General features: G+C 44.6%; 4 protein-coding genes across 4 annotated transcripts; all 4 read right to left on the bottom strand.

Moving 5' to 3' along the window:
- Positions 1 to 12,363: 12,363 nt before the first annotated feature.
- Positions 12,364 to 13,683, bottom strand: LOC135494318 (calcium-responsive transcription factor-like). Its single transcript, XM_064782232.1, has 4 exons — positions 13,675 to 13,683; positions 13,159 to 13,275; positions 12,780 to 12,935; positions 12,364 to 12,621 (listed from the first exon to the last, which is right to left on the bottom strand). The coding sequence occupies exons 1-4, from the start codon at positions 13,681 to 13,683 to the stop codon at positions 12,364 to 12,366; spliced, it is 540 nt and encodes a 179-aa protein (XP_064638302.1).
- Positions 13,684 to 14,838: 1,155 nt separating this feature from the next.
- LOC135494319 (uncharacterized) lies at positions 14,839 to 16,934 on the bottom strand. The gene is made up of 3 exons (XM_064782233.1): positions 16,781 to 16,934; positions 15,573 to 15,732; positions 14,839 to 15,460 (listed from the first exon to the last, which is right to left on the bottom strand). Exons 1-3 carry the CDS (start codon positions 16,932 to 16,934, stop codon positions 14,839 to 14,841), a joined length of 936 nt encoding a protein of 311 aa, XP_064638303.1.
- Positions 16,935 to 34,165: 17,231 nt separating this feature from the next.
- On the bottom strand, positions 34,166 to 35,596 carry LOC135494320 (uncharacterized). Its single transcript, XM_064782234.1, has one exon. It carries the CDS (start codon positions 35,594 to 35,596, stop codon positions 34,166 to 34,168), a length of 1,431 nt encoding a protein of 476 aa, XP_064638304.1.
- Positions 35,597 to 45,596: 10,000 nt separating this feature from the next.
- LOC135494321 (uncharacterized) lies at positions 45,597 to 47,005 on the bottom strand. Its single transcript, XM_064782235.1, has 2 exons — positions 46,711 to 47,005; positions 45,597 to 46,549 (listed from the first exon to the last, which is right to left on the bottom strand). The coding sequence occupies exons 1-2, from the start codon at positions 47,003 to 47,005 to the stop codon at positions 45,597 to 45,599; spliced, it is 1,248 nt and encodes a 415-aa protein (XP_064638305.1).
- Between the last annotated feature and the right edge of the window lie 4,766 nt (positions 47,006 to 51,771).

Consider the following 51,771-nt stretch of genomic DNA (forward strand, 5'->3'; position numbering starts at 1 on the left):
TGAGAAAAACCCTTAGCCACATATCTAGCCTTATACAGTACAACCTCTCTATTGCGGACACCCATGGGACTGGGCCCAGGTGTCCGCAATAGAGAGGTGTCCGCAATAGAGAGGTTATGCCAAATCGTCCGATAGGTGGATTTGAAGTTCCCGCCTTGCAGGTCTTGGTTTTCTCTGTGTCGACATCTAGCGTAGAAACTTTAAACCTGTTGGCTGATCGGTATTTGCTTGTGATGTTGCGTTGAATGACGTGAGCTACTTTGGAACTCAGAGCGTGAATAATCTCTCTAGTAAAAGGTGCCCCTTTTATTGCAAAATCTCCTCGACATGTGATAATGTGTCAAAAAACACCATAATTTCTGTCCATCAGCCACCTTTGATAAATAATTATTTTTTTCTAATTTCTCTACTAACGCATATTCGCCGCAACACTGACAAAACCGCGTGGATTTATGAGTGTCCGTAGACACAAAAGGCCTATGTGATTAGTTGAAAAGATGAGTAAACAAATGCCACGGCTTAATTAGGATACAAAAACACAATGCCAATGCCGCGGCTTAATTAGGATACAAAAACACAATGCCATGGGGTAATTACGTTGATTAATTGCGCGAATATCACACCTGTCGGGCCTACTTGACTCTCCAAGCGCAAGCGGGAAGCCATTGTTTTTGCCTACTGTCCGTAATTGGGAGGGAATTGGACCAAAAATTGGCTATCGCCCTGTCCGCAATTCGGAATAGAGAGGTGTCCGCCGTACAGAGGTTTTTGTTATTCGAAATGACTTAGAAAAAATCGGGACTGGCCGGACGTGTCCGTTATGTAGAGGTGTCCGCCTGGCAGAGGTGTCCGCAGAGGGAGGTTCTACTGTACTGTGTATCACCATTTGCTTTGGTCTTCACAGCATATACCCATCGACCTCCCACTGTCTTTCTATCAGGTGGTAAAGTTGTAATTTCATAAGTGTCATTCACTTTCAATGCTTCAATTTCAGTTTCCATCGCTTTTTGCCATTTTTCAGATTCTTTACCAGAAATGGCTTCACTGTATGACTTGGGTACATCAACCAAATTGTAACAGTAATGTACAGTAAATGTGTTAACACTTTCATCAACCTCGTCCCCTACTAGAAATTCATCAAACCTTTTGGGATGTGACCGGTTCCTACTAGGATATCTACGACTGGGACTTGTACTAGTTGTAGTACTTTGTTGTGTTTCATCATCAGATACAGAATCTGGTTCTTCATTCACAGAAAATGGTTTGTCTCTCATGGTAATCACCTCATCTTCAACCACACAATTTGAGTTGGGATTTTCACAAGCATTGCTACTGGGAACATGTTCATTCGTAAACTTAACACACCCCACTTTCTTCACAGTTTGATTCTGTGGAAAGTATACTAGGTATGCTGGACTACCTTTATCATATCCAACAAAAATGCCTTTCTTACCCCTAGCATCCAATTTCTTAGGATTCTGGACAAAAGTGTAGCATGTACTGCCAAATTTCTGCATGTTTGTGATGTTGGGCTTGCTACCAGTGACACTCTCAAAAGGAGTAGACTTAGTTCTTGGATTAAAACAACGATTTCTAGTATACACTGTCACTGACGCTATGACTGCATACGTCCACAAACACTTTGGCAACCCTGATTGTAAAAGTAAACACCTTGCAATCTCAAACAAAGTACGCCATGATCGCTCCACAGTTTTGTTCTGATGTGGTGAGTACGGTGCAGAACGTTCATGCATGATGTGGTTCTTAACCAGGAGTGACTCAAATGCCTCAGAGGTAAATTCACCCCCCTGATCACTCCTGATGCATTTTACAGCACCATACGTAGCCACATCTGAAAGAAACTGCTCGGTAGCACGTAGAGTATCGCTTTTCTGTTTCAAGAAATACACAAATATCAAACCTGAAAAATCATCAACACAACCTAACGCATATCTAAATCCATCTTTTGCAATAGGATTAATTGGACCCGCTAGATCAAAGTGTACCAATTCTAATGGCGACTCTGCACGTTTGTCTGGTTCTGGTTTCTGTAATTTTTCATTTTACCTTGGATGCACACACCGCAATCAAACTCTTTTCTACCGGTTATTGTCATACCTTTAACTACGGTTTCTAGACTTAGAACATCTTTGACATTACAGTGACCCATAATCTCATGCCATTCCTGAAGGGAATGTGTTGCCTTCTTAGCAACAACACTGTTAAGAAAGTACAAACTTCCTTTCTTCTTAATATCAAAAACTGTGCCTCTTGCACGCATTTCAGCCGAGTTTGGTTGAAATTCAACAAAAGCATCATTCTTGGTTGCAGCCTGAACTGAAAAAATGTTCTGCGAGAAAGTTGGTACAAGTAATGCATCTTTCAAAACCACACTGTGTACCTGACCGGTTCGATCTACCAAATTAACACAAGCGTCCCCTCGTTTGAGGGCTAAATCATTGGATCTGCTGCCATCAGCTATTTCAATAAAGTGGTGGGAAGGTTCAAAACTTTCATCTTGGTTCACAAACTTTGACTCATCGTTTACAATGTGCGTTGTTGCACCACAATCTACAAGAAGCTCATATACATTGTGAATAGAACCCAAGTCTGATTCAGACTCTAAAACCTTAAAAACAAAGGAATGATCATTACATTCATCACTAACAACACTGGAATGTTCTGAATGTTCGACAGACTTTGCATTGTGACTGTCCCTCGATTTTATCTTTCGACAAAACCTTGTGTCATGCGTAGCACTTTTACAATGTTCGCACCAACGTTTCTTAGCCCTACAGTCTGAAGCTTTATGTCCCGATTTACCACATGAGTAGCACGTTCCTTTGAATCTATTCGTACCCTGCTGGTTTCCATTATTCGATTTGGCGTAATGTAAAGATTTCTGATGAGAATGAACTTTCATAATTGCACTATTTTGGTCATGTACTTTCTCCGTGTCTTCAAAATTACGCAAGGCAACTTTGAACTCCTGAAATGACATAGCCTTTTCACGCTGCGTCACTACTGTTGTGAAAGGCTTGAAATCTGACGGTAAACCTTTCACTACCATCGACACCAACAAACTATCACTGATCATTTCACCAGCACTTTTAAACGAAGCAGCAGCCGTTTCTGCTCTAATCATTTAGTCAGTAACAGACTCCTTCGAGTCCTTCACCAGAGATGTCAACTCTGTAAACAGGGTGATTATTCCAGGCTTTGTTCCTCAAAATCGTAAGTGCACCACGCCCATCGTCTACTGCATCACGCATGATCAGCGACAAACTTCTGTCGTCAAAGCATTGCACTAGTTCGGCAAAGATTTGGGCATTCTTATCTTCATCGACCTTCGTCGGATCGGTTTCTGCGAATGTAGCATAGAGTTTCTGTAGCCGTAAATAGCCTATGAATTTTACCTGCCAAATCTCGAATTCACGTTCATCTCCATCGAACATGAGCCTGTATCTGGACCCATAACCTGTTGAAGTGGACATTGCTGGGTCTTAATCAATGTTTCTCGGCTCGATGATGGAGGATTAGGGCGATTTAGTGAAGAATAAAAATTAAAAACAACAAGTCATCTTTACAATATAAATAGGAATAGGAACACTGATCCTTTATTCACGCATGCGCATTCGCATCTAAAATACTCTAAAACCTTGTTTTTATGGGTACACATCCAATATTCCAGTCGATGGAATAGATCCCGCCCCCAAATCACACTATAAAAAGGCTACTAAGATCTATTCAAAGGCATGGCCAATGGGCCTACCACCGAGGCAGAATGACATCTGGCCGACTTCAGTATGGTCAATTTCAAGGTGTCCGCGGCCGATTACGACGATCGTTTCGACTGATAGGTTTTGTCACCAATTGCGCAAGAGTGGCAGACAGATATCGTGTCTTCTTTCCTATATGTCCTCAAGGTCATCCTAGGCCTGTATAAGCGGGTATCTAGTTTCAGTTGCTCACTTTGCCAATTGTGAAGATGGATGGTCAAGAGCCATTGCGAAAACGCCGGAGAAGTTATACAGTTAGAGAGAAAATAGCCTACCTGCAGGACCTTGAGGCTGCGCTGTTGGACGGAACCGTCAACAACATGCGTGAATTTACAGAACACTATGGAATCTCAGTCCGAACAATGCAGAAATGGAATTTGGAAGAACTAGAAGAAAAAGCTGGTGAAGGAAAAGGCAAAGTCCGACACGTAAAAGAGGGGAACGTTGGTCTTTGGCCTGATGTTGAAGAGAGACTAATCGTCTGGTTTAGAGGGGTTAGAGAAAAAAGGCTGCCTGTCGCCGTCGAAGACGTCCAAGATAAAGCTATGTCAATTTTCGAAGACTGGTGGCACGCGTTACCCGCTGACGATAGACAAGATTTCATCCGGACTCGACCAGTCATGCACGAATTCCACGCTTCGAACGGCTGGGTAGCGAACTTTATGGACCGGAAGAAAATTTCATTCCGGAAAGCTAACAAAAATACGACCACCCTCCCAGCTGATGCCGCCAATCGTGTGCCAGTGTTCAGAGACAACGTCACGGACACGATCGACCGATTTGAAATTCCGATGAGACTTCTCTTTAACATGGATCAAACGTTTGCCTTGTTTGAGCTACGACCAACGTACACATGCAGCATAAAGGGAGCAAAGTCCGTGGACATCCGCACCTCAAGGTCCAACACCAAACTTGGATGTACAGTTACTCTTGCAATCACTGCAACCGGCGGAAAAGTGGCGGCTCACGTGACTTTCCCAAATAAAGGATTCGTCAGGCAGCTTGCAGCCTTGGCGGACCAAGAGCTACCAGAAAACGTGGTCATAACTTCATCAGCAACAGGTTGGATGAAGGAGGAGACAGCCGAACACTGGTTTGAACACGCCTTCCAACCGTATCTAACCGCAGAAGAGGTAGTTTTTGTTACTGGTAGATCGGTACCTGGTTCATCGAACGGAAAATTTCGGTGTGCAAACTGTGAACCTTGGGGGAATCCTCGATTTCATTCCCGCCAGTTGTACATCACTTGTCCAACCCCTGAACCTGACTGTCATGAGATCCCTCAAGAACCATATGCGCAAGAGGTGGAAAGCATGGAAAAAGAACCACACGGATAGAGAGGGCCGATGCGAACCAATTCAGCTGATGGATGTTGTCACCATTGTAAGTGAGGCTTGGGCTGCTGTTGATGGGGCCGTGATTGAAAAAGGTTTTGAGATGGCATTGCGATCGGTCCCTATTGAAGCTGGGCCATTCCCCAACCTTGAGGAGGATGAGGAAGAGGAGGAACCGGGTCTGGAATTCGTACAGGTTGAAAGGGACGAAATTAATATGGACTGAACTCTTATCATTTGGACGTTGAGCATTATGACATGTAAAACTTAAAGTTTCCGTTTAGGATTTGGTAACTACTGCAGGAGTGCTTAATTATTGTTTCAGAATTGTTCTCGTAATCTATGGATAAATAGTGGAAACAGCAATCTTAATTGTGATAAGTAAGTATTCAAGTAGAATAAATGACTATGAAAGGAAAATCTTGTTTACTTGATTTTTCGACAATTACCCTATCCAAAACCTGTGGAACTCTAGAGTAATTCTTATGTTTGGAACTGGCACCGTAAGCCTAGCATTCGCTAACGTTAACACAGGTTTTCATGTGCATTTTTAGTGTAAAAGGTGGTGTTAACGCTAGGGATTGTGTTATCGGAGCCAGTTCTTAACCTCTCGTGAAAGCACTCTTACACGACAAGTCCATACTACAAGCGCTAACGGTAACGTTAGTCTTAGGATTTCCTAAAACTCGCATTTATCCCAGATCTCGCCCCAAACCTTCCAATCCCAATAAATCAATTCACCAATTAATTTTTGGAGCCACCCTGTATAAAACCGCGGGTTGGAATAGGCCTTCTCACCCAATGGGATCAATTTCAAATCAAGACTACATGTCGATTTCATGACCCGACAAGCGACTGAGCGAAGTTCCTTCAGACATTCATCGAGAACCCGACCTTAGCCAATCATGGTAAGGTCCCATTGTAAAGACACCATGCATGTGAAATGAGTGGGCCGGTCACGCAAGATTTTAATGAGGTGGACACTTGTACCCATAAAAACAAGGTTTTAGAGTATATATCACAGGCATTTGGACTTACACATTATTTACACACGTCACAGCCACATAGATAATACATCTGAAGTTTATCACATATTATTTTAGTATTAACAATTTCACTCACCAACACTACTCAGAAAGGTCAGCAATCCAATTATATTACCGGAAACTTGATTGAAAATGTCCTCAAACTTGTCAGATTGTCAACGGTCATGAGACGTGACAGTCCAGTTCATCCACACTCACAGAGCCAGGAGCATTTGGGCTAAACCCAGAAAGTACCTCCCACAGATGTTGCCATTGTTTTTTTACAACAATGTGAATTACACTGAATGAATCTGATCTTTACCTAACAAGCAGAATGATTGCTCAAGTAACGCCAGATGATATACACAATAGCGCTAATGTCCTGCAGACGCAGGGTCACTATTCTGACATCCTTTCCCGGATCCGGGATCGCGTCAGTGCTGCAGCCGTATTTCAGGTAGTGTTTACATCCGCGCTATTATCTCCTTTATGGTTTATAATAGGCGGCTCAAATTTCAGGAAGTAACTAAGAATTAATGTCTGCATCAACTCATCTTTTTTAATTCAAAATCTAACGAACAGTAACCGAGAACAAGGCCCCCAAAATTGGAGGAAAAAAGTTTTTTTAAAAAACCGCTACAAATCGTCAGTCACCGAAATATCTGAATCTTTATCATCAACATCACTGAACCTGTCGAATTCCGAACCCGAATCCGGAAGCAAGTCCATAAAATCCTTCAAAGACGTCACTAAATGCCGCCTATTACATGAATTAGCATATCAATGCTGACATACTTTATGCTGACACCACGCCAAAATGGCCGATCTACGTCAATAAACTTCCTGGTTCCAGGAACCCTACGAGATGCCTGAATAGAAAATAGAAGCTTCTCTCTTTTTAGCTCACCTCTTAGCAGAGGTGAGCTTATCCCATACCGTGGCGTCCGTCGTCGTCGTCGTCGTCGTCGTCGTCCGTCGTCCGTTAGCAGGGCACGTTTCGTAACTGTTAGAGCTATTGAGTTGAAACTTAGTAGACATGTACCCTTATGTAATGACACCTTGGAGACCAAGTTTCGGTCCGATTCGTTTCATGGTTTGGCCACCAAGGGGCCAAACGTTAAAAGTGAAAATATGCAATATCTCCCTTAATAGTAGTCGGGAAATTTTGAAAAAAATATGGTAGGTACTTCTAGCAAAGGTGCATCATATATCCTCCGGGTTTTTGATTTGACCTCCTTTTCAAGGTCACAGAGGTCAAATGGTGTAAATTGGCCGTTAGGATGTAACGATGGCACGTTTCTAAACTGCAATGACTATTGATACCAAATTTGGTACACATTTACCCCTTAGTCAGGTGATCTCAGGGACCGAAGTTTGGTCCAATATGATTCACCACTTGACCACCAGGGGGCAAAATCCAAAAACCTTAAAAATGTGATTATTCCTTAACTTCTTGCCCGATTGCCACCAATTTGATATCATGGGTACATCTAACCACCATAGAGTATATGTCACACAGGTTTTTAATTTGACCTTCTTGTCAAGGTCACAGAGGTCAAATGGCGTAAATTTGCTGTCAGGCCGTAACTATGGCACGTTTCTTAACTGCAATGACTATTGATCACAAATTAAGTACACATGTACCCCTTGGTCAGGTGATCTCAGGTACCGAAGTTTGGTGCGATCTGATTTGCCGTTTGGCCTCCAGGGAGGGGGCCAAATCCTAAATTCTTCAAAATGCCATTATTCCTAGTAATGACTTGCCCGATTGGCACCAATTTTATATCATAGGTACATCTAATTCTAACAACCATTCAATGTGTCACCCGGGTCTTCTTTGATTTGACCTACTTTTCAAGGTCACAGAGGTCGAATGTACTGTAAATTGGCTATTTTGGGGAAATTGTAATTGCTTGGACCTACATCAAACCTAACACTACGTGACACAATACCATGCTCTTTATCCATCTTTCCTCCACATGAGGTGAGCACAATGGCCCTGGCCATTTCATTTTGTCTTTCAAACCAGGTCACGATGGAGCTTACCAATCAAAAACTATGATAGATCAAAGTTGGAGTAGCCTGTAGTCGGCGAGCTGAAGATTCGCACTGTTGGAATAGCACTGAGTAATGGCGGCACCCGGGTTATCAGAATAGATTTTCTACGTCGAGCAAAGACGGCTAACGTATGTAAAGAGTTAAGAGGGGGGAGGGCAGCGGTCGTAAACTTGAGCTAAGTTTTTAGCTCACCTCTTAGCAGAGGTGAGCTTATCCCATACCGTGGCGTCCGTCGTCCGTCGTCGTCGTCGTCGTCGTCGTCGTCGTCGTCGTCGTCCGTCGTCCATTAGCAGGGCACGTTTCGTAACTGTTAGAGCTATTGAGTTGAAACTTGGTACACATGTACCCTTATGTAATGACACCTTGGAGACCAAGTTACGGTCCAATTCGTTCCATGGTTTGGCCACAAGGGGGCCAAACGTTGAAAGTGAAAATATGCAATATCTCCCTTAATAGTAGTCGGGAAATTTTGAAAAAAATATGGTAGGTTCTTCCAGCAAAGGTGCATCATATATCCTCCGGGTTTTTGATTTGACCTCCTTTTCAAGGTCACAGAGGTCAAATGGTGTAAATTGGCCGTTAGGATGTAACTATGGCACGTTTCTAAACTGCAATGACTATTGATACCAAATTTGGTACACATTTACCCCTTAGTCAGGTGATCTCAGGGACCGAAGTTTGGTCCAATATGATTCACCACTTGACCACCAGGGGGCAAAATCCAAAAACCTTAAAAATGTGATTATTCCTTAACTTCTTGCCCGATTGCCACCAATTTGATATCATGGGTACATCTAACCACCATACAGTACATGTCACACAGGTTTTCAATTTGACCTTCTTGTCAAGGTCACAGAGGTCAAATGACGTAAATTCGCCGTCAGGCCGTAACTATGGCACGTTTCTTAACTGCAATGACTATTGATCACAAATTAAGTACGCATGTACCCCTTGGTCAGGTGATCTCAGGTACCGAAGTTTGGTGCGGTCTGATTTGCTGTTTGGCCTCCAGGGAGGGGGCTAAATCCTAAATTCATCAAAATGCCATTATTCCTAGTAATGACTTGCCCGATTGGCACCAATTTTATATCATAGGTACATCTAATTCTAACAACCATTCAATGTGTCACCCGGGTCTTCTTTGATTTGACCTACTTTTCAAGGTCACAGAGGTCGAATGTACTGTAAATTGGCCATTTTGGGGAAATTGTAATTGCTTGGACCTACATCAAACCTAACACTACATGACACAATACCATGCTCTTTATCCATCTTTCCTCCACATGAGGTGAGCACAATGGCCCTGGCCATTTCATTTCACTCTGAAAAAATTTAGGGCTTTGGTCGATTTCATAAAAATCTTGACAGTTTTACGTGGGTCAGCATCTTGCTTTTCTTGATATTTTCTCTGCCTTTCACGTGCCAACTGCTTCTGGTGCTTATCCTTTTCTATGGCTCCTTGGGAAGGCTTTCCTTTCGTTAACTCTGCTTTCAGTTTGCGACGGTTCTCCTTATTTCTCTCCTTGCACTTGTTTAAATACTCCTGGTACTCCTGGGGGTCTTATTCTTTTGATTTCTTTCGGTACAAACTTGTACGGCTGAGGACCATCTTGCTGGCCAGGAGCATGCACTGATGAAGGTACCGTTTGCCCTGAAAAAAGGTGGAAGTTGGCAGTCAGAACTTGTGCTTTTATTTCTATATATTTTACTTAAAAGGTAGGTAATAAGGCTTATTGTCATAGTAGTTGTGATTCCACTACATGTTTTAGATCCATTTCTATCGGATCCGCATGAGGTCCGAACTTCGCTTAGTCCGGACTAACGAAGGTGGTGCAGTTCGACTACAGGATTGGTAAGTTAACAATAACAGCAACAGATGGCGCCACGCTATGCGCGTTAGGCTAAACTCTTCAAAACTGGAGGTTAGTAAAATAGGTCACTTATGGCGGCGCCAATATTAGTTCAGGAAAAGACGGTGAAAGATGGAAAATTTGTGCCTTATTTTTGTAAAAATGGTACTTTCGAGGAAGAACTTGGCACTGGAGAATGTCCCCACACCATCCAGGGCATCCAGGTTACGTCTAGAAGGCTACAGGAGACGTCGGCAGAGGAGGATTCAGCAGTTTATGGCGATGTTCCTGCCGATGTTGGCATTGCTGCTTAATCACTTCCAGCAAGATCGACTTCTACTGCGACAACAGCCTACAAGAATGCCGCCAAATATGTGGATGAGGGAAAGGCAGGGTACCTTCTGGCGTCATATCATACTTAGGACCTGGAATGACTGGGACTGGCATGAAATTTTTAGGATGAAAAGGGGTACATTTCAGGTATGCACACTTGTTTACAATCCAATGCCATGAATGCAGCCGGCCCTAGTGACGAGTGTAGACTTAGTATTGTCACTAAACTCATCATGTTATGAGCAATAGAATGACAAGATTAAAAAAAGAAAATATTTGTGCAAAATGTGTTCTTTTATTTTCAAAGGAACTTGCATAAGTCTACCGATACCAGTATATTATTTACAATAGTAGTAATGGAATGCAATCCCCATTTCTAAATTACTAATTACTACAATATATTCAAAGTCTAAAGGGCTGTTTCCACATGAGCGTCAGCGCTAGCGTTATAACGCTGCGCATTGCGCGACGTGATACACCCGAAAAACGCGCTGCGTAGTACGCCGTGCTATGCCTTTTCCACATGAGCGCAGGCGTCAGGCGGAACGCTGTACATTCAACGCCCGCGAAGCCGATGTACCTCGTGATCAGACAGTCAACATGGCCGATTCGGACAGCGATGTCGAAATGCTCGCTCTATATTTGTACGTGAAACGTCGAAAATCGAGAAAGAGACGCCATGACTTTTGGGTGCACGATATAAACAAGTCTCGCCGTCAATATGGTGAATATCACCATTTGGTGCGAGAGCTGTTCTCCTATGAAGACGGAAGAGGCTAGAGAAGCAGGTCCAGGACAGATTGCCGCGAAAATTTATAAATAGTTCGGGAAACTTATAAATAGCTTGGGAAACACTGTGATGTCACTGATGACGTAACTAGGGAATTCTCGTTGATTAAAATAGATCAATGCACGTGGGTTTGTTTACGTGGAAGACAGCTAATGAAATGAATTAATATCAAGGGAAATAAAGGAAATATTGAAATATTTTTTTAAGGAAACCAAGTCTAAGCCCTTTCACACTTAACTCCAAGATCTTATTTGTGTTTTTGAACACCAGTGAGTAGACTCCATGGCACCCTGGCACACTCTCTATTTAGATAAAGGGGGATAAAGGGCCGGGTGGCTGGGGAGATATGGCAATTGTGTAATGCATTTTCTGTCTCCACTGATCCAATGTTTGTTAATCATGTTGACCACATATGTTGCCCACATAGCTGCCAATAGGGTCCCTTTAAGAGAGGTTCTGTTGCCATAGCTGGCCCTTCTGGAATAGGGGAGGGGAGATTTCCAGGATTCCATGGTAATTGGCGCATGCCTCCAACTATCAATCCAGCATCCTCTTGCAAACAGGGCCTACTCCTTACGCATCTTTCTGATTGAGGGAGTAAACATATCGAGGCCACATATCGAGTGATCGATGGCCAGATTTGTCAGGATGTCAAGCCAGCTGCTCCTACCTCTTCGAAGGGGGGGGGGGGGGGTTAATAGAAGACAAGGACTTGCTAGTTCTTCTTCATCACCATTCTTCATAGTAAATATTTCAGATGCAAAGATACAAAACAAAAACAAAGTACTGCTATTTGTGACATAACACAAACTCTTTATTTATCCACAAAATGATGAATTTCCTTTACTGTACTCTTGAGTCCCGTTATTACATCGTAAAACACCTTTAAAAACTTCTAAAGCTCTCAAATGAAATAATTTTGAATAAGCAACCTCAAATGCCATCCCATATATGAAAAACAAAACTGAGCAAGCCAAACTGTTTCCCTGTACATAGGGCCAGGAAATCGAACAGCAACCCCTGATTTCCAGCTCAGAATGATCCCAGGTTGTAATGCACCAGAAAGTATTGCTGGCTTTTCAGCTGCTGCAGCCGCTGGAAAAGGATGAAGCTGCTTATGAAATGAAATGAAATGAAATTTATTTGCCTAACACGTTGGCATTCCTTTGGACACCATTTTATCAGGTACAATATTCAATGTAAATTATGCTGATCTAATTTGGACAGTCGACACTGGATTTTGGCTCGGTATATGTGACTTTGTATGTCTTTGCGAGTTGGATAAAATCGCCGATCCAAAATACTGGGCATTTCATCATCACGGAAAAGTTCGTTTTTTACATAAATCTCAATGTGGCGCATCATTTCAGAACATCTAGACACTCCCTCTCTCACGAGGAAATGAATTTGCCAAATGATTCTCTCGTCCACTGGCTGACGAATGCCTGCACCCTGCAAGAAATTACAAATATTTTAGCTTTTGTTGTGATTGCAGAATACCTTGCCACCATCAATGCTGTCTCAATCCCCCTTTTCAGCCTATTACAATGATCGTGATATTCAGCACCAAGTTTATATATTTAGTGCCAAGTTTATAAGCCTTAACCTACCTCACCACCCAGATGGTTCTGGTGGTTATCTGGCGACGGAAATTCGTACTTTATGCAATGATCAAACTCAACCGTTCCACTACCTTCTTCAAGCCTTTTTCGCAGGGACTTCGATGTCTGGTCTCTTTTGGAACATGTCCTTGTGTCAGCAGTAATCTGAAAGAATATGTGCCAACTGCTTTAAATTTAAAGCAAGCAATCTAATATTATATTCAGTAATATTATTTGATGGTTGTTAGTTGTATCAGGAGGAATCCTGCCTATATCCATCAATCCATCTTCAATAAAGAAACATGTATATTAGGTAACCGATTACACACAGTAACTTCAGCAAGTTAATCTCACAGCGAATAATAAAATGCGATGATAGTTATGTTACCTTAAATTCAGGGAAGTAGACTATCTGCCGCAATGTCATTTGGGCTGGGCAATTAACTTTTTTGGTAGGTTGCACCAGTCGCCTTGTCTTGTTTGGATAACTGTGATCACTGCATTGCTGAAATAGTAGAGTCTCAAAATGCTAATTATCATGATTATCAATTCTTTGCCATCAATGACATATAACATTTAAGTAAAGATTTAACAGATCTATTTTCGAGCTGGGGAGAGAGCAATAAATGTGTCAATCTACAATGTAAATGTAACTCATGTTGCGAATAATACCTTCCGATTCCTATGGCTGCTTCCCTCGCCTTCTTCATTAAACTCCTATCAATTCCTTGGTGGAAACGAAGTTTCTTAACGCCAACCACAGCAAATGGTGTTGCTCCTTCCCAGTATATCTAAGGGGGTTTCTTTCTTTCATGAAAATCTGGAGAGAAAAGTATGATTATCAGTACAATACAATATTACTTTAAAAGGGCGACAGAAAGGCAGCCCTTACTTACTACCTTACTAATGCCATGGGATTTATGCAATATCATTCCTTCCTTCATAGCTACATGTACAGTATAGTTAGTAGTATAGTTATCGACGGACGGTAGCAGTACCGGGTGGGCAGCATTACTGAGCTATAGACCAAGAGGCCCTACGCCTAGGGGTGCCTAGGCTAGGCCCTACAAAAGAAGAGTGGGAAGTGGCAGCGCTGCCCGCCCCCCTGGCCCTGGGCAAGACTGACATATGGGACTGACATATGATTCAGCTAGTCTGTAAGGCGTATAGCCTACACGCCTATAGCCTACACGTACCCGGCTGTATGCCGGGTACGTGTAGGCTATAGTATAGGCCTAGGCTTATATGTGCATAAATATTATGATCGATAAATCTGTATGTAGGCCCTACCAACATCATGATGTGATGATAAAAGCATGTATGTGAGGCAAAGACGCCTACAGTCGAAATGATAATGACTTAAATATATATGCCAAATATATATGCCTGGCTAGCAATGGGCTAGCAATAGCAATTCATGTAGGAGGCTATCGTGATGTACAAGGACCGATGTACCATGTACAATGACAATGTACATGTATTTTGAATGTATTATATATACGTCATGTACATGCCTTTGAGGAATTTGCCAAAGTCGGGATCTTTCCAATACGTGATAAAGGTAGTTTTCGTAGCAGTTTCGAAACTCCGGATGGGGAGATGAATACGGGATAAATCAGCCTCTGTTCTGAACTTCGTCTGACCCTTATACATAGATGAATCGTCAATTTCTGCGTCCCAATACGCTTGCCACTCCGGTTGAACCGGAGGGACAGCTGTCATAATATTGGTCGCCATATTGGGTTGATATTTCCCGCAAAGCAGGCAACCCCATAATGACGTCATCAGGGACTTTCCCAAACTATTTATAAATTTTCGCGGCAATCTGTCCTGGACCTGCTTCTCTAGCCTCTTCCTATGAAGACAAGTTCTTCATTTACTTCCGTATGGTGCCCGCAACATTTCATGAAATTCATGCCCTTATTAAGGATGATATACAGAAAGAAGATACCTTTTGGCGAATGGCCATTGGCACAGAAGAGAGACTAGCCATATGTCTAAGGTAAGAAATTTATTTTCAATCTTCTTACATGTACAAAATAGTGTACCTTTTTAGACCAGGACTTCTTTAAAGCAATGACCATTGCTGCTGAGACTCGTTGGTGGTCATGGGCCTGCTCACTGTGCAAGATGGAGATGGCTGATTGCTTCCGAAACGTTGGCCAAATTGTTGGGAAGTGTTTTGACCACTCTGAAAAGCAGGTACAGGGTTAGATGCACTCTTCTGATGCCTATTGAAATGAACCTCATCAGCAGGAAACACATGCCTCATTTGAGCCTCGTGGACAATTCCATGAATCTTGAACTTGATGTCGGCTACAGCTCGTGCTGGCAGCGTACGAACAATGTCGCCCATTGACTTCATAAATCTATCGATGTCATCAAGTTCCTCCTTCGGCTGTGCAAGAGGTACATTACGGTTTTGTTGGAGTTGCTTCTTTTTCTCCGAAAAAAAATCGGAAACTACTTCGTCGAATTCATCCTTTGACTTCCGCTTCTTACTTGACGATGCCGATGGATTGCGAAAGGGCGTGGGAGTGCTTGAACGGGAAACACTACTCGCTGATGCCACAGAGACAGAGATGTCCTCATTCTCACAATCAGATGATCTGGCATCCTCTTCCGCTGCGATACCATCGTCATCAACCTCATCTAGTTCTTGGGTATCTTGACCAAGGTTGCTTGTTGTTCTGTAATAAAAGATTCAATGACATCAATGTTTGGCAAACACAAGAACGCTGATACATTCAAGATATTAAATTTGTCGTGGGCGGTCGTTTGATGTCGATTATTTGTACGTACTCACGATCATCCAAGGAAGGCTTGAGGAACTCTAGGAGCCCAGCATACTTGTACTGGGTCACTGCCTTTGCTGCTTGTCCGCTCTTTGTCTTCGTGGCATTTAGATATCTCCTGTAGTTATCCCGTACTGTCTTCCATTTTTGTTTCACTTCCTTGACACCTAAAAAAAAAAAAACGTTTATTTTTGTCTACGTTTGTCTTTTCAGGTTCCTGGCAACCGGTGACTCGTATTCCACCATTGCATTCAGCTACCGAATTGGCATAGCCACGGTTTCTAAAATAGTCGTCGAAACATGCCAAGCCATATGGAACCGACTGGCAACACCAACGAATCAACTATGGTCAGAAATCGCGGAAGGATTTCAAGACAACTGGCAATTTCCTAACTGCTTGGGGGCGCTAGATGAGAAACACGTGGTCATATTTGCTCCTAAGAAATCTGGAACTATGTTCTTTAATTATAAGAAGACATTTTCTGTAGTGCTTCTCGCATTGGTGGACTATAGATACTGTTTTGTGGTGGTTGACATTGGCTCGTATGGTTCCAACAGCGACGGTGGAATTCTGAAGAAAAGTGAACTGGGGAAAAAATTGGCAGACAACAGGCTTCAGATCCCAGAGGACAGGCCCCTGCCAGGATTCCCTGATACAGATAAAGTTCCCTATGTTATCGTTGGTGATAACGCCTTCCCGTCCGGGGAACACCTCATACGTCCGGTACCTGGCAACCACCTAGCTCATGATGAACGAATTGACAACTATCGGCTGTCGCGGGCTAGAAGAATATCAGAAAACTGTTTTGGTATTCTTGTCGCACGATGGAGGCTGTACCATCGGAAGATTCCCTTGCAAACAAAAAACGTGGATCATGTAGTCAAGGCCACCTGCATTCTGCACAACATGCTGCAAATGAAAGGGATCCCAGCTCCACCACCCCCTCAAGATCCAGCATTGCAAACCAGACAAAAAGACAACCAGAACGCCACGATTATGAGAGATCGAGACGGGATCGGGGGCAGGCCACCAGTTGAAGCACTTGCTGTACGAGAAAAATACAAGCGCTATTTCGTGTCTGCTGTAGGATCTGTGCCTTGGCAAGATACCTATTGCTTTGGTCATGCAAACTAGATCGGACAAACTCTTCTGACATATGCCTATCTGTAGTAAATATGTGAATAACTGATTTTCATCATGTTTTATATACTTACTATTAAATCCAACTCTATCTAAAATCGTTCTCCAGATGTCATCCTTTTTGAGAGCATCTTTGAAAAGTTCTGAACTCTTGTCGTATAGACCAGGATTTTTCTCCACCTCCACAATCAATTTTTCAATTTTCCTGTCCACTTCGCTCCTTCCCATGTTGACGGTTTGGAAGTTTTCGGCAAGATGACAAAGCCATTGATGATCACATGACATAATTCATTGAAATAACAATAGGTTTATCAATACTCCGCTGAATTCGCTTGGTAAATCACGCTGCGCTACAACGCTCGAATGCCCAAAGGAGCATATAGGCGTTCCGCGCTGCGTGGTCAAAGCGTCGCTTTGTTAGCGCAACGCTCATGTGGAAAGGGCTCTATGGAAATTCATTGGAAGGATTTTAAAGCGCATTACGCAGCGCAATGCGCGGCGTTATAACGCTAGCGCTGACGCTCATGTGGAAACAGCCCTTAATAATATGGTTTGTACATAAATGAGTAATACAATTCTCATCAGCAATGTAGTGGCTTATAATCTCGTGAGGACTCTTCTTGCAATGTACTTCAACGCGTGCTTTACAAAACTTCTCTTTAATGGTCAAACACGGTAAACTGAAATACACAAATTGAACCCAAACTAAATGTTATGACATGTATGAAAAGGCTCAGACTGGGTTCCCGAGACAGGGGAAACAAAGAGTGAATAATATTATACAAGTGAGTGAAAAAAGGCCTATAAAAACTTACATAACATTTTCCACTTTGTCCTCTATAAACACTACGATATGATTTAAGGATTATGCGTAAATTGTGCATAAAAAGGCGGAAAAAGACACGGAAACGGAACGGGAGCGCGCATCCGTGCGGAAACGACAACAATCCTCACCCGAGAACCCCGTGACGTCAGCCAACACTCCCCGTAGCGTTGCAACGTAGCCGAGGAGGGTGACGTCACAGGAAACGTAAAGAAGAAAAAACCCGCGAAAAACCCACATGGCGAAGCGCTGACATTCTCCCCCCCCAGTGGACTCTATACAAGAGTCAAACGATTTATACACATATATTGATAATAACTAAAAGGCGCAGAGCCATAGTCCAAAAAACTATCCACGAGATATATACATTGAAATGATTAACATCAGGCGTAGTCCGAAACCTTAAATGGTTAAAATCCTTTCAACAACGTCTTAAAGTCTATAATGTCAATATCGTTGGAGGATATTTGTTCTAGTGTCTGTTGGACGAAACGTTCTCTTCAAGCACGGCCACCTTCGGCACTGGACGCGTGAATTCGCTCGTTGCCGTCCTCACCCTGACCGCACGTACTCTTCCGTCATCGCCTGGCAGGATCTGCACTACGCGCGCCATTTCCCACTTTCTGCGAGGCAACTGCTCATCTACCATTATTACGAGATCCCCTTCACCGACATTCTTTTCTTCCCTTCTCCATTTTTGACGGATGGACAAATTGGGTAAGTATTCCTGGAGCCAGCGTTTCTGAATCCGGTCTGCGACTACTTGACTCTGACGCCATCCTCGTCTGCTGTTGATCTCCCTGTCTTCAAAGTGATCATGCGGGAGGGTGTTGTCTTCTCTTCCAAGCAAGAAGTGATTCGGAGTAAGAGGGCTGAAATCATCCGGATCCGAACTTGTGTGTGTAAGAGGGCGACTGTTCAGTACTCCTTCCGTCTCAATGAGAGCTGTGCATAACACGGATTCTTCAACCTTGGATGCGCCGAGGGTTGCCGTTAAAGCTCTCTTCACTGAGCCAACCAGCCTCTCCCAGGCTCCTCCCCAGTGTGGAGCAAGAGGGGGGTTGAAATGCCACGCGATTCCTGAAGGCGCTAGGAATCCCCGTATCTTCTTCTGGTCCAGGCTCTTCAGACAACGCTTTAATTCTTCATCAGCGCCCTTGAAATTTGTGCCGTTGTCACTGAATATCTCCTTTGGATGGCCTCGTCGTCCAATAAAGTTTCTTAGGCAGAGGATAAAGTCGTCAGTCTCTAGAGAGTCTGCCAATTCTATGTGTACGGCGCGAGTGCTGAGGCACGTAAAGAGGCATCCCCATCTCTTGATCGATGTGTTGCGCCTGACTTTCACGAGCATTGCTCCGAAGTAGTCTACTCCGGTGTAGTAGAAGGGTCCCTTGGCTGCATCAACCCGGCATCGGGGAAGGTCTTTTCCTGATCCTCCATGATAACAAATTACTCAAAGCCAGTTCAATACTCGCCCGTACCTCCCGAATAAAACGTTTAGAACGTCTGTCTTTTATCCCTTCCTTTCCCTTGTTCTTGATTTTCGTCAGGGATCCCGCTTGTCCGGTACGTAGTAACTTTAGCTTCTGCAGCATCGCTCTCTTGATCTTTTCCTGATCCTCCATGATAACAGAAATGTTATTTTACTTTGTAGTGGCTTATAATCTCGTGAGGACTCTTCTTGCAATGTACTTCAACGCGTGCTTTACAAAACTTCTCTTTAATGGTCAAACACGGTAAACTAAGTACACAAATTGAACCCAAACTAAATGTTATGACATGTATGAAAAGGCTCAGACTGGGTTCCCAAGACGGGGGAAACAAAGAGTGAATAATATTATACAAGTGAGTGAAAAAAGGCCTATAAACACTTACATAACATTTTCCACTTTGTCCTCCTTTAAAACACTACAATATGATTTAAGGATTATGCGTAAATTGTGCATAAAAAGGCGGAAAAAGACACGGAAATGGAACGGGAGCGCGCATCCGTGCGGAAACGACAACAATCCTCACCCGAGAACCCCGTGACGTAAGCCAACACTCCCCGTGGCGTTGCAACGTAGCCGAGGAGGGTGACGTCACAGGAAACGTAAAGAAGCATCCTCTATAAAAATATATTTTTGCCTAGTAGGTACATGTACTGTTTTAATAACTATCAGTGTGATTTACTGAACTGAATGTACTTCTACCCTGTGTACCCTTGTAACTTACATGAAGTAATACAACATATTGTAATATATGGGCTTGCGCCCTCCAGGTTCCTCTGCTCCTCTCAATTCGGACAACACGTATGTCACTTTTATATCATTTATTTTGCTCCTTCCTTGATGGGAGCCAAGGCTAATCTCTCGAACTACAGGTTTACTCATGGCGGGTTATGTAACCGAGCCTGGCATTGGTTGACCAGGATGATACTAAGAAACTGTTGCCATTGGTACCTTATACAAATATATATGTTACATCCCCCCGATTTAAGAAAATTTTGCAAAAATTTTAATCTATACTATCAATTAAACATTTCAATGATATATTTATCTATTGATTTATTTATGTTGAATGCATAACTTTGAAAGAATTTATGTAATCATTTACTTCGAGAAATGCTTCTTCCTTGTGTAGTTGAGCAAATTACTTCAACGCAAACGGAAGCATGATTCAACATTCGTACTGTTACTCTTTCAACCACTTGCACTCGTAAAAGTATTACGGTAATCTTATGTAAATAAGATGCTAATATGTTGTAATCTAATCATCTAAATATCTAATGTAACCCTGAAATGGAAAGTAGAATCAAATCCATTCACGCGTAACAGTATAAAATTCAGACCGCAAACATGAAACATTCCCTAAATGGCTACTTCCAAGTAAAACCGGTAAAAGTTGAAGAGACCACGAAAACATGGAATCTGATGAGATCCCGTCGATTAGAGCAAGATAACCATGAATTGGATTCAGAAAATACCAGTACAACCTAAGCGAAGGATGACTTGAAAAGCATCAATGAAGCAAAGTTAAATAGCACTATCGAGTAAAAGAAAAACAACAGAACACAGCGTGTGTTGTTTTAGCAAAACATAAACCATAAACTGGTAAGTATCAACTCGTGCTGGAAGGAGATCATACTGAGGTGAAATCCCAAATCAAACAGATTTGCAACTCTGGAATGCAGTTTCCCATATGGAACACACTATCAATGATGAACTAAACACCTTCATAAATCACCTAACTTTACATAACTTGTCTGACCTTCAGGGGTTACCAATGACTACGAAAGTATCTAAAATATACCTTGAACAATTATAAATGTCAACACACTTTTGACTGGCGTGTGACTAACTCAACTTATGATTGGCCGTGCCTTGAAGTTGAGGGATTAAACGAAAAGCCTGCTCGTGAAGTTGCGCGGGGATCCCTTGCATGACCCTAGAATGCCTTTTACCAGAATCTGCTTGATCAAACCTAAACATTCAGGATACACATGGATTGCCCACCAATACCGTTCCCATGGAACCTTCTCCTTTCCGTCGGTGATACTAAGACCCGAAAATTTCCAGTGACTCACCCGCCAAGTTGCCATCCTTAGCCGCCTTGCCGGATTTTTCACCGGCCAAGCAAAATAAAATTCACATATCTTCTCGTTTGATCCCGTTGTACCCTGTATATCAATTGAAAGAGACTGCTGATTTTACGCCGACAGCTATTATCATCCACCTGCGGCACACCTGCAAGCACTCTTTTGACATAATTAAAAACAACCGCCCCCGCTCTGCCGCTAGCCGATCATACAGGTGCGCTTTTGTCCACTCCCTTGACCTTGTTGCCAAGGCTACGGGTGATTGTTATTGGCCGACCGTCGTCTGCCGGAACACGTGGATATTAATGGTAGTAGGCCCTACTGTTGTACCGGGTAATTGAGATGGCTGGCAGTCGGGTTGCGGTGGGATAATGATCGTTGAGTGACGGCGGAATGTTTATATGCGATATTTACGGCTGTGTTTGTGTAACTATTGGCTTGGATTTAAGCATGGCGGAGGGGAATTTAAAGAGGGCGGCTGCAAATTTAACAGGGCGGGCTAATTTTAGACGGGGCGCATTTTCACTGCTCAAATTTAAACGGGGCGCCAGCGCCCCGTTTAAATGGCCTGGCGAGAATACTGACTAGGTTTAAGGAGATACACCGACTGTCCAACTGCATACAATGGACACCTGTCCAACCTGTCACTTATTTTCTCATTTTGTGCGTTCTGCTGGTTCCTTTGCAACTCAAGCATAGTTCCTTCAGATTCTCAACGTACTTTTTGTAGGAATGTGACAAACCTAGATCAACCTTGAACCTAATGCCACTGATATCTGGCGGATTGCGAAGAAACAACAAGTAATGTGGGGAATGTCCACCAAGGTGGGGTGACGAAAATGAGTTGTAGCTGAACTGGGCTACTGAGACGTAGCGAACCCAATCATTACCGTAAGGACCTAAGTTAGACTTGATCATGTCTCCTACTGTACGCATATGACGTTCCAACATCATTGAGCCATGATTCTCCACACTGACGCAACGCTGGTCGATCCCAAGTGATGAGCAAAGAAGAGAAAGCAGTTTCCCTGTAAGCGAAGTCGCCACATCTGTTACAACAACAGACGGGACACCAAACATGGTTACAACCTTTTGGAGAAAGGCTTCGCAAATTGTCTCAGCCGGTAGGGACTTCAACAGAGTACATATTATGTAGCGTGTGGCTGCACAGCTGACGATCATGATGTGCTAATAACCAGTGACCGAACTTGGCAACGACTTGAAATCTAGATTGATTGTCTCGAATGGACAAAAACGATCTGGAATGCGCGGATGATATGGACGCAGGTTATCGGTTTTACCCTTGATCTGTTGACACCGTGAACAACCTTTGATGTAGCTTGCTATACGCTCAAACATGTTATCGCAGAAATAGAAATTCTGACGGAGAGTCAGATAGGTTTTAACCATACCCGTGTGTGAACTAAGCAGACCGTCAATATATCTACTTATGATTGTGTCAATGTACTGCTCAGGTATAGCTAACTGGAAGTTTAAATGATCATCATTGGTATGAAAGAACAACCTAAACAAGACATCATTCACCAATATGAACTGTTCCGACCTGAGCATGATTGACCGTGCAGCACGCTTATCGCTAGGCAAGATGTTGTGTGCTATTTAATCATACACGCTTTTGAAAGCTGGGGAAGCCTGTTGAGCCATGTGCAGAGCATTAACCTCGATCGGGAGATTATAATCCCTAATTACTTTCCTCTTGATTATGTCTAAGATGCCATAGAGCTCATACTGCTTCGGAATGTGTTTGGCTACGAGTGCGTCGATGTTGGATATCAAAGGCGCGGCTGGGCGTATCTGGTCAGCTGATGGTGTCAGGTGCTCTTCATCTGAACTCGTCGGATGCGTGGTGGGCGGTACCAATGTATCTGGTCTTATCGTTCTCCTATCAACAAGTCGTGGTTCTGGCAATGTTGCTGGAGTGGGCGGAGTCTCTTGCGTGCGAGCGCTGGCTGCTGCTGCGAGGCGAAGGCTGGTTGGCTGAGCTACTGGCTTTGGCGCTGCTGGTTCCACTGGGATTGGTGGCGCGACTGGGTGATCTGGGCTCGGTGCACGTGGTCTGGCTTGCTGCTACGGGAGGATGGACGCTGTTTTGTCCTGTGGCTTGAAGAGAGGGGCGGGCGTTATCCCCATCCGTTTGGCGTACCCACGTGTTACTATGTGCTCGCTCCTCTGGGCAGGAAACAAGCTCTCGTCGGCCATATCGAACGCTGGTACGATCTGCGTAACCAATGCAACTGGTAAAATCTTATCAAACACGTCATCGTCATCACGTGGACTCCTTGACAGAAAATCGCTCAATTCCATATCGCTACCTTTACGATAACCTAATTTGAACGAATACAAGGACAAGCGTTCAAGAAGTTTTTGCAACCATTGAGTACTTGGCGCCGACTTGGACTTAACAATCTGCACCAATGACGAATGATCCACAAATGCATCAAAAACGTGAGAGCGAAGAACGTGATCAAACGCTTTAATGTTGATGAAGAGACCAAACAATTCACCTCGCTGACTGAATAAGATTGCGCCGCTTTGGGCAAACGCTTGGAATGATAAGCAATCAGTCTCTCCTTTCCGTCTACAATTTGCATGAGATGACTACCCGTACCTATCCTAGATGTGTCCGAATAAATCACAAACCAACCATGTCTGTTTGGCGCATGTGAGAGAGCTGGGGACACGAGCATGTCTTTGACTTTGTCAAATGCAAGCTGGTGTGCATCTTTCCACTGAAAGAGCCTGCTTTTCTTTGTGAGCTCCTGGAGAGGTTTTAGATGTTCCTGCAACTTTGGAAGATACATGGAGAGATAATTGACTGCACCTATGAATCTACGTACTTGACGTCTAGAAGTTGGAACACTCATCTTGCGAATTGCTGTGCACTTATCACTCACTGCCTCAATCCTTACGTAACATCAACTCGGATGATATGACCAAGGTAGACCACATGGCGTCGGAAGAGCTTAACCTTTCTTGGACAAATGCGTAACCCATGCTGAGCCAACTTTGCCAGCACCTTGCGGAGATGAACTTCTCCGGTGTGTTATCCGCGTTCCAGCTTCTCTCGACCTGAATCAGGCTAGATAAGAACCAATGTACTTTAACATCAACACGCGACACTCCAGCATGTGCCGTTAATTTTTGTTGGCGTACTTATCAGTGGCCTATGACCTAGACTCAAGTGGAGTGTCACTGATGCTGCACTGTTTATGTTAGGCCCGGGGCATTGTGATATAGCTAATACTGTATACTGTATACTGTATACTGTATCGCTATGTAGATAGATGCTGGTGCGATGGATGCTTTCGAGGATGCTTTCCACTGCTCGTGGTATGTTCTGACATACAGTGTGTCCCATGATAGCTGCTGGCCTACCACCTATTCTCAGCTGCCGGGCACTCTGTATAGAAAATGACACAACTAGCTGTTTAATAAAGCCTTGTTTGCTTACTTTATGATTGCAATACATATATTATAAGTCATCAATACATGGGAAACACATTAACCTTATAAAAATGACCACAACGGACAAGATCAAAAGTCAAACTTTCGTCACGAACAAATTGTTTTAACATAGGCCTACTATTCTTGCAGACAGTCATGACAGTGCCTTATATCATGTATCAACATCTATCCCCTCTTTCCTGATTAGAGGTTCAAAATTCCTTCACACCCCAGTGTTGAAGAAGGGACTCGCAGATGCGCTTCTGCCGATATATTTTTTGGGCTGCTCCGTCTTTCTGGTAGTCTTTAACCGTAGGAATGGCACCCAAATGTCTGTCCATGTACTGAAGCTCGAAACGCTTGAGCTGTTCCTTGACTTCAGAAAGCCTCCGTAATGTTTTTGTCATCATAAATGCCTTAGCCTTTTCGTATTTGTCACGCACGTCCTGCCTTCCCGGCGCAGATTTCAATTGTTTCCTGAGCGTAAGAAATGAGGATCCTTCCGGTGATTCTCCAACAGCGTAAATGAGTCTTTCGCCGAACTCTGAGGATGGTCCAACCGAAATTCTTTCTCCTGCAAGTAATAAAAAAGTGATAAAAAAGAAAAAAGCGCTTTCAAACGATGTATGCATGCATGCCCCAAGTAATCTTAGATACCACACCCAAATACAATGATGCACTATTTTGCTTTTAGTCCTTATCAGGAATTGTATCTGTGGGGTTCCTTGGTTTGGAAAGCTTCAGGCGTTTAGGAAGCGGGGTACTAGTCGCTGAAATGAAAATAATGACGGCCTTTATCTATGACGAAGAAGAAAAATTTGACACTACGAATATTGACCACGGGGTATCTTTGTTACTAAACCCGCACCGAATAATAGGGAAGGAGAATATGAAAAAGCCACTTACCAATCGGTTCAGGTGACTCACTTCGGCCTGTCCTCGCCTGGTTATCCTGAATACTGCACGTAATAGGACCCTTTTTGGCGCAGCTAATAGGTGAGGGATTACAGGATGTTGCCTGATTGGCAGCTAGGGGTTCTGTTTCTGTGTCTGTTCCTGGTGTGTCATCTTTACTGAGTTCTGAAAAATGTATAGAAGCAGCAGTGTTTAATGCTAAATTGCCATTGAAAACAGTTGCTCTATGCCTGCACAAAAAGTATTTTGCGTTGTTCATATATATATTTACCCTTTGGATCACTGCTGTCATTTGTAGACACCTGGTTCATGCTGGCCCCCTTATGACGGACTCGTCTCCGTCGCTGCTCTCATCATATTCATGGCTGGCTTCGTCAAGCTCATTAGCTTCATTTTCGTGGGCGATGGAGTAAGCTAGAAATAGGAATAAAGGAGAAATTATTGACTTTCTCATCTAATGGTCTGTAATCCTGAAGAAATGGTTAGATAGGGAAGAACGCTATGTTAATTACCAAGTGGACCAATGATGTCATCTTCAGATATCTGTGTCATCTTGATGATCTGGTCCTGATCTTCGGATTCATCCTTATTTCCCTTGTCATTGTCTTCGTAGTCTGTCTCGTCTTCTTCAGTTTCTTCTCCTTCTGAATGGCCTGAAAGAAGTATGCAGTTTATGTAACACCATGCAGTTAAATTATTCGAATATTATCTTCATGTTCATATTTGATAAAATATTTAATCTTAATGGGAAAATGTAAGGCTAAATATCATACAAACCTGTCAAGCTGAATGACGTTTTGTAAACATCGCCAAGGTTGTCTCCGTCATAGATCCGTAGTGTGGGTAATGGCAAAATAAGCGTTCTGTCCTTCACCATTGAAACACAGACTTTCCAGCAAACCTTCAACCTCTCTAGCTCATCCTTCAAAGACGATGATCGGAAGTTCTTCACCGTGGCGTTTATCGATAAGCGTTCTTGCTCATCCGCACTATCATGGAACTCAATCCCATTTTCATCTGCCTTCCACCAACACCCTTGGCCGTCCATCATGAAATCGGCAATGCGTTCAAGGTGACTTTGTAGGAGTGAAGGGCGTTTCAATACAATATCTGCTGGAATGACAGTATTTGGCAGTTTTGGCAAGGTCCTGTATTCCACTGCTATTCTTGACTCTTGTTTTCTGTAAGAACTTGATGATTCCTTCATTTGGTACCGTATCAAGGCATTCCCAATAATACCACCGGGACGTCTAGAACTCGTTGCTGATGCTGCACGTTTTATATCCCCAAACGTTCTTTCTTCCTGCTCTGCTAGCAAGGACTGTGTGGTGACAATCCGAAGTAACTCAGGCGCATGGACACATATCCGGTGGAAGTAGCCGCCGAAAAATTTTCGTCTGGTCATTTTCTTTGGTTTTGACAGAAGCTTTCGACAAAGTTCACCGAAAAGAAATGTCAGGTTGTACAACCGAAGTATTCTCTTTGGTGTTCTTTCACATTCCCTACCATAAACGATGGCTGCAATTTCTACCAACGCACGGACAAGAACAGTACAGTCTCTGTCAACTTCACTGCCCTCGTTCTCTAAATCGATCAGGTGTCTAGCTAAACGTATCATTATTAGCCTTGCATCACACCCTTCAACTTGCTGCTTGTCCCCCTTGGCCAAGTCGCAAAACCCCCTCAAATCTACTCCTGTGTCATCCTTGATCTTGAGGGGCAGTTCTTCTAGAACATGCTTACACATATAGGATATGTCATGTAGGGCTTCAAATTCAGCAACCTCATAGTGTTGGCAGCAAATGTCTTCCAGTGGTTCCGTTGGGTCGTATCCTAAAACTGCAGGCATTCTCTGCAAACACTGCAGCTCCTCGTTCAGTAAGTCTTCGAGCTCTGGCTTACGGCTTCCTTCATCATATGGAATATTCCTACTCCGCAACTTTTTTTCGATTTCATCCTTTCGCAGATTTGATAAGGGGTTTATTGTCCCATCTTTGTACCTCAACCACAAACTGCCCTTCAAAAACAGCATTTGACGTTCTTTTAGATTCATCTGATTGGATGAACAACGGTAGGACATAGTGAGATTTGAATATGATTCAGCTGGTAGGCCGCATAGAGCTCGCAGGTGTTTTTGCCCAGCCTCTAAGTCTCTTGCCGGCTCATCGCCACTAAAGAATCTCAGCGAATCCTTGTACGCGACACCATCTCTTGTAGCCACTGGTTCCCTCATACGGAGAAGATCCTCCCTTCTTGTCTCCACATACCCAAGTTGGTCTGCGTCACTGGCAGCGGACCGACCGAAAATGTACAATCTCGGGACTTCTACGAAATCCTGCACGCTGAACCCCTTGTCGTGTGGGTCAACGAGCACTGTACTCTTCATCATTGAGGTAATTTGCTCTGTCGTACAACCAAGTGAACATCATCATGTAATGGGTACTGTTTAAAATGCAACTGTGGTCATGCCAAAGCTTTACGTGTCTAGTACGATGGACGTCTTCAAGTTTTTTTCTGTCGGCTTCTTCATCACCAGTTGAATTCTCCCCCAACTTGATCAGCTGTTGACGTATGACAGTTATATCCTCTTCTCTGTAAAACCCATCACGGTGTTTCCTCAGTATACCTTTCTCCTCTTGGCGAAGCAGTTCCTCTTTTCTTATTTTTTGAAGTGAAAACTTTCTTCCAAACACGGTAACATTGACTTTTTCTATTTTACCAGTCGATGGATCAATTATGGACTTCTCATATGTTTTTGGTGCAACCATTTCACCTACATCTATGACCCCTTCTTCGATCATGTCCGAAATCTGTTGTCGTAGAGTACGCGCAGGTCTTTCAGCGGCAACAGCTATGTTGGTTCCCTGGATTCGCCTTTTCCCAACCCTCACTCTCTGCGGAACGTCACGTCCAGACACAGTCCTATCCACGTTGAAGGAGTCCACGTCAATACCATTTTCCTCCGCGAATTCCTTCAGGATATAACCGGCTTTTGACGATATGAGTCCTGATGTACTGAGAACAGGATAGGTGTCCGTTCCCAACTGTGTCCAATTCACTGAGCCTGCTGGAATTGTCTTCATATTGTTGAGAAATGCTTCCTTATCGAAATCATACAGTTCAAAATTTGGTGTTTTGCTGCGTGATTGAGTGTCATTTTCCAACCTTTTTTTCATACGTTCTTTTGCCATGTCTGGTGACTCGAAATATAGCTTCTTCCTGCGCCTGTCATAAGCGGAAAACGATTCTCCGTGCGATAGCAAGCGTTTGGCATCATTTCCGTCACTACTCCATTCCCTTTCAACGGACCTAACCTTTTCCTGCAAATACAAATCCTTCTCCTTCTTTGAGCTTTTTTTGATTGATGAAATTCCCAGATCTGGTGCATTGGATATGGCTTGCAGAAATGGCATCCCATACTTTTCATTGAAGGCTGGTTCCATTCCCTCTTTGACGATTGCACTTGCTGCTCTGTAACAATGTTGTTTTGTTCGGGGTGTGGTTAGTGGTACCTGATTTTGAATGCTTTGTGAAATGTTCTGACATACAGATTGCAGTGGTGTGGCACATCTTTGATAGCCTGGAGTTTTCATTAGCAGTTCACTGACCCTGTCACAGTCGCATGCTTTACAACGCTTTAAGCTATGTTCCTTCCGTTGGTAACTTGAATATTCGTTCTACTCCCTAATAGAGAAATGTTTTAAGAACTGTTGCTTATCATTTGCCAATATCTTCTTATTGGATTTGTTACACCTTTGCTTTTGCTCTCGTAGTATTGGATCTACTGTCCTTAGAAGGTTTTTAAATTCCATTAGAGTAACTTGCATCTTTGGGGAATCCTTGGCAAATTCCTGATATCGTTTGTAGCGATCTGATATTGTGGCATGAGGATTGGTGTGTGAAAAACGTTTCTTCCTTTTCCTCTTACCTTCAGCAAGATTTTCTTTATCAAGGCCACCATCCTCACTCTCTGACCCTGAATTGTCAGAACCTTCCTCTTCATTCAGTTCATTTTCAAGACTCGATGCCCCCTTTGAATATCGACTTATTGCCACTTTGGCAAAGTTACACACGTTCATTCTGAACACGTCAATTTGTATTACTAATGTACCAAAACGTCAGAGAAATGTACACAAATCGATTGAAATATCCAGTGAATTAAGCCTATAAACGTTATTTTGTAGCCTACATCCCAAAGCAATCAGTGCGACACATTAAAAAAAAAATGTAATCCTGAATTTGATCAATGTCAAAAGTGGTTGAGGGTGGCATTCCTACAAGTTTGCTTTCGAATACAGCATTGGATGGTTTGCTTTCAACAAAACTTTCCCGCTCCCGCCAAAACTTGAATGAGTCATGTGACACAGAAATATACTACAGGCATGACATGGCAGGCCTGGCAGGTCAACCTATCTACAATGTACACGAACGCAACTACTGAAAATAAGCCTAGCATGTAAATTGCGATATTTCTAGACAATATGCTGATACCATGGACCTATAAAGTAAAGTTTAGTTTAGTTTAAAGGTCCTAGCTAATACCCTCATCATCCCGAGATCAAAGGTAAAGGGTGAAACACGATATAAGACTGAATGAAACGGGGGGGGGGGGGGGGGGGCTATATGTTGGCCTAGGCTATCATCCTTTCAGTCCTAAGCTAAAACACACCAACTTGTGATAGGCTGCATAGGCACGGCTCCCCAACTTGAGACTACACCCATGACTCCAGCATTCTTGACAACATATAGCTACCGCATAACAATACCCTTTATCATGGTACCCCAAATCTTCAAACAGAATTTGAGTTAATGATGTTCAAAGCCGTTTTGAACCACAGACAACAAGCCACGGCAGGCCTGTGTTTGATAGTCACTATGCCACACTATCCTGTTTCCTTCACAGACCACAATGAGTTAACAAATATGCCATCTCAGATAAGTCGAAGAGATGCCAGAACTGTGACCCACATGAGTCACCTTGTAATGAATGGCTCGTGTCGCTAGACTATTGTTTACTTCTGCATTGCTTGATGTGGGAACATTAGAGAAATTTTCTAATAAAGTGATTTCCTATACCGTTCATAAAGATTATGTCAGCCTACATGCCTGAGAGCATTCCATAGACCTTGCACAACAGCCCAGTCTTTTACCCTTTCTTAATTACGTTTCCATTTTCACATAATTAGCAAAAAGAACCATGCGCTATAGCAGGGAAAGGGCTTCACTGGCAATATATCGACACCTGCGGACTTTTTCAAGAAGGGTAAAACAAATATGTGTGTATGGAGTAGTGACACATTGATTTCCATTGGTGCTAAAAGTATTCAGTTTCACATGGTATAGGAATTCAACAATAACTGATTTTGAAGGCCCTAAAGCAGGAGGAAATGAATGGGTTAATCTCAGGAATTATGACTCATGTCATCATTTGACTGAAAGGCACGACACCTGAGGATCAAAATTATAGCATGATTTACATACTTTGATAGTTGGCATAGAGGTTTAATGGCACATAATGAACTGCCTGAATTCACAGTGCGCTAGGCCCAAGATTTGAAAATCAAGGATAACACACCGGAGTTTGTGCTCTGCTACGGATTGTGAGAACAAGATTATATCATCGTGTATATTGATGAGAAACTCATGTGAGTCGGGGATCTCACCCAAGATTTGTGAGAGCGCTTCCTGAAACTTGCTTGGCGAAACCGTACAACCCATAGAAACCTTCCTATAGTAATACGAAGAACCTCCGTGGTTGGAATTGATTCCAACAAACTTTTGTGCCTTTTCACTCAATGATAGCGAATAGAAAGCACTTTTGATGTCTAACACACTGAGAACCTACAACCAGACCTTCCTATCCGAGATATACTCTCTTTCAACAATGAAAAAGGGTGATTGATCTTTTTGATCCTAGAATTCAAGTACCGAAGATCTGCTACAAGACGTTTCTCAGTAGTGCCCTTTTTGGCAATGAGAAATACTGGTGAAGTATACGATGTGTGACCTTTAGCTAAAACGCCTAGTTTTACCAACTTTGACATCTCCGCATCTATGATGCGTTTGTTTTCCTCTGAAGCCGGATAGGGGCGGATATAGAAGGGACTGGGGTCTGAAAGATCAAAGTCTACCTCGATATCTGGACAAGAGCCGAGCTCGCCGTATAAGCTGAAAGCCTGGCGGTTTTCTTTCACAAGATTATAAACTTCCTCCTCCGTGGGAGTCAACATACTATCAGAAAGATCCATCAACTTCCTAATCACTTCCTCTTCTGTAAGCTGTGATATTGCATCATCAGAGGTAAGATGTGGATATCGTTGAAGATTCTCACGCTGGATGGCGGACATGTGATCCGATGGGGCACAACCCCCTGCCGATGGTGGTAAACCTTCAGCTGCCATCACCAAGTGAGTTGTGTCAAGTGACGCAACAGGCCTGTGTTTTTGCAAACAAATGGTATCCGGTGTGGTGTTTGTCACGCGGATAGTCACTTTACCTTTCCTGAGCCGGAAACACATACGATCAGGGCCAATCTTAGCGAGATGGTGCCCAGACTCCAAGATGATCTCTGAGTTGCGTAACAAACTTGGAACCTTTGACCCTCTAAGCTGTACAAACTTAGTTTCCCGAGGTTTGATAAAAACCTGTTCCACTGGGCCAAACCATATTTTCCTTGGTTTAACCTTAAACCTATTAGACGAAAAATCCAACTGGCCTCCTAATTGACTGAGAGTAGAAGTACCGATAAGCATTTCTGGACCAACAACATTATCATAAATAATGGCGTAGATTTTAAATTGGTTGCCCTGGAATGAGATTTTAAGGGTAATGGCAGTGTTCGCCTCAAGAAACTGTCCATTTCCAATACGAAAACGAATGGGATCAATTCTTTCCGGTTTGATGCCAGAAAGATACTTCGAAGCTGAGATACACGTTGTGCTAATCAAAGTTTTAGTGGCACCACTATCTATCAAAGAGAGAACGGACTTGCCGTCCGGCAAAGTACCCTTTATAAAATTTCGCTCATTGAGCTGTAATTCAACGGGCTTATCGCCTAGATACTCAGCTGCTGCGGCTACATTTTCGACGTTTTCAGAACGGGCTAACGGTGGCTGGTCTCTTGGGACATCGGCCCGTCCTGAAAATGTGACGGCTGTTGCTGGTACATCTCATACGGTGGGCGTTGGCTATACTGGTATGCGTAGGGCTGCTGGTTCCCCGGTTGTTGCTGCTTTTCTGCCATTTTCTTCCAACACTTTGCGATTCTGTGCCCTGGTACTTTGCAATAGTGGCACTTGCCGGCAAACTGTCTACTTTCACCGGACTGCGACTGTCACGTCCTTCGAGACACTTCTTTGGTCTATCTTCCTTCTAAGGATCTAACCTCCTCTGCCTTGTGGAATGAGTCGAAAAGAGTAATTACTGACGATTGTAAATTTTATTCTTCTTGTCATCGTAAAACAGGCTAATCGACTGACACGTTATTTTTCAGCCGATGTAACGCTCTTACAAAACTAACAATGTAACCAGATGTAACAATTGGCGCGCACATACTCCCCCCTTGGAGAGTCCAGACTAAAGATGAGTCCAAAATCAAATTTAAAGCGCCACTTGAGAATCCCTGGGTAAATCTAAATACCGTAAAAGTCCAACATACTTCTCACTTAGAGAAACCACTGTCACTAAACCATGCGGATTGGCTCGAAAATGTCCAAAAAACAAATTCTTCTGATCAAAGATACGGTAACACACGGAGTCCCACGCGTAAACATAACAAATCACGATGCGAATCAGGGTATGAATCAAACTTATGAACTGCTAACAGTAACTAGAACGCGGAACTATCACGTAACACCGAACTTCAATCAAAGGGTGAGGGCCTGGGTAGACAACCAGAACACCTTAAGGAGTGCTGGGATTATTCTGCCCGCGGTGCAACTCCTTCGCGAATGCCGCGGATATTTCACAGCACGGCGCAATTATTAAGAACAGTCAACACGACGCGCGATTTGGGATTACTTAAAGTCCAATACAACGCATTACTAATATAATCGTAACGTGCCTATCCAAATACGAGTCTAACTGCCTAATCCTCGGTGGCTGCCTCAAGCATACAAAGCTTGCTGATTGGTCGAACGTACAGGTTCCAATTCTTCGCCTTCACCTCCACCACTCAAACACAGCCATCATCGCCGGGGAAGGTCCTCACAACTTGAGCCATCGGCCATTCTCCCTTCGGCAAGTTGTCCTCAGCCATCATGACGAGATCGCCGACACAAACGTTTTGAACCTTCTCCCGCCACTTTCTCCGTTCCATGAGCATCGGCAGATATTCTCGAAGCCACCGATCCCAGAAATGGCCTGCAAGGATCTGGGCGTGCTTCCACTTGCTGCGATACTTCTCCCTCTCGTCGAAGTCGCCAGGAGGGACTGACAAGATCCCCCTGGGACACAGGAAATGACTGGGTGACAGGGCTTGATCATCTTGTGGGTCATCACTGACTTTGCACAGTGGTCGGCTGTTGACAATTCTCTCGGCCTCAATCATCGCGGTAGACAAAACCTCCTCCGTCACAAGGGCCTCACCAGGTATCGCTTTCAGAGTCCCTTTCACTGACTTAACCAACCTCTCCCATACCCCGGACATATGTGCCGCAGTCGGGGGTTGGAAGTGCCACCTTATTCCTTCTTGGCGGGTGGTTCAAATGCCTGAAGTCTCATTCGAGGTAGGTCTGCCATCAACTGGTGCATCCTCTTTGCTTGATGCCTCTGACATCCAATGCACGAGCGGATGATCTTACGAACCGCAATCTGACCCTTTTGGATCCAGAACGTCTCCCTTAAAGCAGCTAAGACTTGCTCCTGGCCTGCATGCGCAACCTTGGCATGAAAATGGCAGATCAGTATAGAGGCTAGATGGCTACCTCTCAGGATTATCATTGGGAACTTTGCGTCATGAGAGAGTGGCGCCCGTGACAGTCTCCCGCCCACTCTCAACACACCATCAATGATGACCGGATTCAGACTCTTGAGCTGACTCGAAGCCTTGATTCTTCCCGTTTTCTGCAGGTCGGCAATTTCTTGGCCATAGGCCTCCTTCTGGACATACTTCACGACCGCTAGCCTAGCTTTCTCCAAATCATTCACTGTGATCTTCCGAAACTGCTCCCCCACCAGGGTTTTCCCGCTGCTCTTCGCTCGGATGTAGTCGCAAAACTTCATTAGTATCGCTACTCGACGCTGAAGGATCACCCAAGACGAACACCTTTTTAGCATCTGGTCCAGAGTAGAGCAGGCAGGAGGCGCTAGTATCAATCCAACGACCTTCTCTTGCTTTATCTCTGGATCTGCAGCTGGTAGCGGGCCAACGTCTGTTACTGGCCAATTCTCTTCTCGCTCTTGTAGAAAATCCGGTCCTTTGAACCACCGCTTGTTCTTCATGAACACTTCCACTGACTGACCTCTTGAGATATCGTCAGCGGGATTATCCTTCCCCGGGACGTGCCTCCACTGATCCGGCCTGCTAGAATCCCTAATCTCTGTTACCCTGTTGGCAACATAGGTTTTGAACCTCATGGATTCATTCCTTATGTATTGCAGTATTATTCTGGAGTCTGTCCAAAATGCGACTCTGTCCACTTCTAGATCAAGCTCCCTCCGGATATGTCTATCCACCCTTGACGCAACTACGGCAGCTTGAAGTTCCAGTCTCGGAACTGACACAAAGACTGATGGCGCTGTCCTTCCTTTAGCCATAACGAACGAGCAGTGGGCTGTTCCATCATCCTTCACCTTGCGAAGATAACTGACTGTTCCATATCCTTCTTCAGACGCGTCTCCGAAGTGGTGTAGCTCTATGCTAACTGGAGTCTCTTCTGGAAAGTACGACCTCGGGATGCGAAGTTCTCCTCGCCCACTTAGACTGACTTTCCACTTCAGCCATGAACTTAGCAACACGTCCGGCAGCTGCTCATCCCATCCAACGTTAAGTTTGCTTGTCATCTGAAGAATTCGCTTGGCATGTAGTGTGACCGGTCCAACCATTCCCAGAGGGTCATACAAGGAACTCACGTCACTGAGACATCCTCGCCTTGTGTTTGGTTGATTCATCTCCGCTACCTTAACACTTAAGTGTGAGTTCGTGGATGGACCATGCAAAATCTGCAAAAAGTGCTAAGGTGGGGGTAGAACAGAACCGGCCCGTATATTGACCATAAGTTGACCCTAAGGCATGATGATGATTGCTGAAGTGATTCCTCGATTAATCACTCAGAACAGGAATAAGGGACCGAAACGTTTTTGGCCCTTTTTTAATAAAAAAAGCAGTTATTTCTCTGCAAAATATGCTTGTTTATTTTGATTTTTTCCAGCTTGAATGCAAAACAAATATAATATATCATATAAAAGTATGAAAGTGGGATTGTAAAGGAATAATTTCATGGTAGTCTGAATTTTTTTGGGGTGGGGGTTTTCTGCCAAGACCCCCCCCCCCTGAAAAGGGTCTTACCCTCTAACAGTGAAAACAACGCAGTACTTCATGGCGAAAATCTCATCTTCTGCGGGGGTGAGGCCAATGATGTTTGGTTTGGAGTAAAGGTTAAGAATTTTGCAATTATATGCCGAAAACAAAACCTTGCCCGCGGTTTTAGTTTTTTCATAGTATGTCTTCAAAGAACCCATATTTTCCCACTCTTGTGATAGTTGCACTGTTTCACAACAGGTGGCACTTTTTCATGCTATTGCCTTATAACCTATTTTTGACAGTTTACGGCCTGTGGAAGGGGTTTCAAATGACCATCATCGTCATATAGGAGTGTAGGATCCAATCCTCCCCTCATCCCCACCCCAAAAAGGGGTAAAATAGGGCTCGGACATCGGCTAGCATAGCCACGGCCCATGAGGAATTAGTCCACAGACGTTTACGAGAAAAAAAACCACCAAAACACATGTTTCAGCCATTCATGCCATTATGGCCATGGAAAGTCAAGAAAGCCCGGCTCTTCATGGTCTAAGATGTTCATTTTTTGCTGTATCTAACTCGTATGATTGTGAACTAATGAAAAAAATATCCAGGTGATGTCAGTGTGGTACCCTTGCACCAGTGCACGAATGATGTGAGACGGCATTTGAAAGGTTTGCACACTGCAGTTTCTACTGTGCATTCTGAATGGGAACTGATTGCCCTTCGTTCAGGACATTTCGACTTGCAAAGCCCTTTGTTGAGAGGAAAGACAATATGCCCTTACCATCGCTATAGATTGGGTTTGTGTTGGACGTCCCCCAGGAAGTGCCAGCACCCTCTTCACCGATTATCCTCAACGAGGAAAACGTACCGCGGTGTCGGTAGTGTAACTTCCAGGGAAGTGGAACGTGGAACGTGCTGTTGCCGGTTGGGTCAGGTAAGCATTGCCGATTAAAATGTCGTCTTGTTTAGGCCTACGATTTATCTAAAAAATACGTTTGTCAATTTGGTCTCGAGTAGGCCCTCGGCCTGATGGTACAGTTAGTAGCTTTTATTCCCCCAATTAATTGAGTTTGAAAGATCGGGTAATGCCTGATATCATGACATGAATGACACTGTAACGTAAAGTATTTTATATATTTTTCAGGGATTTGTAGAGATTGCATACAGCAACACAATGAAGAAAAGAAGGGTTCCCTTGGCTCCCAGGCCCAGACATTTCTAGAGGTAAGATTCATAATGTACTTTCAAGTTCATGAACATGATGAATTGGCGCTTCGAGGCAGGCAGAGAGGGCCCGACCACCACAAGTATAGACCTAACAAACAAATGACTGCATACCAAGGCCATTGTACGCGCCATTGCTGAATTTGTTGTATTTTTATAATAACTTCAAGTTGTTCTGACAGGTCTACCTTTGGAGCAGTACAGCTGAAATCATCAATTTCTTCAAAATAAATCTGAAAATATTTGCTGAAAACAGCTTCTGCAAAAAACCCTAAATTGAGAAATTCTAAAACTCTGGAAGCTGTTTTTGGCTCCAGAAGCAAAAAGCTTATTTTCATGCCTTTTTGCTGCCCAGCAGAAATGCGGGCGTTTGACAAGATGCGCGTCTTTGTAACTTGAATTTCACCTCCACACTGATCTGTTTACAGCCTCTCCCTTCAACATCAACTGGTAGGCACACTGTGCCAGCTCCATCAAAGGTTGCTACGTGGCAGTGGTAGAAATTCACTAACTGGTTATGGTGGAGAGGTTGTCATGGCAAGGCGTAACAAAGTTCACTAACTTTGTCTACCAGCATGATGGGCTAGAGGTAACATGTGGTTACAAGATTGGTACTCCACAGCGCTTTTCCTACAAGACACTGTTGAAGAACAAGAAGGCACAGGACACAACCAAAGTGGCCTTTGCTGTGGAGTATGCGCGTCCAAATACCCTTGCTGGTACTCTTGGGCAGTCTGCAGTAACTCGGGCTGTTAGTGTTACCATTACTTGTTTGGAGCCGACCTGCAGCAAAACCTTCAAAACCCAGGAGGACCTTGATCTCCATATTGCTGCAGGCAAGCATTCTGTGGATTCGGTCGACACGAAGTTTGACACAATTGCTAGGAAGTGGGCCAGTACGGTATCAGACATCACCACAACGACGCGTCCCATGATGACTGGAGACTCTGATATGTCGCCTGCAACCAATCCTGTTCCTGCTGGATGGGCGGTGAAGGCTCCACGACAGAGCAAACGATTTGCTCAACAAGTAAAGGACTTCTTGTTTGAAGAGTTTATGCGAGGTGCCAACACTGGCAAAAAGGAGAACCCTGCGCCAGTTAGGGTAGAACACAACGACAAAGCAACACCGATATCCAATCCAACACAACTTTAATGTGAGACAAAATAAGCACACGACCAACCAGTCGTAGGGCTGAACTTAGAGTGGCCTAACATACATACATGTACATGCATACACAAATAGTATTAGGGCAATTACAACAATACATAAAAGGGTGTTATTAACAACAATACCACAATTACTGGCGCAACCTCTTTTTCTTTTAGAAAGATGATAGTGAGAGTCCAATATATTCACGAATGATCATGAGAATGAGGTTTGAATTATAAATGGCCGTAAAACTGCGTTTGCTTTCGATCACGGCAGGAGCGTCGCAGAGGTTGAGGGTCAGTGGACGCGGATATGCATGGTTCATTTTGGGTCGAAGGCTCGGCTATTTCCAGAGGAATCTCGGGAACGGGCGGTGGCGGTGGCGTCTGTATTGGCTCTGGGAGTTCGGATAAGGCACGTTCCGTCGCAGGTACGCACACGGTCACGTCGGAGTCGTCGTCGTCATCGTCATCTGTCGAGTACTTATAGTTTTTAGTGTCTAGAACTACCTGGCTTGGTACCCTATAACACTCAGTTTTCTTGACCCGGTAAGATGCATTTCGCAGTTGAGAACCAACAAGCTTTCTGATATTGCACCAATTGTTGTCTAGTGACGTCAAGATGTAACGATCACGAGATGCGGACTTGTTACGATCGGCGTAGAGGTACACGATGTCGCCGACTTCCCAATCCTGTATTGAACCAGTGTCGGAGGTGCGCGTGTTCGGAGCTTTTGACTTTTCGCTATGTGGGTGATTGTCTTTGCGCTTACTGTGTTGATTTCGGATCAAAGACTCGTCAGACATATTCAGCTGTCTGTTCGTGAACTGGTCACGTTGTAGCATCATTTCACGTGCGGAGAGGCCTCTTGAGCGGACGCGAGCATTTAGGGTTGCAGAGGCAATGGCTAGGGTCTTCGCGGAGATGCACCCACCTGTGGGGTCAGTTTTTAGCAACTCCAACTCTAATTCCTGGACAGCTTTTTCGGCTACCGGGTTTTTGTTGACGTTCTTTACTCTACCAACTTCGATCGCGATTTTGAGTTCTGATAGCTGTTTGTCGCTGACTAAAGCTTTGAAGCCTGGCGCCGGGTCAACGCGAATTACAGCGTTAGGACCATCTAAGGGTCTAATATCAACACATAGGCGGATGAGACCATCGCGGAGTGATTCATGGCGCTCATCTTCGATAAGGGTTGACGTAGTGTATGACGTCACACACTCTCTGAGGACAAGGATGAACTGCCTGTTGCGCCTGATCACATCTGCAGCGAATGATACACCGACGGTGTCTGGCGGATCACAAGTACTTTGTTCCGCAAACAAATGTGGGGTTTTCAAAAGCGATGCGCATTTGTGACAAGACTGAGCGACCTTTTCAATGGACTTGTCGAGATCCAAGGCGAAGAAGTAGCGGTGGGTAACCGACTTCAGTTGATTGGTTGACGGATGGTCAAGCCTAACATGGAGAGCTGTCAGTAGGCCATCTAGTACCTGACGGGGAACGACTATTCGTTCACGCGTTGGGATGAGTGGTTCGTTCTGGGGTACAACCAAAAGACCGTCTTTTGCAATCGTCGCAGCGTTGAGGTAACGTTTCACGTCCTTACTGTTAGTTACCTTTTTGGAAGGGCGTGTACCTTGCTTCAGGTGCGCATGTGTGCGTCTTAAATCTGCGCACTCAGACTGGATCGATAGCCATGTCGACCTGCTGGTAAACGGGAGCTTGTGAATGCCGGACACAATGTCGGATACGTTTACAGGTACGCGTCGAACGACTGAGTCCTCGGTTTGTTTTACGAAACTGCAGATTTGGCAACCTTGCTCATCACATGGTGGGGCATTGCGGCTTGCAAAATCCGACTGCAGTATGGAAGAGCCCGATACATGGCGTATAGATACCTGGTATCTACTCGCTGTTGACAGGAATGTGGTGACTCTAGGACTTGCAGAAAACTCACCGCGGCAGAGTTTCTCAAATGCTTGTACGCATGGTTTACTGTCTGTCAAGACACAAGTGTTTTCTGTGGCTTGGATTATATAAGGACTAAAATGTTTGACAGCTGCTGCGATTGACAAAGCTTCGACCTCGCACGGTAGCCAAGTAGCTTGTCTGTCTCGTAGTTTTGCGCTAAAGAAACCGGCTAGGTGTACCTTGTCTGACCGAGTGACGTAGAGTGTAGCGCCTAGACCAGGTTTTCTAAATGCGCCGTCTGTTACGATCCACAGAGTGTCACTTGGACGAGGTAGCGTGATAATGCGATTTGTTCCAAGTGTTTTCTGAGCGCTTTTGAAGGCTTCACACAGTTCGTCAGACCAAACAATTTTCTCTTTGGACTCGCGGCCGGCGGTAGCTTGGTCTAACAGAGTGAGTACATCGGAACATCTCGGGATAACGCGGGCAAGTACCTTATAGGCGCCAATGAAAGACCTTAGGTCCTTCACTTTCTCTGGGAGATTGCAATTCGAGAGGGTTGCGATGCGATGGGGGCTAGCTTGGAGGGTACCCAGAGACCAGATCCATCCAAGGATGGTTGTACTCTTAGGAGCGATAATCGTTTTCGGGGCTGAAAGTGCGAGACGATTGATATGCAGGACGTGTAGGAACTTCTTGAAGTTAAGGAGGAGCTCCTCTGGGGTGTCTCCACCGATGTAGAGGTCATCGGCTATTTTAGCTACGATGCCTTCTTGAATGAGGTGTCCTACAACGCGAGACATTAGTTCCTCAAGTGCTGTTTCAGAGCCGGGCATGCCCATCGCCGATCGAGTGTAGACACGAACGCCGCGGAATGGGGTACAAACACCACAGTATTTCATAGACTCTTGGGAGAGGGGAATCTGATAAAACGCGCTGGTGAGATCTGTAGTGATTACGTACTTCCACTTCGCGATCTGGCGCAAGGTTGAGTCCACGTCAGGCATTAGGGAGGGCTGGGGTTTGCTGTAGCGTCCCACGTCAGTAAAAGCGGTGACGAGCCGAAATCCGCCTTTGGATTTCTTTACCAAGAACGATGGGTTTAGATATTCCACGTTCACGCCTACGTCTTCAGGGCGTTTGAATACGCCTTGGTGTTCTAGGGTGTCGAACTTCTCTTGAAGCTCGAGTAATTGGTTACGCGCGTACTGAGGGAGGCGACCCTTTCTCTGTGGGGGCTGTACCGGGCCCATGTTAACCTTAGCCTCGAACGGACCGGAAGCTCCGTTGTAACCTTTGAAGTTTGGGTCGAATACGCTGTCATATTCGTCTAGGGTCGAGCGGAATTTGGTGGCTATGTCGGGGGGTAGGATGTTATCAGGGTCAAGACTCACTGTAGCGGAGTGTTTTGAAGAGTCAGACTTAGCCCGTATCAGGGGTGTCTTTGTGCATCGCGTCGGCGCAGGATCTGTTTCCGGCACGAAGACGGGGCGAATCTGGCATATATGTTCGTTGCGTTTTAGGACAACGGGTTCGCTAGTAGTGTTAGGGATGCGGATTTTTCCTGCGATACTTGGTATCACGGCTGGACTAGGCCAAGTTTCTGTTGCGAGTCTGGCGTCTACCTTGGGTTCCAGAGCGAATTCCGAATCGGGGGGAATGTCGACCGGGGTGTCTATTTCAAGGAAGTCACCGGGCCAAATCGTGACAGATTGGTCTGGAGCGCGGATTACGCATGAGCGAATTGCATGACGACCAGATGGTTCGGGTAGTGAGCCGTAGATGTACTTGGAGCCGTCGCCAAGTCGGACCTCGCGTTTTGCAGGTCGGACGGAAACGTCATTATGTTCCATGAACGGGGTACCTGCAAGGATATCTACATCAAGGTTTTCAATGACAAGACCTTCAAAAAATAATGGTTGATCGTCTCTGGTGAATGTCAGCCTAGTTTCCCCAATGACTTTCAAAGGGGATGACCCGTCAGCTTGGTGGGCAGACTGTGAGCTTTTACGGATGTCTGCGCCAAGTCTTTTAGAAGCTGGCAAGCTGATGAGGTTCCCTGTTGCGCCAGTATCAATAGTGATGCGGGCGCCATGGTGTTCATAGAAACAGTTTATGTAGGGTGACTGACGCACCTGGATTCTTTGGGCTGATGGGTTAAAGTCACAGCTACTCGGACCTTGAATGTCACTACTGCAATCAAAACTGGACACCTGAGGTTCCTGAGTAGTTGTGTCATAATCGGCATTGTCATTGTCAAGGATACTTAGTATCTGTCTTGCTCTTACCATGTAGCGGCGATCCTTTTCGGGGAGAAACTTGCACTCGCTTAGGAAGTGTCCCTGATCACTGCGACCCGCCTGTTTGCAAAGAGGACAAGACTTATCCCCTCTGCCGTCGAACTTTCTGCCTGATCTCCCTTGAGGGCGAAACGAATTGGTTTTAGGAACGGATTGGTGTGATGCTGCGGCACGCATCACTTTAGCACTTTCGTTCGTACGTATTTCGTCCAGTAGAGGATCGAGGGCTTGGGAGATCTCCGGTTTTAACGATGATAGGGTCCTCGATCTTAGCTCGGTCCCGTAACGTTGTTTAACGAGTTTGGGTAACTCCGGGTTGATGAGTCTGAGCCACGTAAGTACTACCATATTCTCGAGAGAAGGTGAGAGCTCTTCATCTTCGGTCATGACAGACCCGTGGTGAGATAAGCCGTTCGCTTTTAGTAGATTGTCCTCGACGAAGGCCACGAGCCGTTGGTATAGGTCCTCTGGTCTTTCGTCAGGCCCTAGTTGAAAGTCGGCCAGATCAAGGAAATGGCCACCCGTTGTCTGGAATCCAAAGTGTAATCGGATAGTTTGCCAAATGAGATCGGTGGATGTGGAGTTCTTCACTATAGTATTCCGGGAAATAATTGGACAGAAGTTCGCTATTTGACCTAACATTAGTTCTAACATGGACACCTTTTGTTGGGCAGTCCACCTGGATCCTTCAGGTACGGTTGCTGGGTCATCCTTGAACCCGCGAACCGGTTCAGTCTTGGTTTTCTTGCCCCAAGTCATACCATCCACCAGAAATTGGGCAAAGTTTGCATCAAGGGATAGGGTGTACACTAAGTTCTGTTTCCAGTTCTCGAACGAACTTATCGTCTCGTTTTTGGTCAAGCACCACTGTTTCGGCGCGCGTTGCATGATGGAATTGGAAATTCGGATCACTTGATATGTACGAATCCGGTGAAGATACGGTGCACGTTAGCACTGTGCCGTGTTTTGCGATTGTCCTACCGCCGTTAGAGTATCGTTCACTCGTAGGCACGGTTTTTGGGTTCGAAGGAACCGCTGCCACCACGCCAGTTAGGGTAGAACACAACGACAAAGCAACACCGATATCCAATCCAACACAACTTTAATGTGAGACAAAATAAGCACACGACCAACCAGTCGTAGGGCTGAACTTAGAGTGGCCTAACATACATACATGTACATGCATACACAAATAGTATTAGGGCAATTACAACAATACATAAAAGGGTGTTATTAACAACAATACCACAATTACTGGCGCTGGCCTTGTGGCCAAAAAGATTAAGAACCAATTTGAGAGGGATGATTGGCTGACCACCCAGCAAGTCAGTAGCTATTTCTCGCGTCTTGCTGCCCAGCAGAAATGCGGGCGTTTGACAAGAGAGACAGCGTACAAGTACTCCGAGGATGACCACCAGTTGGCAGCTTCAATGATGACGAGGTCCAAGCAGCGTGCTGAGATCATTGAACAAATTGATTTGTAGACTGGGGAAGATTACATGTATTGAACAAATTAGAATAATATTTTGGTACGTTTAGGTATGTGTGATTATAATAATGCTGGAGATTGTATTCACATGGTTCATTATTTACTCGTCCCAGTATCGCACATAAGCATCATTGTCAAAACTTGTCACTGACTACTAGTATTCCAGTTCCTTATACCCAAGCCACTTACATGCACATAGTTCTCGAAGCTTGGATGTCTTTATTATTTCATTTTGTACATAATCAAACTTAGTTTATCTATCATGTCTGTAATGAGTGCTTGAAGCTTGAATTGAATGCCTTTATTATTTTGTTTGTACATATTTCAAAAACATTTTCTGTCATGTCTGCAGTGCCTGAAGTTTGGGTGCCTTTATTATTTCATTTTGTACGTATCAAAAATATTTTCTGTCGTGTTTTTAGTGCTTGAAGCTTGAATGCCTTCATTATTTCATTTTGTACATGGATATCCAAAATAAAAGTCTGTCATGTCTGTATAAAAGAATAAACATAGTAGATTTGTATTGAAAAACAAAAGGTTTCCTTTTGTTTATCTGTTGCATAGAAATATGCCAATGAGAAGCAAAATGTCAAGCTCAAGTACATTACGCAAGGACTGCCAGCTTATTGCCTTGATGTTGGAGGCAGCAAGAAGAAAGCTCATCTTCAGAGGTCTTGGCCCTAGCCTGGGTCGCCAAGTGACTGGAACTAAGAAAATCCCATAAATTTCGGACTCTAAATGGGAAGAACAAAGGATTTCAGGATATTCTGGTTTCCTCCTACATTGTAGGTAGGCCTACATTTCAGCCATTTATTCTCCCATGTTGTGCATCCCTGTAGAAAAATATCATCTGGCCAAAGTGGAATGAAAATTTAGTTTCATAAGTTGACAACAGATGGCAGCACTGTATAAATTGTGCTAAAAGGCCTATGAATGGTCTTACGTAAGAGGACTACCACTCATTAACGATAACCGCGGGCAAGGATTTTCTTTCAGATTGTGTAAGCATGTGTCCTGCCTGTAATCCCTGGCAAGTCACATGATCTGAATACCCGCAGAAGCCGGGTAAATGGGCCCTGAACATGGGCATGTGAAGATAGGCCTTTTGGGGGTAGGGGGTGTGGTTTTTGCCATTTCTCCCTTATGCTACCAATATCTTTTATGACCTTTTATGGAAAGGTAGATAATATGATAGGAAAGGACCTTGCCAAGTTGGAGTAACACAGGTAAAACTGTTTTTTTTCTATGAGTACTCAAAGATGACCTCTTGAAGTACATGAAAAAATGGCCACCCGCTGGGCCCTGAAACTATCGAGTCTAAATTTGGGCATACCCCTGAATCGAATTTGCTCATATTTTATATTCTTTATAGTTTAGCCCTAAGGTATGTCTCCACCAAATTTCATTGATTTTGGTGGGACACCACCTTAGCACATTTTGCATGGTCCAACCACGAACTGACACTTAAGGTGTCTGATGCTACATCCCAGGTTATACCTAAGGCTCGCTCTGTAGGAAGGTCACATCCAATCATAAGATCCTTGCACCCTGTTGCTCTCCTCGATTCAGGTATCGCCTTCAAAACTTCCCACGAGTTTGAAACAAACTGTCAATGTCAGAAGAGCCTTATCTAACATTTCGATTAGCTGGAGTGCTAGCCTTATTGCTATTGACGCTGCTGTAGACTTATACAACTCATCCATGTAGAAACTACGGAGCACTGTGGCTTCAACCATTGGATCGAAATCAGCTTCATTATCCAATGCACATCTTTTTAGTCCATACGTACATATGCTGGGGCTATCCGTCGCCCCAAAGATATGGCGTGTCATGCGATATGTCTTTGGTTGAGCTTCGAAATCTGGTGACCACAGGAATCGTAAGGCATCAGCGTCGTCTGCAGGCACCTTGAATTGCATAAACATCGCTTCGATGTCCGCGACTATGGCAATGGGGTTCTCCCGGAATCTAGCCAAGACACCAACAAGACTATTATTAATATCTGGCCCTTGCAATAATTCCTGGTTCAACGAAGTCCCTCCAAACGACGACGCCGCGTCAAACAGCACCCTGACTCTACCAGGTTTATTTTGGCTTTCCACACCATGGTGTGGCAAATACCATGTCTTCTGTTTACTGGTGGCAGCTTCTTCTTCTGTCAGCATGACTGCATACCCTTTGCTGATATTGTCATCCATGGCTTGGCGATACTTGTCAGCAAACTCTGGCTTCTGTCTAAACTTTCTCTGGAGTGACTTCAGCCTTTTCTCGGCAGCAGCTCTGTTGTTCGGCAATACAGGATCCTCCTTACGCCATAACAATCCTGTCTGGTAGTGCCCATCAACTATCTTAGTTGTGTCTTCTAATATCTTGAGCCCCCTTTTGTCCTCCACCGATATTGCTTTCTCACCATTGCAGGTGAAACCATACTTCTCTTCCTCCCAAAGACGTTTAACTGCATTCTCCAAGGACTGATACTTCTCATCAGTCAAAGTATTGTCCCCGCTAGTAGACTCTTCTTGAATGAAGTTCACGCTGATTTGAGATAACTAGTATTCAGACTCTGCGCTGGCCCTGCCACGCACCAGGTAAGAGGGGTCTTTACTGCATACGGCTGACTGTTCGGCTGGTCTCCGTAGCTACTCTCAAGAACAGCGTGTGCCCAAGGAACGTCCTCACCGATCAATACTGACACCGATTGTTCCTCAACTTCAGCTGCTAAATCTAAGTCCCGTAGATGATCCCAGTCAGACAGGTTGAGTGAGTCAGGCTTATAACGTTGACTGATGTTAAGACTCTCCACAAAGTGTGCCCTTTCCACCAGTATCTGAGGCTCCGCCCTTCCAACTGGAGTCAGCAAGCATCGAGAGATGACGACATCCTGGTTCATGCCTTCAGCGATAACTGTATTCACAGATATGGTTTCAGGTGTTCCTCTAATTCCAAGTAGATTTCGAACTGCCTTGGTAACCATAGTTGCCGTTGAGCCCAAATCTAGGATCGCAAAGGTGGTAATGTTCTTTCCATTCTCTGCTTGCACTGTTACAGGGATAACCTTCAGCAACACCATCCAGGCTTCAAAGGCACTTCTGAACCCAGTGCACCACAAGTCACAGTTTGCTTCTTGGCCTCGGTCGTCTGAGTCTGGGCTGGCTTATCTTGATGCAACAAAGGGTGATGATTGTTGTCACATCCCTTCACCGTACAGGTTTTCTGCGACTTACAGTTCTTGGCATAATGTCTTCCCATGCAACAGAAACAATATCCACCATTCCGCACAAATTTTCTCCTGAAGTCGACTTGTTTCACCTTAAATGTGTCACACCCCCATAGGCTATGTTTACCATCACAGTAGCCACATCTCTTCAGATTGGTTGCATTCTTGGACTGGCCTATCACTTGGCTGGAGCTCTCAACTGGAGGTTTTGACTCCCTCCAAGCTTTGTTTGACTTCTGTTGTCCTTGCGTATCTGACTTCTGCTGCACTTGCGTAGACATGGTTGATAAAGCCACCGTTGCCTTCTTATCTGTAGCTTGATTAGTACTACCAAATCTTCCCTTTCCTTGATCCTTCTTTCCCGATGTCTTCGCAAAGATACTCCCCCCAGTGGAAGTAACAGTGAAAACAGCATGGTTGGCAGCCTTAGCAAGATCGTGCACAAACCCAACCAAGTCACATAACTTAGGCGACTGTCCCTTTGCTTCAAAGTCTATGACCTTTTTTGCCCACTTTGCCTGCCACTGAGTAGGAAGGCGATCAAATATTGCTTTGAGGGTCGACTGAGTGTTCGCCTCGGCTAACTGATCCTGATCCTGTAATGTGCGGTGTGTTGAATCTAACAGGTCTGCAAACTCCAAGAGAGCACCACGATTTTGGACTGTGATCCTAGCTCCCTTTGTGAGTTTATCCAGGCATGATCTGACTATCTGGTACGGCTGACCAAACCTCTCCTTGAGAATCTCTAAAGCCAATGTGTAACCATTACTAGTCCCTTCGTATCTTTTAATCGCCTTCATTGCTTCTCCACTAGTACACATAACCAGCTGTGATAACTTATAGCTATCAGAGAAGGGTTTACTTGCGACTCTGTCCTTGAAAGTTTTCATGAATTTAGGAAAGTCTGCTGAGGTTCCATCAAACGTCATTGTAGGGGGCGCTGGCAGCTCGGCTTGCGAGGTAATCTTCTCCAATGTTTGGACAACTGCAAGCCTTGGGTCGACACCTGTCATGCATGATCTTGGTTCATTGCTGTAATGCTCCCTACTAACATCACTCGTATCTACAGTGTTCCTATTAACACCAGTCCCTGAGCTATGTGCACACATCTGCGGCCTACCCTCCGTATAGCTCCTAACACCAGACTCAGTGTTTCCTGCATACAATTGAGGTCTGCCCTCTGTATAGCTCCTAACACCAATCCCTGGGCTCTCTGCATACGCCTGTGGCCTGCTCTCCGTATAGCTCCTAACACCAGATTCAGTGTTGTTTTCTGCATACGACCTTGGCCTTGATGTCATGTTCCTACTGACCAAGTGTACTGTATCCCTTGCTTCCAGGAACTATTACTTCTATTACTACTTCGCTGGTGGCCAGCAATCGATCTCTGGGTAGGCTGACCAAAATTCCCTACCGGCGCAGCATACTCTGATTGGTTGTCACTGACACCCGAGATGTTACTTGCTAGATCTCGTCTAATGTTACGCACGGTACTACCAGAACAGTCTCTTGCCGCAGTTTCTTCCCATAGCTTAGCTGACAGCTCTTTAAGGAGCAAATCCTCTTTAATTCTAGCGAGACTTTCATCTGCCACTAACTCAGCTTGCCTTTGCTTCATTTGAATATCCCTCCTTATTCTGATTTCTGCTAATTCCAACTTGCGTCTGGCAATCTCAGCATTGACTAAAGCTTCCTTAGCTTTAAGTGAAGCTGACGATCTCTTGGACCCCTGGGACCTATCTGATGTTTGACTGACGCTAGCTATCTTCTCCAGCTCATCATACTCTGACTGTTGCTGCTCCTGGTCCTCCCTAAGCCTTTCACCTGTTAGGCGTGAGACATCCATGCCTGTCCTTGACCGTTCAGCCGGTTCATCCCCTATTGCTGTATATACTCTATTAACACCAACAGATTTCTGACTTTCAGTTTCACCAAGCCTGTCCCTGGGCAATGGGTATTGTTTGAGAGTGACTGGTGATTGTCTTTGCTCCGGAGCGCTATCACCGTCTGGTGGCGCCCTCTCAACCGCAGACTCGCCCCACATTGCTCTGAGCTGCTCATGCTGATCGGCATCGTCCAGTGGCGCCATCTGTGTTGCTGGATAGTTACATGCACCTCCTACTGGCCCAAACATACCATAATGTTGACCCCATATGCTAGGTTGCAATGTTTCTGACCGTTCAGCTCTCCCACTCCCAGGTCCCCTGCCTTGGCGTTGCCCAATAATACTATCTGTATCATGCGGTGGGGTCCTCTTTCTGGAAGAATGTTCGACAGACCTATCTACACTATGTTGTCCGAGCTCTTGCCATGAATTCAGTCCTGGCCCCCCAGTATCAAGCACTGGCTTGGTTTCAGCATCACCATGCAGTGGTGCCATCTGTTCATCGACAGACATTCTACACAGCCTGTTATAACGATCTTGCAATGCATTCAGTTCGTCCTTGTAACAATCTTCCAATGCATATACATCCCTATCATGTTGCCTCGTCCCTGACGACCTAACTCCTGATCCTATAGACCCCGATGCTATACTTGATGCGTGCGTCCTCATATCAGTAAACGACATCTTCTCCGCTAAGCCGCTACACAGTCAATTGACGTAGCCCTCACTACACAACAATGCATGCATGCGATACAGCGGCAGATTCTGATTTCATTTGCACCATCAAACTAACAGTATCGAGCCCGTTTTACCGAAATAATGTCACGTCCTTCGAGACACTTCTTTGGTCTATCTTCCTTCTAAGGATCTAACCTCCTCTGCCTTGTGGAATGAGTCGAAAAGAGTAATTACTGACGATTGTAAATTTTATTCTTCTTGTCATCGTAAAACGGGCTAATCGACTGACACGTTATTTTACAGCCGATGTAACGCTCTTACAAAACTAACAATGTAACCAGATGTAACAATTGGCGCGCACAGCGACCTCCTCCGGTCGTGCATGTCGTGTCTTGTACTGTAATTGTTACGCTCCCTTGACCGTGAAGCTGATCGGTAGTGGTGCGCAGAACCATCTCTGCTTCTGTCGTCGTCCCTCGTCCTTGAGCGAGGACGCCCACATACCTGGGCCTGGGTCTGTGCTTGGTGGATTGCCTCGACCTTTAGGGATAGAGCTTCCAGCTGGTTGCTGATGTCTGCTGAGCTGTCTGGCGTCGTCGCCAGCGTCGCAAACGTGACTTCTTTTGAAGCGTCTCCCGTGCCTGGCAATGCACTGACGTCGAAGTACCGTTGCGCTCGTGCGGCTGAGGCTTCTGCGTTGGCATCGTCTGGCGCTGCCATAACTACCGCTGATTGGCATTTAGCGGGCAGTGTCCCCACGAACCGATTTATGACCTGTTGGTCGCCGTAGCCGATGCGATCTGCGGCGATACGAATACGGCTCTGCAGCTGATACGCTGACTCACCGGGCGTGTATACTATCTCGTTAAACGAGCGAACATTAGCAAGTACTGAGTGGGTCGGACTAAACCGCTGAAGGAAAGCTGCCTTCAATTCAGCTATGGTAAGGAATGCCTTGCCCTCTATCCAAAGGCGGGCGGAACCCGAGAGGGTCCGCTGGAAACGCCGACACACCTCCTGCACTGCATCATTGTCAGCAGGTGCATAGTCCACGAAAGATAAAAAGTGCGCTGTGCACTTCTCGTGGCTCAAAGCCTCACCGTCAAAACGACTAGGCAGATAGTCCGTTGGACGTAATTGTACTGCCATGATTACAAAGAGATAAGGAAACAAGAAAAGGATGAAGAAAATTCGACCCACAAAAAACTAAGCAGTGTGATCCATAGAGTTATTTCTTTAAAATATATTCCAATGCATCCAACTGCAGCAAATCAACTGCACCGTTGATGACATTTACAAGTGTCACTAATCACTGTCTACAGTTCCCTGGAAAGTCAAACATTAGCGGGTGTTTCTGATCTAATGTGTCCAAATGTTTTTCATGTTCAGGCTATCTTCCTTCTCCTGGTTGCCGTTTCTGGTATGTGCTCACTCGGGCCGTATTGCCGCACAACTACGATTTCCACACAAGCGTTATGTCTCGCACAAGCCGAGGGGTTCCTTTTCTACTTATGCCAAACTTTCACCTATCATCATAGTTCGTAATCTATTACAATTTACGTACGGTACTGTACAATCCAATCCTGATGTATCGAAACTACATCTCCTATCGACATTCTTTCCTATGTCCATATATCATGATATTCAAGACATCTATTAGAATTTTATGCCTTTCGCATTGAGACAACCACCAACGTCCTTTTGAGTAGTCGGATCGAGTTTAAACGACACAGTACACGTTACTCCACTGCATTTTTAACATGCTCTAGACAAATGTACATGTTGGACAACTGTTGTAGCACCACAAAGGTTTGATGAGAAGTACTTTCAGGGTTAGGGTTAGGCTCCTTCTGCAGCTTTTAACAATCGAGGCTGATAGCCCTGGAACGTTGTTAGATGCATTGGAGGTGGCATATTCACCGTTGCCGCAAAACGTTCAAAAGAAGAAAATCCCATGGCT

Source organism: Lineus longissimus, chromosome 10 (genome assembly GCF_910592395.1).
Source record: "Lineus longissimus chromosome 10, tnLinLong1.2, whole genome shotgun sequence".
NCBI lineage: Eukaryota > Metazoa > Nemertea > Pilidiophora > Heteronemertea > Lineidae > Lineus > Lineus longissimus.

What these genes read in the sequence shown, in the direction of transcription:
- LOC135494318 (XM_064782232.1), bottom strand. An exon ending in TCTACTTCCCTGAATTTAAG is followed by an intron (nt 12,936 to 13,158) that starts GTAACATAACTA and finishes ATATTCTTTCAG; the next exon opens with ATTACTGCTGACACAAGGAC. An exon ending in AGAACCATCTGGGTGGTGAG is followed by an intron (nt 12,622 to 12,779) that starts GTAGGTTAAGGC and finishes AATTTCTTGCAG; the next exon opens with GGTGCAGGCATTCGTCAGCC.
- LOC135494319 (XM_064782233.1), bottom strand. Translation starts at nt 16,934, where the DNA reads ATGGGAAGGAGCGAAGTGGACAGGAAAATTGAAAAATTGATTGTGGAG. An exon ending in AGATAGAGTTGGATTTAATA is followed by an intron (nt 15,733 to 16,780) that starts GTAAGTATATAA and finishes TTTTTTTTTTAG; the next exon opens with GTGTCAAGGAAGTGAAACAA. An exon ending in CCTTCCTTGGATGATCGTGA is followed by an intron (nt 15,461 to 15,572) that starts GTACGTACAAAT and finishes CTTTTATTACAG; the next exon opens with AACAACAAGCAACCTTGGTC.
- LOC135494320 (XM_064782234.1), bottom strand. Translation starts at nt 35,596, where the DNA reads ATGAATCAACCAAACACAAGGCGAGGATGTCTCAGTGACGTGAGTTCC.
- LOC135494321 (XM_064782235.1), bottom strand. Translation starts at nt 47,005, where the DNA reads ATGGTTACCAAGGCAGTTCGAAATCTACTTGGAATTAGAGGAACACCT. An exon ending in ATCGGTGTCAGTATTGATCG is followed by an intron (nt 46,550 to 46,710) that starts GTGAGGACGTTC and finishes ACTTCATTCAAG; the next exon opens with AAGAGTCTACTAGCGGGGAC.